Source organism: Aristolochia californica, unplaced genomic scaffold (genome assembly GCF_029961685.1).
Source record: "Aristolochia californica isolate CCGP_79_NKW_82.1479 unplaced genomic scaffold, dmAriCali1.0.hap1 SCAF_13, whole genome shotgun sequence".
In the NCBI taxonomy this organism is placed as follows: domain Eukaryota; kingdom Viridiplantae; phylum Streptophyta; class Magnoliopsida; order Piperales; family Aristolochiaceae; genus Aristolochia; species Aristolochia californica.
In genome coordinates, this window is record NW_027181804.1 from 25902174 (window position 1) to 25974262 (window position 72089).

General features: G+C 36.8%; 3 protein-coding genes and 1 long non-coding RNA gene across 7 annotated transcripts; 2 read left to right on the top strand and 2 right to left on the bottom strand.

The window, feature by feature from the left end:
- Positions 1 to 12092: 12092 nt before the first annotated feature.
- On the bottom strand, positions 12093 to 15343 carry LOC137948251 (protein IQ-DOMAIN 22-like). The gene is made up of 4 exons (XM_068794262.1): positions 14775 to 15343; positions 13544 to 13738; positions 13168 to 13245; positions 12093 to 13064 (listed from the first exon to the last, which is right to left on the bottom strand). Exons 1-4 carry the CDS (start codon positions 15186 to 15188, stop codon positions 12291 to 12293), a joined length of 1461 nt encoding a protein of 486 aa, XP_068650363.1. The 5' UTR covers positions 15189 to 15343; the 3' UTR covers positions 12093 to 12290.
- Positions 15344 to 30149: 14806 nt separating this feature from the next.
- On the bottom strand, positions 30150 to 32294 carry LOC137948317 (cytochrome P450 87A3). The gene is made up of 9 exons (XM_068794360.1): positions 32098 to 32294; positions 31676 to 32000; positions 31435 to 31584; positions 31094 to 31345; positions 30922 to 31011; positions 30754 to 30832; positions 30563 to 30669; positions 30331 to 30458; positions 30150 to 30240 (listed from the first exon to the last, which is right to left on the bottom strand). The coding sequence occupies exons 1-9, from the start codon at positions 32292 to 32294 to the stop codon at positions 30150 to 30152; spliced, it is 1419 nt and encodes a 472-aa protein (XP_068650461.1).
- LOC137948318 (uncharacterized) lies at positions 31562 to 33705 on the top strand. Its single transcript, XR_011111621.1, has 4 exons — positions 31562 to 31649; positions 31759 to 32484; positions 32691 to 32807; positions 33197 to 33705. It is a non-coding gene; the product is annotated as an uncharacterized lncRNA (long non-coding RNA).
- Positions 33706 to 58889: 25184 nt separating this feature from the next.
- LOC137947812 (homeobox-leucine zipper protein ANTHOCYANINLESS 2) lies at positions 58890 to 64921 on the top strand. Of its 4 annotated transcripts, none has more exons than XM_068793599.1 (11): positions 58890 to 59070; positions 59255 to 59716; positions 59802 to 60252; positions 60361 to 60569; positions 60706 to 60823; positions 60930 to 61601; positions 61815 to 61916; positions 62008 to 62220; positions 63104 to 63284; positions 63381 to 63751; positions 64115 to 64921. In XM_068793599.1, exons 3-11 carry the CDS (start codon positions 60094 to 60096, stop codon positions 64493 to 64495), a joined length of 2406 nt encoding a protein of 801 aa, XP_068649700.1. In that variant the 5' UTR covers positions 58890 to 59070; positions 59255 to 59716; positions 59802 to 60093; the 3' UTR covers positions 64496 to 64921. The 4 variants fall into 4 exon arrangements, with proteins under 4 accessions (XP_068649700.1, XP_068649701.1, XP_068649702.1 ...); XM_068793600.1 differs by having other exon boundaries at positions 59255 to 59552; XM_068793601.1 differs by having other exon boundaries at positions 59255 to 59546.
- The last annotated feature ends 7168 nt before the right edge of the window (positions 64922 to 72089 follow it).

The window sequence follows — 72089 nt, forward strand, 5'->3', positions numbered from 1 at the left end:
TTGCCTCTTCTAGGGAAAATAATAATCAATCTAATATATTACAATACTTATCGATAAATTTTTATTCAAATAAAATGTCAAACACAAAATTGCTATGAAAATTGCCTCATGCTGAAAATATTACAGCATCAACAGTCAAATACTTACTAAAAAATTTTCTATAAGGTTTTCTAACCCATCTTGGTAGGAAAATCTTACTTAGAAAATTATATGATTTTTTAATAAAAATTTTCAATTAGAAAAATGTTTAAAAAAAACATGAGACACTAATAGTCCCTAGAAACTTATTTATACTAAAATGTATTTTCAATTTCTTCAAGAGCCATGAGGAAGGAGAGTTTAAGAAAAAGTTTTTTTTTCACTTTATGATTTCGCACGTGTGAAATCCTCTTCGTGCTGGGGGGGGATTATTTCTCCCCCTGTTGGTTTTGGTTTGCTACCGAGATGAGGAACAACGCCGAGGAAAAAGGCTCCAGTGGCGCCCTCGATCGTCGGGGATAACGACGGTGATGGAAACAAAGGCGAAGGCAGATGAGGGGGAAGTTGTTGACGGCAACAGAGGCAGCCACAACAGCGGCCGAAGGGGCTCGGTGGTGACGAGGGAACGAAGAATCATCTCCCCCCCCCCCCCCCCCCCCCTCTTGTTCCCATTCCGCTCCCCGGTCCTCAAATCCCCCGAATCCCGTGCCGCTCGTTAATTAACAAGCCGGCTCGCGAGCTTTGGAGCCGAACCTTGATTCGGTCGAGTTCGGCTCGTTAATTTAAACGAGCCAATCCCGGATCTTGAACTCGGCTCGAGATTCAGTTGTACCGAATCGTACCGAGCTGGCTCGGTTCGAAGCCACCGCTATGTGTGAGTGAGTTATTTTTCTTGAGCTAAACTACACAGACCCTTTAAAATCCGTGTTTGCTTTAGTTTCTTCATTTGAGTTTTTTTATTGGTATATACAAATTGATAGACAACTCTTGAGTTTGAATTTCAAATATTTCATACATTGGAGGTGCATTTTTTAGAATTCAATGATTTTCACCTCAACTTGAGTCTTTTGAGTTTTATTATCCTCAATTATTGTTCAACAAATAATTTCAAGTGTGTCTTTTGGTTTCAAATTAACTAAATACAACTACTTTATTTTTAAATCCTTGGTTGTACTAACTCGAATTCATGCTAGAGTTCGTATTCGTTGACTATTAAATCAATTTAGACATTCTAGCAAGCATTTTTGGTATTCTTTAAGAATGAGTCATTTTTCTTGAGCTAAGCAACATATGACCCTTTGACATCCTTGTTTACTTCTGTTCTTCATTTGAGTTTGAATTGCTATTTACAAATTGGTAAACCACTATTGAGCCCAAATTTCAACTATACATACATTAGAGGTATCTTTTTCAGAAATTAAGTACAAAATTTTGAAAATCAAATCTTGAGTTACAAATGAATGATATTGGCATATCCTTGAGCTACTATCATCATTCAAAGGGTATATAGGCTGAGGTGTATGTAATTGTACTCCATTGTTGTATCTACCTACTAACAAACATTAATTGAACTTAATTATAGAACAAGTATATCTTGCAAGTGTATTTGGCTAAGCCTTGTGTAGGCATATCATGAACCTCAACTCACACCATGTTGCGAACTCGTTAGTGGATAGTCTTGTGTAGCCTAATTGTGCTATTGTTAAGTCTCTTTATGTGTAATTGATGTAATTGGCCTTTGTGACTTAATTATTCTATCAATGCCATTTTAACTCAAAATTGTAGAGATACCTTAGGAGTAGACAATCTCCTACTCAATTACCTAGATCTCCTAGAAATCCCTTATTGTCCCTAATATGGTACTTGTAGAATTGGGCATTGGGCATCAAAGATTTCCATTAGCATTTAAAGAAAATGATAAGACCCCTATTTTTGGCCATGTGGAGCAAGTCTAAACAATGAATGATAGAGAGTGATAAAAGCATAGACCAAAGTGACTCAAGACTAGATTGTCAAGAATGATATACAAAAATTTAAGGGGCTGAAAAGAAATGGGGGCATAAAATTTAGGGAGAGTTGAAGCAATTAGGGAACAATAACTTCGAATTTATGTGAAAACAAGGAACACCAATTATTTGATCATGACAAAAAATGAAGTCAACAACCCTGATGTTGGAAGAGGATCGACAATAGAAGTTAATGATGGGCATAACAAGAGCACATTTGGTCACTCCATAAATTCTCAACAGTTTGACATCACATTTCGGTGCATCAAGTTGATCGATCAATATCCAAGGCTTCTAACTTTTACATGTAGCATTCGGACGGTCATCAACCATTGGATGGTCAATTTCAACAACAAAAAGGAAAGAGCCACTAGCCCAGACTATTCATCGAAAATTCCAATCCCATTAAAAACTAAAACTACAAAAGAAGCAAATAATCGTATCAGCTGTTTTGCTAAAACAGCTTATAGTATTATACAGTTTGACATCACATTTTGGTGTACCAAGTTGATCGATCAATGCCAAAGACTTCCAAGCATTCAGGTCATCAACCATTGGATGGTCAATTCCAAGAACAAGAAGGAAAGAGCCACTAGTTTGGACTATTCATCAAATTCCAATCCCATCGAAGACTAAGCCTACAAAAGAAGGAAGTTCACGTGCTTTCCCACCTCGTTTCGTCTATGACATTGTTCTTGATATTCTTGTACTTGATGTCAAAACAGTGCCGGCAAACGCGGCACCAATCAAAGAGGAAAACGGTGGAAGAAAAGAGGACGAAACGTCACGTTGCATTCAACTCATGTCTGACCGAATTCCGTCACTGGCCGTCTTTTACTTGTTCCGAACCTGATTCAACCATGTGTATTCCAAAAGCATCTACTTCTTCCTTCAACGACAGGTTCGGTGCAGTTTGACTCCACAAAATGGAAAGAGATCCTCACCTACATAGAAATTATCTTATGGCACCCTTGTAAAATAACAGAGATAAGACACATAGAAATTAACAAATTTTAATTAAATAACTTTAAAAATTAATGTATTTTTATTCTCTATTTAATTATTATGAGTATTGTTGGAACTCGACCGGACTGGATGGTTCGAGTCAATTGAATCGGAAACGAACCCTTTTATACTTGGCTGGTTGGTTTGATCTGAACTTGAACCAAACCATCTAGTTTTATTCGGTGCAATCATTTTCTTATAAACAAATGGTAATTTTTTTTTTTACTAAAAAGAGGATTCAAAGCAATGACCAAATACCTACATAGAAAATGTAGCAATTGGACCTGGTCCAATCAATGGTTGTATTCGATCTAACCCGATTCAACCAAAACCAGTTATCCTATCAGTTTGATGGTTGGTTTCTTTTTAATAACATACTTATTATCTTGTGATCATTTCGTATATTATCGCTATTTGAGATTTTTATTTTTGTTAATTTTTAATCATAAGAAGGAGAAAATGATATTATTATAAATTTGATGATTCGATTTCAACTCTTCCTTGGGTGTTAGTTTACATGAGTTCAAGTGCACTGGAAAACAAATTCTAGTGTTAGTGCCCCAAAATGAAAAATGTAATGTAAGCAAGAGAATGAGTAACTTCTTATAATATACTTAAATAGAACATATACCTAAACAAATAATTAACCAAAAAAACATGGTTACTACACTAATAAGTGATTTAATGCAGTATTAAAATATATTAATGTACTAATTAATTAAATAATATATTATATTAATTAATGATTAAAGTTTATTATGAAATAATATAATAATTACATGTGACCGTAATAAATTATAAAAAAATAAAAAGAAGCAAATATAATAAATAAATAAATAAGTTTATTAATAACATAAGATATATTTTAACATTAAAAATCATTAATTTAATACAGTAATAAAAAATATTATTTTATCAATAACACAATATATATTTTTACGTATTATTAATTAATAATATATTGCCACAAAATTTAAAAACATTGGTTTAATTAATTATAACATGGGGATAATTAAACCAAAATAATTGATCAAATGTTTACTTTAACAATATTTTAATTGCGACTATTAAATCACTAATTTAATACAATAATTACAAATTGAATATACTGAATAAATAAAAATACTTATTTTATTAATAACAGAACATAGATTTTTTACATACAATTGCCACAAGAACAACATCAATTTTTATTTTACTTTAAAACCCTTTTCATATTAGTTTCTGCTATGAACTTCAAACCTCAGCCCTTTACTCAGCCTTCAACTCAACCACAAACTCAGCCTACAAGGGCTTGACTTTGTTGTCAAGATAGTTATAAGAGTGACCTCGAGTTCAGCCTTCAAGTGAGCCCAAGAAGAAGGGTAGGAGTGTTTAGGAGTGTGCACGTGTAAGGCTTGACCAACTCCAAGGCGTCTTGATCAATTATTTAAAGGTCTTTTAGGTGGCTCACCATCAATCCAAAGAGTTTCTATGCTCTTTTGAGTAGGTTCTACCCTTGGCAAAAGCTAAGCCACTTCAATTTTTTATCCCTTTTTTCTTGTTCGTCTTTAGTCTTGTATAGTGTATTGAGATTACATTAGTTAGATATAAGTAGTTCTAGAGAAGGAGAGCAGAGAGGAACTCTAGCTCTTAGGAGAGAGGAGAGAAGAAACCAAGGGACAAAAAGAAGAGAAATAGAGAGAGACATGTAAGTAGGATGAATTTGAGCCAAGAGGAAGAGGCTTGAATGCTTTACTCCATGCCTTGAGGCTGTATTTATAGTGGAGTGAAGGTGTTTATAATGACTAAAATGCTTTTAGTGATTCATGTTTCAAAAGGAAAATGATATTAGAGGACATACACCAACTTGCCTAATTACAATTTTATGACATCTCAATAATAGTTCTCCTTATTTACTTGCCATGTTACTCCTACACACGTGAGTGTCTTTTAACACTCCCCCTCAAGTTGATGTTCATAACTTCAATTTGCAAATCTTGGTCAAGAAACTTGTGTTCTTGAAAATAAATTCTAGTCTTGTGTGGCTTGAATTTTTTTTTTTTTTATTGTCTTGCTTTGATTCATCTTGTTCTTTTTCACATCTTGCTTGTAATTTTCATCTTGTTCTCATCTTACTCTCCCCCTTGGATATTGTAGTGACATAAAATTTGATTACCACAACACATGGAATTCTTCATTATAGATTACACTTCTTCTCAAATATGAATTCAAAAGGAGGCACAACCACTGTAACACTCAACTTTCAATCAACATTCTTACACGTAAAGAAAATAAGAAAAAGACTACATCAAATTAATAGAGTAATGAATGTGATCAAACTTGATTAAGCTTGTAGAATCCTTCACGGTAGATTTTTTCACCTACCTTATTCTCATACTTCTCCTTCTATTCTCCCCTTCAAGTTGGGAGGTAATGGCAATGATCCCAACTTGAAACAAAAACTTAGTTATAGTAATTATCTCTACATTAAGGTGTCCCAAGGATAAGTATTCAATCGGACACTGACTCTCAAAAAGTAAAAAAATGGGTGACAAAACAGAAGTCAAAACCAACCTCAAAGGATTTCGAACAAAATAATAATACTAATCACTAATGCGAGTAATATGTGTCACTCAAAATACGACAATAAAACCCAAATGGTGCTAATAAAAAAGTCTGGATGGACTTAAAAACACTCACATAAAAAAGGACCAACCAAAGCAATGTACCAAGGGGTTGACCTAAGAGGGTACACGAGAGTCAAAAAAATAGTAGGAGAAAGGTAATCGAGTAAAAGGGTTATGAAAGGAAGAGAAAATAAACACCTCGGTAGCACAATTAGAAGGAGATTATAACTATAGAATTGTAAAAACAATAAATAAGTTTGACCAAGTATGACCTCAAATAATAATTCCTCTAAGAACTTGATGATTGAGAAAACTTAAAAAAAATTTCCGAATAGAAAATTTTGAGAAGGAACAAAATAATGGAAACTTTCTAAAAATAAACTTATCATATAAGACAATTATTTTTTAACACAACTTGACCAATTTTGAAACAAAATATTCAATAGATAAATTTTGGAATAAGGGATATTTAAGACACTAATATTTTGAATTTAGAATGCGGAAAAAAGACTTTCTAATTAAAAAATTTCAGACTTTGCCAAAATTTCATGTAGGGAATGACTTCTCTTAGGCAAGCTAATGTGATGTGAAATCAAAGAAAGAAATTTTTTAATAAAGGAAAGATACTCAAGCTAGTAAAATCTTGACTAGACTTTGAAAATAAATAGGAAACTTAACTAACATTATCAACTCAAAAAGTGAAGCAAAAAATCCAGCTTAAATTTAAACTTTCTCATGCAATAGGACACCAACTTGATCTTTGATTCTTCCAATGTGGATATCTCTTTCTAAAAAGATCAGATTGAGAAAACTTTTATTGGGATTGAAAGTAGAATCATGTAGCTTTATTTTGAGATATAATTCTTTATGTAAATTCTTAGTCATGTTGGTACAAATCGTTTAGACATTTGAGACTTATTATGTCACTTAAAACTTTTCTTCTGCTTGACCTTTGCTATTTCAGATATCCATTTCTCTCTCCAGAAAAATCTTATATTTTTAAATAGGAAACTAGACTCAAAGATATTTTCAATGGTATATATTTTGAAGAGAGTGAAAAAATAAAATAAAAATAGTAGTAGGGAAAGAAGATTAAAGGGAAAAATGAAAAAAACTCTTCCTTTTTCTGTTTCTTTTTCTTCTTGTTCTTCTTCTTGTCTTTCTTCTCTGCCGGAAAAGCATCATCCTTGTGTGCTAGGAAATCTACCCATGTGAACCTAGAATATTCATCATTTACCACCACTAAGTTAGATGCTTTCCGTATAGGATTAAGGTTCGAGTAGGTCCAATTAAATCCATGTGGGTTACTTGAAGAAGTCGAGAAGTTGAAACTACATTATTTGATTTGAAAAAAATTCTGTGTTTTTTCCAAGTTGGCAAGCTTTGCAAGGTCTCTCTCTTACAAATTTTTTATTTTCTGGTCCTGTCACTAGGTTTTTCTTTGTTAATTTGTTCAAGGAAGCTATTCCTATGTATCCTATAGCCTCTTATGTCACAACCAAAATTCATCAATTTTTGCAACTAAACGGATGACACTAGTTGTGGGTAAATCAACTATGTTTGCAAACATAGAGGTTTCTATTTCTATGTCTATCTAGAACTAGTTCATCATTTTCGTTCTTTACTAAGCATTAGTCCTTTTCAAATGAGACTAGGTTACTTTTGTCATAGAATTGATTAATGCTATGTAAATCATGCATCAAATCCTATTACATAATAGACATCAGATATGCAAGAGGTGCAGGTACTGGTTTTACCAATTTCTTTGATGGTACCTTTGCTATTCTCTCCAAATATTATATGACCATTGTTTTTCAGGTTGAGTTTTATGAACTTCTTCTTGTCACAATCATGTGCCTCTAGCACCCACTATCCAAAATCCAAACATTTTTTGGTGCCTTGACTCAGAGACAAACCTACATCACAAGAGATTTAATCCTTAGAGATCCATTTTAAGTTTGGTCTTTTTGAGATAACAATTGAAGCAATAGGTGATTTGGGCATCCAAACTTGTTTGCCCAAGGTTTTGTAGATTACCACTGCCCTTTTGGTTGTTTTGGGTACCCAATATTTTTTATGCAATTTGCATTTTTTATTTTGCGAAGGTGGGCATAATGTCCCACTTCATTGCAATAGTGGCATCGAATGTGAGAATGTGAGTTAACTTCTTGATTTGTCATTTCTTGTTCTTCCCAACTTTCATCTTTGGTGTGGGATTTTGTGATAGAGCATTGACTTGTTGTTCTAATTCAATGCTTTTTTTTCCAAAAGAAAGTCTATCACAAGATAGCTTATCTATTAACCCACTTTGCCTTGAAGCATTAGCCATATGACTTTCTTTTGCCTCCTTCAAGGAAATAAGCTCTTCTTTGAGCTTTGCAATCTCATGTCTTTGAGCATTGCATTTTTTCCTATATTTTTTTAGACTATGAATTGATCACTTTAAAAGCAATTCTAGTTCATTTCCATAGTCTGAGTCGTTTACCTTTTCCGAAGTGGTAGACTTCTCATCATCTTGAATGGGCATAAGTCTTACATCATTCTCTTCTTCATCGAATTGGCTAGACTTTCTTGCATAGCATCCTTAGTCGAGATCAAGACTTTTTTCTTCTTGTTCTTTGGATTTGTTGATTTTTGGAAAAGAGAAAAACTTTATTGGCTTGTTGTAATTTGAGTACATAAACCTCTATTTATAATAGAGGAAACAAGTAAAATCCAATTGTAAGTAAACTACCCTTGTTTCAGTTACACCAAAAGTTAAACACTAAAAGATAAGTCATAGAAAAATTGAACAATTAAACATAAATAGAAGACTAACACAACTAAAACGCCTTTAACTGATACTTTTCTGTGAGATTCTTGTAAGACTCCACCATATTAATTCTTGCTTTGTGAGACTTCTTACTATGAGAGTCTTGTAAGATTCTTCTATATCTGCTCTTCAACAGGATCCTTCTTTATGTACCTGTCACAAACTCTCTTCTCTTCATCTTCTCTTCTCTTCTTTCTTCCTTCTTCTTTTCCCTTCTCCTTCTCAAACCTAGTTCCTATGGATTAAACTCTAAAATTTAATATTTTATCTTCGCATTACAAGCATAAGTTCCGCTAACATTTAATATAGACAATCATTTTTTCATCCATTCGTTGTATGGTATTGGTGAGCTTCATCAATGTGACACTATTGCCAGTGCTATAGAATCCACTTAGAAATTCATTTTCTAGTTGTTGCAAATTGTGAATGGATTCTGGAGCTAGTTCAACAAATCAATCAAATGCATTTTCTTTCAATGAGTAGTTGAATTGTCTAATTATCAAGTCACCATCCATCCTGATATTGTTTCAAATTTCAGTGAAGTGGGCAACATGTTGTTTTGGGTTACCATTTCTCTCAAAATGTCGGAAGTTAGGTGATTTGCATCCCAATGATATTCTTAAGGTCAAACATAGGTTTGAGTTGTTGTGTGTGCTATGCTTGTTAATTGAAGGTCTCAACAACATTTTTAATGATTAACTTGAGAGACTCGATTGATAAGGTGTCTCCTCATGAGTGTTGAAGAACTTGTTTACTTGTTGTTGGAGAAAAAAATGTACCCTTTAAAAGTGAATAGAGTTGAGGAGCATTTTTGGGACGAAAAAATCCTGTACAATTTGTTGTCAATGACTCGACTTTGGACATGAGTAATGCAATTTGAGCATCTTTTGCCTTGATTTGATCGTCGCTTTCCTTCATTACTTGTTGAAGCTCTACAACATGCTCTTCCAATGTTTTTGGTTTGTATCATTAGGATGAATATATTAACTTTTGGAAAAATTGGTCGTGGTGAGCTTTTTTAATTGATGATTAGAGATTCCTTGCATCTTTTGGAGAAGAAATTATTGCAATGGTGCTCATATTTCTTTGCCATGGCTTACACTATGGGACTTGAACAACAAGGGAGAATTTCTAATGGAGCATCAATGTGAAGTTCTTCATCTATAATTGCTACAAACGTGGTGGCCAAAAGAGTAGCATGGTGAATAATCTTTGAACATTCAAAAGCTTTGAACACTTTCTTTTCTTTCACTTTAGGGCACAATTTCAACCCTTGCAACTTCTTTTTCATTAGTCGAGTGATCGGACCTCAATGAGTTGTTGTGGTGCTTGAAGAACCTCTTTGTTTTGCTTTGATAGTTCCATGATGAATTATGTCATATTGCCTCTTTGAGTTTAGATGGATGACAATTGAATTTGTTTTCTTTTGACTTGACCAACTCAGACTTAACTTATGGCTTTAAGATCCTCACTTTCTTTTGGGCTTTGAGATGCCATGAGGTTGAGAAGTAGAGCTAGTCCCATTGGGAATAAAAAAATGTGGACATACAAAGGAGTTGGTCTATGAAACAACATGACTATTTACTGTACATAACACAAGAAAATTACGAGTCATTTTAGATCATATCTCTAGTGACCCTCTGATTCGATTTGCACTTGACAAATTCAAACCAACTTTCTAGAGGAAGTAAAGCTAGTTCAATTGTGATATATTTGGTAATCTTCGCTTGATATTTGGACTTTATGTATAGCGGATTTGAGTTACAACAGAGTATGGGCAAAAATAATCTGCTTGTTATGGTTTTGAAGGATCTAAGTGGTATGAATTATCTAGTTGTTTTGATATCTTTATTCCTTGAGATTGTGATATATAGGCAAAGCCGATTGCAACATCTGGTGGAGGCAAGTCTTCATTCCTTGAGATCGTGATGCATGGCAAGACTAAATCTCAGCTTTGTGTCAAATGATGTAGACCATGTTGTACTATGTGGAGCTCTTGTTGGTACCACATGTCATTTATGTACAAACTCCTCTACATGTGATGCATTTAAGTGCAATTTTTCTCTAATTTTATTTTGGTAGTAGCTTAATACAATTGACTTCATCTTAATCGTTGATCTAGTTTTAATCTCGATAATCAATCCAAATTTTGTTCAAAAGTATGATTTAAGAAATTGATGGGTTATTTGACTAAACCCCCATGCTTTCTCCATCGGAGCTTTAACTTTAACCATCGATCAACTAGTGATCTAAGTTCTTTAGATTTGAATCGTTGATCGATGTCTTTGATCGAGACAGTTGATCGGAGTTTTTAAGTTTTGCTATCAAATTCACATGCCTACACTTATCTAAAATAATAATTATATAATAATTAAAAAAATTAAAATTAACATAAATGCATATAAACCTATTTACCACTCTTCTAAGGTTATGAATTTTAAGACTTCCAAATGTTTTCTTCTATGCTTCCTTGTCTAAATCTTTTTCAAATGTTTTCCAATTTTATGACTCCACTCTATTAGATCGATTAGGATCAGAAATTGGGTTAGGTTAGGTTGAGGTTTAATAAAACCTGTCCCAGCTGTGAATTTATTCATGGCTTTTTTCTTGGACTTCATCCCTAACCTACCAGGTGATACTCATTAAAACCTATCAATGCTCACCGCAGTCTGCCGTTACCGCTTAAAAGTGATTTGGACATTCTTTGAGGAAGATACAATAGGCGATACTGTTTTCATTATTGCCACCAAGAATATTTACAAGGCGTCGGCGATGCCGACACAAACCTCACGGCAACAATGGTTCTTCTATCACCGTCGCCGTTAATTTCTCGACGGTCGTCTTCCCCGACCGTCACAACCGATTGGGTTTTCCGTCATGCGTCTATTATTGAGGTGGCGTACATGTATGCGTTAATGCCTGCCTCAATGCCATATGGTATGTTGCAGTATTCGCCATTGCCGCGTTTCTGAACTATTTCTGCGTGTGCGCTCCGTGGAAGAGGACAAAGGTTTATATGAAATGTGGATCGTCATGATTCATGAACCGAATGTATGTGAGGGTCCCATGCATAAATTCAATCTAATCCGACGAAAGAAATGGGTCCCGCTGATCCTCAGGATTTGACGTGAGAGATGTTGGTCACGTCCTTAGGTCGGACGCCGTCGACGCCGTGTTTGACTCTTGGAGCAGCTCCAACAAACTGATCGGAAATTCAATTAATGAAGCTCATTTCAGCTTGCCGTCCAAAATCACAGCAATCAATACGCTCACTTCCACGAGGGAAGACGAAGAAGTACATATTTTCCAGGGACAACAGAGACGAAAAATGTCAGATTTTCGTGTGAAACGAATCTCAAATCTGGATTGAACATTTAAAAGGACTCCACCGTGACTTGCGATGCGTAGATTTGACCGGCACCGACAGCATTTCCACGCAGCTTTACCACCAGCCTTCTGTAAATTAAGGGGAGAGAGAACCTTCATCCCTCTGTTAACGAAAACTTTCTATTTACTTAAAAGAGAGAGAATCGTCGCCCTTCTCCATCACTGTGTATGCTAGCAACAAGGTCATCTCCCTCGTTTCTCCAACAAACTGAATGCTCGATCAAATTACTCGATTCACAGGTTAATGGCGAACTTGACACAGGGTCTTACTACAGAATGATAACCTGGGTAAAAAAGACGGATTTAATTCGATTCAACCAGCTAATCTTCTATCTCATAGCTTTATGCAATTAACCAAAACAGTCACCAAATTGTGTAATTATGGAAAAGACCGGACTTTCTTACATCTTTCCTCCAACCACTACGATCTAACAAGCGGTTAGTATTTCGACAAGCAAAGAGAAGAAGAAAACACTTCCTAATGTCTAATGTCTAGTGCGACAAACGCCATTGCCCAACGACCTCTCGAATGGGCATCCCTAACCTGTCCAGCCGACCCGACCCTGGATAAGCCTTGCTAGTGAACCTCCCCTGCAGGTTTAAATTCTTCTGCGAAGATGCGCTGGACCTCCCATCCCCGAACCCATGGTCACAAAACTGCTTTGTAGAACTTGATTTCTCAAACTCTGGTGGTCTCTGCTTGGGGGCACTCTGAGAGCGAACTTTAGCCCTTGATGACTCTGTATTCGCCATGTAATTTGGATAATCGGAATACCCACTGAAAATGCTGCGAGAGCAGTCACTCTTGGCAGGCGCGAAGGGTCCTTTCTTCGCACTACCCTGCCTCGAAGATGCTGAATGGAACTGAGGACTAGTTTCGGCTGAGCAGAAAGCTGAATCCTCCACTATGGGAAATCTGAGTGGACTCAGAGACTGGACTTCGACAGACGAAGGACTTGGTATCGAGTACTGTGCTGTCGTTGAGTCCTTTGAGGGTGAGTCTGGAAAGGCACTGAAGCTGTGGCTATTCAGGGTTACGTATGGAAAATGCTGGAAGTGATTGATTCGCTTCTTGGGATTCAAATGGGGCTTCCCTGGATCGACTTCCAGGATCTTATCGTTCTTGTCGTCGTCTCCGATACCAGATTTTGCTGAATTCCCACACTGGACCCAGGATTGTCCGTCCATCCATGAGTCTAGCCAATTGCCATTTGTATGCAGCCGTTCGTGATCAATGGTCTCCACCTTGGATTTGGATGTGTTTCTCTGCAAGCACAAGCAGAGTATTTGAGATAAATCACAGCAGTTTACACCAGTTATGCAAATGGAACAGGTAAGAAAGATATCATTCACGAAATAAAACAAATACCTGGAGCGTGCTCGATTGGTCGTGTTTCCTACTGCTTGCACGAATTCCAGATTCGTATTTTTCAGGAGTTGCAGGACCCTGGACAAGCAAATAACTAGTCTTCAATAGATACAATCATTAAGAACGGATTGAACAGAGGAAGTTCATTTAGATAAGACAGGAAAACAGTGAAAAGTTTAGTTTCAGAAAAAAAATGGTTCAAGCTCATCTTGTTTCTTCAAATACCCAGTATTCCGTGACAGCTAAAAGCAAACTACAGGTAACCAAGTTCGAATCCATTTATAAGACAGGACAGATGAAGGTCAGGAAACAATTACTTAAAAAGACCGTTTCCATTAAAGCTACTTTACGGAGAGGATTAATAAATTCAACTTACAGGGTGGTGTTGCTGGCTCTTTGAAGCCTGTCGATTCTCTTTCATCCGACTTCGACCAGCGCGAGCCCGTGCCTGGACTCTGACTACCGCCTCCATGCACCTTAGAACATCCACAGCATGCTTCCTCACAAGGTGGCCCCTCACCAGCGCCTGGAGCTTTACCAGTCCCTTCAGCGCTCTCAGAGCCCTTCTCGCCTAAAAAAATTGAAAACCGTATTTAATTAACACAGGAATCCACTTCTGGGTTCTCGTCAATGGGCAATTAAAAGGGCGTCTGGTCGTTTTAAATGAGGGGCGCGTTACTGGAATCATTTCCGGAGCAGAAGCTGAAGCCAGTTTGGGAAAGTCTGTCACTCAAGAAGATGGCGACATCTCACCATTAGTTTACAGAAGGGGACGCGCGAGTTTCTGACATTGGCCTATGTTTATTACACCCAATCCACCGCCAGAGCAGACCAGTCTGGAAATATTTTTGAGATTTACGGGGATGCCACTTAAAGAACATCGTCCCCGACATGGTTGAAAAACATGTAGATATGATCAGCATAAACTTTTCCACAGAAAAGCAGAAAGTATAGGTAAAGGTTACTTGCAAGATGCAGACTTTTGTTCGAAGAAATGCCAGTTCGGATTTCAAAGCCTGGGAGACCTCGGAGGGGACACTGATTCATTTCGAGCATTTTGAGAATATTCAGATGGAGGGAAAAGAAGCAGCTAATGGGCGCGAACAAGGCAAAGGGAGGGAAATCTCGAGGGTAATAATATCCATACTAGACGATCAGGGAAGTGGAAATTCACTGGAAATATTCTCCGTGAGGAGGCAGGAGAAACATTTAACAGAATAACTACGAATAATGGAATTACTAAATTAATCTTCCGATACCCACTGGTATGGATTTTATGTTCTGTCAGTTATCCTTCTAAGCTCATTTTCCTAGAGATATTAAAACGAAGTAGCTGCATATAAGAAGATTCAAAGAGGATTTGCTATTGTAAACATAAAGCAAATAAAAAGAACAATCTCCGCAAAAATAAAATGTTTCGTGTTCTTCTTCGCTCCGATCTCCAGGGGAGTATGAAGCGGATTCAGTGTGAAAAACATCAGTAACATCACACTGAACAACAAGTGCCATATTTTCGGTAAGAAATGAGGGAACGAGCAGAAAATAACAAAGATGGAACAGTAGATAGATTCGTTGAACACAAGGAGGAAGCTAAGGAAGATGCTAACCAAGTAGCCCCGAAAAACAGCCTGTATTTTAACAGCAGCCCAGTCCTCCTTCCTGAGACCCGCCTCACCAAGGTAGATCGATGGGCACCTCCCACTGCTCGTCAGACGCACCACCGCAGCTGCAGCCTGTGCGGCCGCCACAGCCGCTTCGGCCACCGCAGCCGTAGCCGCGGCCACGGCGATCGCATGCTTGTTCGGGTCAACAGTACCATCATTGCACAACGCTGAACACGAAGACCCGCCTTCCCTATACGACCCTCTTCGCTCTTCCACGGCGTCCGGCGGCGCCCGTTCCTTGTCACGGAAGGATTTCACGAATCCCCATCTTTTCTTCTCCTTAACCACCGGCTTCCCCTCCGAACCCGACTTCTTCCCTCCTAAAAGACCCCGAAACCACCTCGCCGTCTTCCCCATCCACCCCTTTCACCGACCATCTGTCCCAAAAACTTCCGAAGAAAACAAAAGAACAAACAAGGTTGGTCCGTGCGAGCTCACAAAGCGGGTAGAGAGATCGGCGAGTGGCATAATATAGACAGAGCTTTCCGTAAATGTAATTCAATGAAAAGAACCATATGATGTGATAACAGAGACAAATGTGATATTATTAAAATAATATTCGTCTGCCCCGACGAGAGATGGGACTGGACTTAGTGGAACTTATTTAGCCGGTCTGTAACTCCCGTGTCTCGCCGGCGTTCCGGATAATGACCATCATTATCTTTATTATTTTTCTGGTCTCGGTGAAAGTTGAACCTTGAACCTACGTTTCCATCACTGACAAGCGTTTTCAGAGAGAACTTGGGTTTTTCTATGCCTTTGACCTTGACCCATTTGCCAGACTTTAATAAGGAGACGACCACAGCCCAAGCTTCGATCTGGTGGAAAAAAATGACCGGCCAAAAGAATGCTTAGACTTTACGTTGATCGTTCCCGTACTGGATTACTGGCCTGTTAGACACTGCCTTATCTTCCATGAACTGTTCGAGTTCATTAGAATATTTATGGCTATCTTCTAGTCTTCATGTCTTTCGTGACTTGATTCTTCAATTTGGCTTAAGATATAGAGTTGAATTTGCAGGTTCCTTGTAGGATCACCTTTTCTAAATTTGTAATTATTATGTTTTGTTGACGAATAAGTATGAAAGAGTCTTAGGTGACTCTCATAATAAGAAGTCTCACAAAAACCAAAATTAATATGGTGAAATATAAGAGGAGTCTCGTAGAAGAATTTATTTTAAAGTATTTTAGTTATGTTAGTCTTCTATTTATGTTTAGTTATTTAATTGTATTAGGGCTTATATTTAAGTGTTAGATATTGGGTATAACTGGAAAATGGATAATTTATTTATAATTTGATTATATTTGTTTCTTCTATTATAAATAGAAGCTCATTGTACTCAAATTATAACAATTTAGTGAAATATTTCTCTTTTATAGAAATTCAACATGGTATTAGAGTGAGTTATGTGAGTTGACTCTGTCAACCCATAGAGATAATATGATTTTTTTTTTTATCTATCATCTCCAGTAGTTTAGGTTCGTATTCTATCTTTTTTCTTCTTTTTCAATTCATGTTCTCTTTGTTTCCTTGGATTTTGCACCTTCATATCGATGTTTTCATATTACTAATTAAATATGACAAAAATATTATTGAGTCCAATTTCTAACACAAAAAGATTAGGCAAAAGGAGAAGTTCAAGCAATAGCAAAAAACTTCAATTTTTGAGTAATTTTCTGTCATCAAGAATAAAACTTTATATGGAGAATTATATGTAAAAAGAAATATCTACAAGTTTATTTTCTAACCTATCAAACCAATTCTCAATCTGAGTTTTCTATAGAGAGATATTTCAAAAGAGTTAATCCTCATACTGGCTAAAGAAGAAAGAGTATTCAATTCGGCCAGGTTAAATAATTCAAAATATATCAGATTCTTTTTATCAAAAGAAATATATTTCATAAAAGAATGTTATTCTTGAATGAAAAAAATTGTAGTCAAGTTTCATAAAAAGTAACTTTCATGTCAATCTGATTTATATGTAAGATATTCTCATTGGAATCGAAAAGGGTCTTACTACAAAATGAAACAATCAAGCAATAATAAAAGATTCGAGAATGTAGTTTTTTTTTATGTCAAATTAGGTATCAAATTAAAGTTATTTGAGTATAGTTTCTTGAACAATAAACCGTTTGTGATTCTGATCAGTATCAGAAGTACTAAAGGTCAGTTCAGCTAAAAATCACTTATTTTCCTATTTTCTCTCCTTTTATCTCTCCATGCATTGACGTGATTAGGAAAATTTCTCTCCATGCATTGACTTTGTGTTTTCATCACTTTAGAGCAACGCTTAGACCTATTACCTAAAAAACATAGGAGTGTGCCCAACATCTAACTTGAGTAAGTCTTTTATTCTTCACCAAGAAGTGATTTGTGTTTGATCTACCCTTAAAAAGTGAGTGATCTCTTTATTGTGTTCTAAAATTGGGTCATTTTTTTGCCTTTGAAATTGAACATAGTGTGTTTCAGACTATGGGCGTTGTGACAAGTGTATAGAACTCTGTCGTACAGTTAGGAGTGATTTTTTTCTCCCATATTGTGTTTTGTCCAAGCTAGGTCTCTATGAGCTTTTTATCCCCGGCTTGAGGGGGAGAAGTAGAAGAAGTTTAAGAAAGATAGACTTTATTCCACATATTGAGGTAATTTTTATGTGACCAAAATATTCAAGAAAAGGGGAGAACATAAGATGAAGAATTGACATTTATAAAATAATTTTAGCCAATCAAGATTGAAGACCACAAATTATTTCATTACAAGTTAGAAGTTATATACTCCAACTTGACGAGGAGTGTTGAAGAACAAGTATGAAAATTTTTTACGTGACTCTCACGACAAGAAGTCTCATAAGAGTCAAAATTAATATGGTGGTATCTAAGAGGAATCTCATAGAAGGAAGTCTCAAAGAAAGGTTTATTTAAAGGTGTGTTAGTTATGTTAGTATTCTATTGATGTTCAATTGATTAATTATGTGAGAACATATATTTAAGTGTTAGACTTTGGTTGTAACTAGAACATCGGTAGTTTATTTGTCATTTGCTTATACTTGTTTCTTCTATCATAAATAGATGCTCATTGTACTCAAATTACAACAAGTTAGTGAACTATTTTTCTTTTTCATAAAGTCAACATGTTTGTATGATTCCTATGAGCAAATATAAATGTTAACATTCCATAACTAATATACAATATTTATTTGGAACATTTATTGTAAGTAACCAAGTAACCAAGTAGAGTTGCTATTCTTGATGATATTACACTTTAGAACAATTTTTTTTCACTTTGGAGCTTTGCCATTGTTGAATTTTTGGTAAAGAGAAAAACTTTACTAACTTGTTGTAATTTGAGTACATGATCCTCTTTTTATAATAGAGGAAAGTAGTAAAGTCCAATTACATTTAAACTACCCTTGTCCCAATTACACCCAAACTCTCACATTTAATTATAAGTCATAGCATAATTAAACAATTGAACATAAATAGAAGACTAACATAACTAAAACTCTTCTGTGAGACTTTTTTCCATAATAATTCTGGCTCTGTAAGGCTTCTTGTTGTGAATCATGTGAGACTCTTCCATACTTGCTAGTCAACAGTCCCTCTTAAGGTGGAGTTTATAACGTCACCTTGCAATGAAAAGGATTCTTGGTCTCACTGTTACAATTCTTCATAGATGCAAAAACTTTATCTTTTATCTTACCCCTTTCTTGAGTATTTTGGTCATATAAAAATTTCCACAACATGTAGAATTCTTCATTGTAGAATACTACTTCCTCTTTTCAAGCGTGGAATTCTAAAGGAGGTGCAACCACTCAATACTCAACTTCTAATCTCATCGCCACTCACCCCTCAAGCTTAGAGGTAATAACAATGATCCCAACTTGAAACAAATAAAATAGTTGAAATAATGATCTCTTTCATCAAGTTGTCCCAAGGATAAGTACTAAAACGGACACAAACTCTCTCTAAAAAAAGAGACTAATAAAACATAAATTGAAACCAACCTCAAAGGATTTTTTTTAAAAAATAATGATAATAATCACTAAATTTGGGTAATGCCTGTCATTGAAAAACTGCCAATAAAAACCCAAAGGGTACCAACAAAAGCAACGAACCAAGAGTAAAAAAGGATGGTAGGAGGAATGTCATTAGTAAAGGGTAATGGGGGATTAAAGGAAGAAAAAATAATTACCACCTAATAAGAAGAAGATTGTAACGGTAATAATGAAACAACTGAAGAAATTTGACCAAGTATAATTTTTTTTTTTGTGACGACAAATTTTCTCAGCTAACTATGCAGAAGATATACAACCAAGTAAAAAACACAAAACTTGAAAACAACATTGATGAAAAATGTTTTATATCTTGAATGAGCACATCATAGAATGATTAAGTTAGAACAAAAATGTCTGATTAGAAGACAAATTTAGCTAAAATACTCGGATTTTAGAAGAAAAGGAAACTCAAGTCATATCAATGCCCAGAGGGATAATAGGAGAGAAAATAGGAAAAACTGAGAGATTTTTGGTAGAACTGACTTTTGGTACTTCTGATATCATTATCTCCAAAAAAATAGCTCAAAATCACAAAATGTTTATTGCTCAAGAAACTAGACTCAAAGATCTTTAATTTGATATCTAATTTGACAAAAAAAAACATTCGATCTTGAATCTTTTTTTACCTCTTGATTCTCTTCATTTTGTAGTTTGACTTTTGACTCCAATGCAAATATCTCTTTAAATTTAGATTGAAATGAAATTTTCTCATTCTGAAACTCGACTTTGATAACTTTAATCTAAGTATAATTTTCTTCATAAAATATACTTCTTTTGAGAGAAAGAATTTGATAGATTTTAGACTTTATCATTTGGCCGAACTGAGTACTCTTTCTTCATTGGCCAGCATGACCATTGATCCTTACAAAATTGATATTTCCCTCTAGAAAACTCAGGTTGAAAATTGGTTTGGTAAGGTAGAAGATAAACTTATAGATCTTTCTTTTGACATCTATTTTCCCATATAAAATCGCGTTCTTGATGGCATAAAAAGTTTTCTGTTGTTGTTCGAACCTCTGTTGCAGTTTGACCTTTACTGCTTCAAATATCGATTTCTCTTTGTGGAAAGCTCTGATTGCCAAAATTATTTTTACGTTGGAAATGAAACTCAAAGATATTTCTGTCAATATATACTTTTCAATATTAACAGCTTAGGATGGAGTGTGAATGCCATGAAAACAACGGGTACCGGGACATAACAGAAAGAAAAAATATAGAATACAAACTAAACCTACTTGATATGATAGATCAGAATAGGATCATATTATCTTTGTGGGTTGACAGTGTCAAGTCACAAAACTTTTGATACCAAGCTGAATTTCTGGAAAAGAAAATTTTTGCTAACTTGATGTAATTTGAGTGCATAAGCCTCCATTCATAATAAAGGAAATAAGTTAAATCCAATTACAACTAAACTACCCTTATCCTAATTACACCCAAAGTTAAACACTAAAAGATAAGTCCTAAATCAATTGAACAATTGAACAACTGAACATGAATAGAAGACTAACATAACTAAAATATTTTTAAACTGAAACTCTTCTATGAGACCTCATTCCATAATAATTCTGTCTCTATAAGACTTATTTTTGTGAGATTCATGTGAGACTCTTCTAAATCTGCTCTTCAATAGTGCTGAACATACATTTCAGCCCCTTAGCCCCCCTGGAAAGCAAAAAAATGGTGATTTAACCAACAAAATTGTGCATACTAGGTCAACCTATCCACCACAACAAAGATTATTGTTCGACCCAGAGAGAGTGATAGGCCTCAATAAAGTCCATAAAAACAACTTCCCAAACTCACTATAGGATAGACCAAGATTGTAGGTGATCTGCTAGAGAAGGGAAATCATATTTGGCCAGCTGGCATATATCACATCCCACATGAAAACCACCCACATCCTTCCTCAATCCTGACAAAAAGAAGATGCCTTTACCCGATGATACATACGCTCAATTCTTCATGATTTGCTCATACAATATAATTTCACCAAAATTTTCAAATTCAAGTTTGAAAGCTTTAGAACCGTAACTTTGTCCTAAAGAAGTAAAACATGTGGAAAATGAGGCTCAAGACAAGAACCTGAATTTTGATGTTAACAAACTATTTAGTTAACCCTTGAATGAGAATTTTGAAAAAAAAGAAAGAGCTTGCAAAGTTTTTGAAAAAACGATTTGAATCAATGCATGGATTCAAACCCATCAATATGGAGGGAAAAAAAAGGAGTCAAACCCCTTTTATAGTAAGTTTTAGAAGTAAAAGTGGTGTTGAACCCTCCATATGATGCAATCCCATGAGGGAGATGGGCTTGAATCTAAAGACTCAAGCAACTGTGAAAAGAAGAAAGGATGTGATGCCAAGGGATAGGAGTTGAACCTTAATGAAAAGCAAAACAGAAAAAAAGAGTCGAGACCTAGTTACAAAACTTTTGGAATTAAAAGTGGTATTGAAGAGAAGATATGGAAGAGTCTTACATGACTCTCATAGTAAGAAGTCTCATAGAGAATTAGTATGGTGGAGTCTTACTGGAGTCTCACAGGAGGAGGTCTCACAGAAGAGTCTCCGTTAAAGGTGTGTTAGTTATGTTAGTTTTCTATTTATTTTTTAGTTGTTCAATTGTTTTAGGACTTATCTTTTAGTGTTTACCTCTGGGTGTAATTAGGATAAGGGAGTTTAATTGTTATTGGATTCTACTTGTTTCCTCTATTATAAATAGAGGCTCATTGTACTCATATTACAACAAGTTAGTGAAGTATTTGTCTTTTTTCATAAATTCATCATGGTATTAGAGCACATTATGTGAGTTGACTCGATGAATCCACAAATAAAATGATCCTTTTTAAATCTATCATTGCAATTAGTTTAGGTTCATATTCTATTTGTTTTCTTCCTTTCCTGTTCCAGTAGCCATTGTTTTCTTGGTGCTAGTACCTCCACACTAATCCTTTAATATTTTAACTTATATATTGATAAAAATATTTTTGAGTTATTTTAAAACACAAAATAAATTTTGGCAATTGGAGTCTTCTACAATATCAAAGGTCATATTGCAAGAGAGGTACAAGCAACAACAAAAAAGTTTCAACTTTTGAGGCATTTTATGACATAAAGAATGAGAATTTATATGGATAAATGTATGTCAAAAGATAGATTAATAAGTATTTTTTCTTACCTATTAAACCAACTCTCAATCTGAGTTTTCTAGAGGGAGATATCAATATTTTAAGAATCAATAGTCATGCTAGCCAAAGAAGAAAGAGCACTCAGTTTGGCCACATTATGGAGTAAAAAATCTATCAGATTCTTTATCTCAAAAGAGTATATTGTATGAAGAAATATTATATTTTAATTAAAGGTATTGAAGTCTAATTTTAAATGAGAAAATTTCATGACCATTTGATCTATATGTTACGAGATAATCGCATTGGAGTCGACAACCATCAAGCGACAGAATGAAGAAAATAAAGAGATCATAACAGATTAAATAATGAAACTTTTTACGTAAAATTAGGTATCAAATTAAAGCTCTTTGAGTTTATTTTTCTTAAGAACAAACAATTTGTGATTCCAATCTATATTGTATGAGATATTGATATCAGAAGTATAAAAGCTCAGTTCTATTGAAATCCCTCCTTTTTCCAATTTTCTCTTCATGCATTGGCGTGAATCAACTATTTTTTCCCCTAGAATCCTATTTTTTTGTGCCAAATTTCTCTTCGAATCAAAGAGTTTTGGTTAGAATGAATCACTGCATGATGTACTCGTTCAAGGTATCCAAAAATTTCATGTTTCAATGTTGTTTTCAAGTTCTACGTTTTTGTTACTTGGTTGTGTGTCTTACAATTGTGCACTCAAAAAATTGTGGTCATCCCCCCAAAAAAGGTTATACTTGGTCAAATTTTTTAAGTTCTACCGTTGAAGTCTCCCCTAGTTTTTTATTTTATTTTTAAAAGGTCATATTCTAGATTCGTTTGGAAGTATGAGTGTTGCATAGTTGTCTCCTTTCGATTAAAATTATTTTTCTCTAGTATTTCTTTAGTTTATCTTCTTGTGTTTTCATCACTTCAAGGCAATGCCTAGACCCACTATTTAAAAAGTATAGAAATGTGTCCAACATCCACCTTGAGTTAAGTCTTTTATTTTTCACCCAAGAGGTGATTTGTGTTTGAGCTACCCTTAAAAAGTCAGTAATATCTTTGTTAAGACCTAAAGTTGGATCATTTTGCCGCCTTTAAAATTGAGCAGAGTGTGTTTAATATTATGACCATTTATACTGGTATATGGAGTTTTGTCGTACGACTATGAGTGATTTTCTTCTCCTACATTGTGTTTTATCCAAATTGGGTCTCTATGATCTTTTTATCCGCAACTTGAAGGGGAGAAGTAAAAGAAGTACAAAAAAGAGGTATTTTGTTCCACATGTTGTGGTAATTTTTATGTGACCAAAATATACGTGAAAAGGGGAGAACAAATGATGAAGATTTAACATCTATGAAAAAGTTTTAGCCAATGAAGATTGAAGACTAAAATTGTAGAACTAGAATTAATATGGTGAAGTCTTACTAGAGTCTCACAAGAGGAGGTCTCATTGAACTTTGGGTGTAACTAAGATAAGGGTAGTTTAATTATACTTGGATGTTGCTTGTTTCCTATATTATAAATAGAAGCTCATTATACTCAAATTATAACAAGTTAGTGAAATATTTATCTTTTCAAAATATTCAACAAGTGGATTCTACCTATGTACTGAAGCCCACTATAGGAGTCAAGCTCATGGGAGGATTCAACCCCATGTGGGTGAAAACAACAAAAGGATGTGAACTCATCTAACAAAAAGTTTTGTAAAAAGCAAAGGATTTGACCTCTGTAGGTAGCAAAAGTCAGAGGAGTTGAACCTAGGGAGGGATTTGGACACAAAATCATATTGTAGGAAGAAAATTGACTCGAACCCAAGGCATAGGATTCAAACCCATACTGCAAAAATTTTAAATGTCTGACCTAGATCTGTTATTAGAAAGGAATTGATGGATTAGGTTTGTTGGTGAAGTAAGTAATTTAACCAGGGAAATCTCAATTTATTTGATTTGCTTTGCTTGTGTATTCATGATCTATCATGTTTCTTGTGAAATTGTCTGGAATGTGGGCGTGTAAATTGATAATTGATATATATATATATATATGGGTGTTTTAAGTTCATTGATACTTTTTATATGTATCAGTGGGTCTTTTATCGCCTTCTTGAGAATGACAGGCATTACCCACTTATCGCCCATTTCTACCTTTGAGAGTCGGTGCCCGGGTTGGGACAACGTGATGGAAGAGCTTATTACTACATATATGTTATTTAGTTCAAGCTGGGCTCAATGCCATTACCTCCTAGCTTGAGGGGGGTGTTGGAGGATATCATGTAATTAGTTTACATTTTCTGTTCTTTTCACTCTTAGTAGGGTGAAGGGTATACATGTAATATTGATACTTTTGATACCTATAAATATGACTTATGGGAGAGGGTTTGGCCTAAGTTCATGTCCTCTTCTTCCTCCTGTTTTCTCCCAATGAGTTCCTCTCTCTTTTTCTCCATGAGATAAATCCATGGAGTCCTGAAAATCAGTAAAATTTTATGGGAATACAATAATGAAAATGAAAGAAAGTATCCCTAAATTACAAAGCATTAAACATACTTTTCTGCTCATTGAATGTGACAATATACTCTACAATGATTGGTGCCTCTAGTGCCAAAGAGGTTTAGATAAATTGGAAGTGATCCATGAGGATATTTCTCAAGTAGAACAAGAAAAATCAACATCCTTTTCTTTGAGTATGAGAACTTTTAAATGAAGTCTGTAGAGATCATAGAGACCATGATTGAGATATTTAATGAGATACTACCTTTAGTATCTTTAGAAGTTTGCTCAAGTAATGCATGTCCAAAGTGACAACCATCAATGAGATTACAGGAGATTAAGTCACTTTTAAAGAATTTATAGGTAACCTTCTTACTCATGAGACGAGTCTAAAGAATATGAAAAAGAAGTTAAACTTAGGAAGTCAAATGCATTGTTGTGCAATGATAGTGAATTCTCTTCATGATTTGGATTTAGATGATGATGATATTGCAATGTTTATTAGAAAAGTCAAAAGATTTGCTAGATTCAAGAGAGCAAATGCCAAACTCCAAAAATGCTCAAACTAGCAAAGGATTAGAGAAGGATATCGGCAAATGCTTCAACCATGTAAGCAAGGAGAAAAGGGGGAGTAAGATGCTCAAATACCTCTAGGCATCAAACAATGCCAAGGAAACTGGCAATAAGGTATAAAATAGCAAAATAAATCCTGGAATCATGTTTCAGCCATTGCAAAGGGTGTCATGCTCAATGTCCTTCACTAGCAAGCTATTGCGCTTGATGACAATTTGCACTGGTGACTCTACAATTCCTTGTGCCAAAGCCAACATCTTCAGAAAAACTCCTTAATTTCCTCATCTTTGTTCGGAACTCATCCATGTCAACATGATTTTCTCTTCCATATCTTCGTTCAAAACTTTTTGTCCTAATCCTCCTCCTGAAGCTTTATTTATAGATGCCAATAATACAATAATTACAAGTATACCTTTCACCCTAGTAGGAGTGAATTAAGGGACAAAATCATAAGATAATTACATCTATGACACTCAAACTTGTGCATATCTTCTAACAACAAGAATGTTCAAGTCAAGGGTAACATTTAAATCTAAACGCAAGTTTGGGACATTCAAGGCAGCTTTTATGCCCATTAGTTTCATAGATTTAATAGTAATGATTGCATGTCTCGATTTGTACACAGTTAATGCCAGAACTAAGATGATGGGAACAAAAGTAAGAAAGGCAAATAGCCAAATGAAGACTTCTTTCACTCCCATATCTTAGCTAAGTAGTCATTATGGTCCTTAGTAGATGTATAATTCATTAAGGAGGATAAGCCAATTCACTTCTAGTCCCACTAGAGGCAATTCATGATGATTCTCAAACAACCCAGAACTATAAAAATTCAACTGAAACAAGAGCATATCCTCAATTTTAGAGAAAGTGAAGAAGATTTGACAACCCCATCTACAAAGATGCTTTGAACACAAGCTTAAAATAGACTTCAAAAAGCCTGAATAACCTCAAGAAACTTGAGACGAACAATTGATAAAAAACAAGATAGTGGAGGAAGCAACGTAGAGCTTGAAGAGCTCAAATATTAAAGCAATGAAATGGTTTTGCCAACATTATTGACCAACCATAAAGATTCAAAATCTAGCACCAACAAAATGAAGACCGCAAGCTCAAATCATCCACAACTGCAAAAAAGCTCCAGCTGAAAGAACTACAGAACTGAAATCGACTAGTTTGAGAAGCCAAACAGAGCTTGCATCATCTATAATACATGTGGGGGGAGACAATGATAATGAAGACAAATGAGTGATAAGAGAGCACTTTCCTAAAATTGAGTTGTTTAAGGGTCAAATGTTGAGCAAACAAAGTTAGCCTACATCATCTGTAATACTTGTAGAGGGAGACAATGATAATGAACGACAAATGAGTGACAAGAGAGGGCTTACCTAAAAATGGGTTGTTCTAGGGTCGAATGTCGGGCAAACACAGAAGGGCGTGTTAGTGCACAGTGAGAGTGAAGGGAGAATTCACTTTTTATAGAGAAAGTGGCTTTAAAGTGTTAGTCAACTTGGAAAGTCACGATGGAATTCACTTCACCTATGGAAAGTGAATCACCTCATTTTATTTAACAAAACGATGGAATACGAAATTCCACTTCTCAAGTTGGAATTTCACTTTCCATCGCTAGTTGCCTTCGTGGGTTTGTACAGTGCTCCTTCATCCTCCTTGCTTCCTTCCTTTTTCTTCCATCTTCTTCTTCTTTCTTCCTTCTTCTTCCCTCTTCATCTTCCTTCTTCCTTCTTTTAAAATTTTAAATTTTTATTATTTCATAATTTTAATTAGATTGATTGAGAAATTATGACAGTTATTATTGCTTAATAATACTAAGTAATTATGAATTTAATTTGTTGTATCAAAATCCAAATTCGTGCTATTTAATTCAAAATTTAAATTATCAAAATAAATTTCATTTAACTATTATAAAAATTATTATAAATCTAAATTTTAAATTATGCTTATTTGATAATTTTTTATTACTCTATAATTATTATAAAAATATTTGAAAATTTTATGATTATTTATCATTATTTTAAAATAAAGTAATAATGAAATCTATTCATTATAAAAATTATTATTTTTATTTAATTAATTTTTTATTTTCACTTTAAATAAATTTGAATCATTGCTTATTTAATTTATTTTTATAAATTGAGTTACTTTAATTATATAACATAAATGTGAACTGAACTCTTTTTTTTAAGATTCAAATTTATGTTATCAAATTAAAAAATTATTTTATTACCAGAGCAGTTGATACCAGATTTATGTCAAGTAATTAAAAGTATAATTTATAATGACTGATAATAGCATGAATGCCCTCTTTTCTTAGTTACTTATCATAAATCTATTTTATTAATGAATTCAATCTACACTAACACAAAAACCTACATTCTATTGTACTTTCTATAGCACCCTAGAATTCACTTTCACTTTATCTTTCCTTGGGTGATTTACTTTCTTAACTCACTAACACCTCCTAAACTTTTGAAACTTAACAGGGTCAATGGTGATTGAAAACCTGGGTTTTGGAGGGTTCGGTTTAGGAAGGAAAATATTTATGCCAAACCGCAACCACGGGTCCCCGAAAACTTTCCCTAACCCGACCCATGCCTCCTCTATCTCGGGCATTTGGTCAACAAGGTGCCTCTAAATCGGTTGAGGCTCGAGAAGCATTCGAACTCACAGATTCCGATTGCAGATAGAAGACACGATGCTGACTATGATACGATCATGCGCTTGCATCTTACTGTAGTTGGAAATGTATTCTCCTTCTCCAACAGAAAGTTAGATACTTGGATGTAGCTTTGTTTTGCCGGATGATGAAATTTCTCTAGTTAAACCAGACGGGTTTATTTCTTCATTACTTTCTTGTAATGGTCTCTCCTTTTATGTTCGAATTGCATCAATGTCCTTCATAAAAGCTGTCTGAGGACTTCCTGTTCGGATCTTATCGTATTCCACGGTTATTTCCGTTTGCATTTCCTTGATACAAGCTGTTTGTGGAAATACCTGCTGGAATTGTTAGCATCAGTACTGCGATTAATTAAACTAATTCGTTAATTTCTTACATTTAATTGATATGACACCCAATCTGAGTTCTGTCTGGTTTGTTGCCTGCTGATTCAGACCAGGCTATTTGAGTGAAACCTCTGATCAAAACCACCACATATTATGCAGTCTAGGGCAGTGAAATAGAAGATTTGCTCTCTTCTAGTTGAAATTGAAATATCTTGATTTGTTGAAGGTAGGTTATTTGCGTAGCAACGGAGCATGTCATATCTGAGAAAGCTGACTCCCTTAGCTTGGATGTGAATCAAGTCTCTATGATTGGAGTCGATCAAAAAATTTAACTATTTTCTGGAATAAAATGCCACTATCTTTTCGGAAGCTTATGTTGTTGCTGGATTTGCTGGTTAATCTCAAATATCTTGTCTGTTGTTTGACTAGCATTATCTTGGTGTTAGAAGATACTAATTTCATGGAAGAAAACTAATTAAACACTTCTATTAACCGATGGATATTTTGTTCTCGCTCTGCTTTAATTTTATCACTTATAATTCGTTAACATCACATCTGATGTTTAGTCAAACTTGATTTGGAATGATTTTTTCCCTTTGGTAACCCACATGCCTTCTGGTGCTGTTTTGCACATATATATTAATCATTAACCTTTTTGGTTCCTCTTCCTGTCAGAAAATCTTTGTAAACATTCAGAATAGATTATAAAGATAGAATCCTTGGAGATACTCAAGATCTTCAAATCTCTATCAAGAGAACACAATTTATCTCCTAACTTTTCCTCCCAAACTGTCCTACTTCAAATATTCTTTTTTTTGAATTTAGTTGTCATATGTGATGGATTAGTGGCAGTAGGATATTCTTCACAATTTTTTTTTTTTGTAAGAAACTGTTAGTTATTTTATTTTATATGTTTTTGTTTCTCTATTATTCAATGGCAGAATGTGGTTCTATCCATATGACCAACTAATTCTTTAGTTTTACAGAAATCACTGTTCATGTCTCTCAGAAAGATTTCAACTGTTTCTTTGCAAGCAGTTGACATCCCATAAAAAATCATGCAATTTAGAACATGAAGTAAAGCTCTGATTTCTGGCTCTCTTGTAGAAGTATCACTTTTGAGCACTATGTGGTGTTGAATTTAATTCTGAATGATTTCAAGCTGTGAATGTTGTAGCTGGTTCTAAATAGATTTGAGAGGAATCAGAAAATAAGACACCAAGGAAGGAATTCACATGGTTCTCCAAGGCTTTATTTGGGTTATAAAAGTGAAAGAGAAATAACTTGAAACTCAAGATTGATCTCCTTCATGTGGTCATGTTCTGTCAACTTCATCTCCACTCCATAAGGCCTCCATTGTTACTTCTTACATTGGTTTCTTTTTCCTAAAGTTTTTGGCCTTCTTTACTACCAGTTTGAGCTTGCATACAAGCAAGGAGATGAAGTGATTCTGAAGCATGGAATTGGTAGTGTGGAAATGGGACAGCCCTCATCCCACTCCATAAAATGTATCAAGGGTAACTGCATCAGTTGGATGATAAATTTTTGTCTACATTGTTTCATTTGTATGATATAAACTATTGTGGTTCATAGTGAACGATATGCAGAGAACAAAGGCACAACCAAGTAAACTGTAACAGGAGGTTCAAGGACAAGGTTCATTTTAGAACCTCTTTTTTTCTTGCTCAGCAGTCATCTTTTGAAATAATATGCCCCTAATTGCTGATGATCAAAGCATATATGGTAACTGTATAACAAAAATTCACACTTGGAGCTCACATGTTTGTAGAGTCTCTTATTCACAAAACTTTCTTTCTTCCTTTCTGTGCAACATATATATCAATCACTGATGCAGGATTTTTTTCCCTATGTATGCAACTGAAATTGAAACTACAGTCATGTGTGGTCTCATTTTTGGAAGAAACTCCTGTAAGTGTTTAATTTTCTCTACTTTGCACAAAATAAGATTTCTATTGGTGAAAGCTGTAGATTTCTTTGTTTGGTAGCTTCACTGCCCAAAGCAAATTGTAAGCTGTATTTCTCAGTGCTCATTGCTTCTCCAAGAGTTGAATGTGAAATCCATGTGGAAATGTCAAACCAGGCGTTCTAACCATGTCTCCACCTTTGATCGGCCTCCACCTGACATATAAGAAATCAGATTTCGGAAGTGTTAGTCTCTCTCTCTCTCTCTCTCTCTCTCCTAGGACATTTGTGTAATTGAAATTTTACCTGTACTTGGTGACTAAGCAGTGCAGGAAAACAGCCATTTGCAGTTTGGTGAAATCTGTTCCTACACAGAATCTCATGCCACCACCGAAAGCCATGAAATGCTTGGATGCACCATTTGTTTCTGTTCCCTGTAAAATATTTATAATCTGATTAAAGAACTTCCATGGCGGTCACATGATAGGAAGAAAAACAGTTGTTCCTTTCCATTTGAACTGTCAACTGCAGGACCCACCTCCCATCGCGATGGGTTGAATACAAGCGGGTCTTTATACGTGTCTGGATTCAAGTGGACAGCTGGAGGACAGACCATAACAGCCCAGCCTGCGGGAATTGTAAATCCTGCTTGAATGAAATACAAGACAAATCTCAGTACTGAAGGGCGGTCGTATTATAAGAGAAATAATAGAGGATGGAAGCGCGTACCCTTTATTTGAATATCCTGCAATGTCTTTCTGAATATGCCTGGAACTATATTTGCCAGCCTAACTGTTTCATTGATAACCTGCAATTTTGACCCATAAATCTATAAATCTCAGAAACTGACGGGAAAAGCAAGCCGGAGCCGGCGTCTGGCAACGCCATTGACCTCACCTGTGCTGTAAAAGTCAGCGATTTGTACTCTTTCCATGTAAGTCCGGAATCTGGGTTCTCTCTCTTCCGGCGAATTGTCTCATGTTCCTCCTGATTTAACATCATTGTTTGTTCGAAAGTTAGTAGGTGATATTGTAATGAAAAAGAAAAAAAGAAAACAAATGTTGAATACCGTTAAGAGCTCCAGAACAGAGGGATTTTCCGTCAAGAACTTTACTGTTGCAGTTAAAGCCAGAGAAGTAGTCTCAAAGCTTGCAAAGAGCAGCACAAACATCAAATCCAGGGCAATTGCTTCGGTCAGAACTGTTCTTTCTTTCTTCAACTCTTGCACAACATAGTCAAAGAAATCCCCATACTGCTTATCAGGGGTGGCTAGCCTCTCAGCCAACTTGGCCTTCAGCATGTTCATGGCGTTCTTGCGCCCCTGAAATCAGAAAGGCCCTGCACTTTTCAATTATAATAGAAAAGAAAAATCGTTTATTAGATTTGAATTTGGAGAAATTTTGTAGCTACCTGTAAGCATTTGTGGTAAGCAGTGCCGGGGATGTCCAATGGAAAGGAGATCAAACCCTGGATGAAAGCGACGAAATTCGCCCTCAGATTCTCTGATGATGTGGCTGGATCGTAACTGATCAGCTTCTTGGCAGTCAGATCAAATATCATCTGGAAGAGAAGAAACAAGATTATTGTTCAGCATTGACTTCAATGAATTAGATTTTCAAGACATGGTAAGCGAGTTAGTTTGGAAATTTACGGTTGCAGTGGCTTCTTTCAACTCGACAGTCGATTGTCTTGACCATTCGGATAAATTTCTCTGCGCTGTCTTCTCTATCTCAGGAAGGAGTTTCTCTTTCAGGCTTTCAGGGCCAAACAGGTTCAAGACCATATTCTTGAGATACTTGTACATGAAACCGTGCAGAGATCCTACATTCTGACGACCGAAGATCTCCGTGAAGGTGTCAGGGTACCAGCTCTGAAATAATCGACCTTCCTGTTGGAAAACATAATGATTGAACTCAGGGTCAGTCGATACAACCACTGGCCTTCCCACCAAGCTGGTTTTGAACACCGGGCCATATCTGAAAAAGGGTACATTGAACCAGGTAAGTCAGAATAAAGTTAAGTCTCTGCAGGAAAAAGTTATGATCTGTTTGTCAGGTGACTGCGCCGTCCAACCTTTTCATTCTTTCTCTGACGAATGGAGGAACATCTGAAGAGTCGTTGGGTGCAAAGAAGTGGAGAGTTTCTCCCAGAAGTGGCAGACCCATGGAACCAGGAGGGAGCCTCCCACTGGATCTTGGATTCCTCCATCTGTAAATCCAGTGAGTGACACATATAACAAGAAAGGCTCCAATGCAGAAACCAACTGACATTGTAGGAGTGGTCAAACAAAAATCTGTTTTGCAGGAATGGAAGGTATAGGGGCACTCCCAGAGGACGCAATGAGAACTAGAAGCAGTGGAGATGAAGTGAGGAGACTGCTGTCATGTGTCCATACCAACAACGCGTGAAGAGTGTTCTACTTATAGGGAGAGAGAAGCCTATTTGCAACTTGTCTAACTGGTATAATTCATCGCCCTTGACTCTTTTTGAGTTTTGTTTTTATCTAGTTGTGCTGCAGAGAAAGCTGGACAAGTGGTTGGAGATAAGAAATAGAAAGAATATTTCGTTCCAGTCCAGACTACTTAATGTCCCTTCGTCAACCCAGTTTATTAAAATGTGGACGGAAGCTTAACAAGCTCACCATGAACACGACATGTTGCTTGCAGGATGCTTCCTGATTCCTTCAGTTGTTAGCCAGCTTGTCGGGGTCTGAGTTTACTGAGCCCCACGTCCGCATCGATTTTTAAATCGGAAACAATGGCGCCCCATTCGGCCCTTCTCAGGTTTTGGTTTTCAATCATCCTTGCTGCACTTCTTTTGGCTTTGGATGAAAGAGAAAATTCGTCCTCCCTAGATTTGAGAAGATAAGAAAGCTCACAAGGATTTGAGATCAATGTGCAATCTTCAATGCAGGATAAAATACTTCAATTCGTGGGCTTCACCAATCATTTTGGATCTTTGCAAGATCCAAGCTAAATACTATAAGAATCTAGATGAGGATGGGTCAACAAGGGAGGATTGCCATTTGCCAATCCTGTTTTGTTCTAGATTTTTTCCCCTATGACGAGTGACTCTGGAGACTAAATCTAAAAGAGCTATGACCTCGATGTTAATCCCTTCAATGGCTTAGGTTCTATTCATTCACTGTAACTAAAATTTGTTTCTTCTGCAGCCCCATCGGGAAGAGGTGAACATAGAGATGCAAGAGCTCCGCCACATTTCGAGATCAGTGTAATTTCATTGAGCTTTGCCAATTTCAGGTCTCAGTAGTCTAAAGAGGTGAAGGCCGGGCAGTTTCTCTTTGACTGAAAGATGACTTCTCTTGGTAAAGAAAAGGGCTCTTGGTTCTGTAAAGTGATAGGGTACCCTAAGGCCCTTAGTTTGAGACTTCTCTTACCATCGTCCATGGCGGAGTTGGTCAAACACCCTAAAAGCTAATGACATAGAAAGCTTAACTACTAGGAAAGGGATTACAGAGGTCTCCTCAAAGGGTTACAGGGGAGACAGCTCATCATCTATTCAGGCAAGTTCCCAAGAAGGGAGAATATAAAATTGTAACTCTTTTATTGAGCTACAACCACTAAGGAACATTTCTTATTTCTTTATGGGACGTTTGAATGCCCAACAAGCTAGGTGACTATCTCACGTGTATGGTGTTTGAACTTCTTTATGGTCATGACTACATGGTACGCCTTCATGGTGTCAATCTTGTTTATGAGAATTCCTTCATGATTCAACCTGATTTATGCAATTTAGTTCTGATTATAGTCTTGAACATTACTATTATTATCGGGGTTAGAGACGGCTAACTCATTGAACAAAGTTTCACTAAAACTGTAATTCTCTCTAGTTTTAAATCTCAAAATTTTTGAGTGGCTATCTGTGATCTACACATGATCATGGAAGCTGCATAGGCTATACTTTGAACAATGCCCAAGAGGTTGCTCCCAATGCCCTTTCATTGCTTTTTTTAGATTTTAAGGTTTAATTCATTAATATGTGCTTAGTAGTGAAGAAGGTGAGAGAAATTTAAGGAGAAGAAGAGAGGAGTTTGGTGTTAACAAATAAGAGAGGGAAGGAAGAAAAAGAAGGGTGGAATAGGTGAAGGAGTTCCTTCTTAGGTTAGAATTAGGGTGAGCTCCTCCCTCCTTGATAATATATGAATTCAACATAAGTTATAATTACACCCTTGGGTACTTTAAGAGGAACATGAAATTAAACAACTAGAGACACCCACTACATCATGTCATTGTACCAGTTTTGACATATGATATCATATTAGTCGAGTCTTTAGTAAAATCCAATTGAACCAGCTTAGTACTTGGTTAAGAATGCCCTACTCGTCTTCATGTAGACTGAATAGGGGAGGGCTGGCACTAGCTGATAAACAACTTGGAGACTAATAATGTGCCTTATAAGAATTTTGAATAACCAATTACAAGTTGAAAAGCCCAATGCTCTCAAAGAAAATGTTGTTTAATGGTGATATTTGAGCAAAGGAGATTGTTCTAACAAAGTGCTCCAAGAGAAGTTCAATAGGAAAAGAAATATTTCAACAAAGGTAAATATTTCGACAAAGTGCATCCAAAGAAATTTTGGTAAAAAAGAGTCTGTTCAAACAAAGGTGAATGTTTGATTCAAAAACACAACAAAAAGAAAATGCTCGATCAAAGGTCACCAATAAAAAGTTTTGGTAGAAGAAGAAATGTTTGAATAAGGTCAAATTGTCGAAAAAGGTTGTGGACAGAAGCTCCAGTAGAAGTTGAAATGTTCAACCAAAGCTAAATATTTGAACAACTGTGTGTTGGTCCCAAAATCTGCATGGGACAAATTTTGATGATAAACACTTCACACTTCACAACTAATTGTATTAATTGAGTATGTTTGGATAACATTTAAAATCTCAATCCAAGAATTGGTGCAACAACTATTCCAACGGCTAGACTGTGTTCCAGCGCCTTGTAGAAAAACAAAGAAAAGCAGCTCAAGTTAGAAGATACTCTATTCAAGCAATCTAATAGCATTCATTCAAATGATCAATTTAAGAAAGCAAAAACATTCTCACAAAGTAATCATTCAGGTAGGCGTCCAAATAGTCAGAAGATCACTTAACATAGCAAGTGATGCAGGGGCACTTTGTTTGAGTGGCATAAAATGAATCATTGAAAAGATCTAAAGAAAGAAAACTTACTATATGGGTCTACTCGTCTAAACATCTCAACAACTAGTCGAAAGGAAGCTAGAAGAGAAAAAACCATTGTCACAGATCTTTCAACTAAACATTTAAAGGACCAGGAAAGAGAATGAACTATGTGCAAAAACATCTAGCTCGTCATCTAAAGGACAAAAGAAAAGAAACAAGGCGTACTGAAGACCACTCAAATGGATTATTAGCATCCGAATTGAAGGTTTGTTCAATTTGTAAGTGACCTACCAATATAATTGATATTTCAAGAAGTGTTGAAGAAGCATTAGCGGCATATCTTGTAATTAAGTAGATGAATGACACAACTTGTAATTATAAAGTATTTTAAATTTTTTACTCATGTATTACTGTTTCTAACTCTCGACTATAAATAAAAAGTGAATATGAGGAAATGCTCATATACGAGCTCCCCAACAAGCATTCTTCTTCTTCTCCCTCAAATTCATGCACTCAATACCCCTCTCCTTCTCTTCTTCTTATTCCCTTCTTTTCTCTTATCTTTCTTCTCTCCTATCTTAAACCTTTTAAATTATGAAACCATCGAATGTAACATGGTATCAAAGTAGGGATTCTAGGGTTTTATTATGCTGCTCTAAAGTTAAAAAATTAAGCGTGGAAGGAGGTGCCCCTTGAAGTCTACAAGCAGCCATTGGAGAAAACAAGTGCTAAAAAGCTGCCATAATTCCTTCCTAAAATTTTCAAAAATTCCCTGTGTGTTATTATGTTTAAACTATTTTTATTTTGATTTTTTTAATCTCCTCAAATTCCTTAAAACCCTAAATTGTGGTTTAGAGTTAAAGGCTGAATGAAAAGTCTTTTGTCTAAAGTGTTTTGATCCCTCTAAGGCACTCAATGTTTTTGTCGGAATATACTACCTAAATTTGAGTTTAATCTACTCCAGCCATGGCCTATTTCATTCTAAGTCCATGTTTATGTTTTGATTCATGCACGTTGGCACATGAGTGAGTGCTGTTATTTTTTTTTTCCCTAAAGTTGTTTGTTTGAAAGTGGGTGATTTTCCTACATAAAAATTTAAGTTGCCATTAGTGTGTTATTCCCCTGAGTACTAAAAAGTATATGTGTCTTGTGATTGGTTTACAATGGATGAAAACCCCAAAAAGTCATGTATCAAATTCAACAAGTATGAGTTTTTAAGAATTGTCACTATTCCTCTAAAGGCCCCAAGTAATTATTCATCATGGTCCCAATTAGTTAATTTTTTTCTATTACAAAGAGACCTTGCTGGACACTTGACTCAACAATCTCTAAATGAAGTTGATCCCTCATATCAAAAGTGGTTGAAGGAAGACACTTTAGTCATAAGCTGGTTGGTAAATAGCATGGATGAAACAATTGCTAACAACTTCGGTCACTTGGATACAACCAAGGAGATTTGGAAAACTTGTTCTAAACTTTATTCCACTCTTGATAGCCTCCAAATGATTTATGATATTTTCTAGAAGACGTGTATGACAAAGCTGTTACTAACCATTGCGCCAAAAGACCGGTTTGTTAGCGAAGGGGCAACATGCATATTAAAGACAAGTCATTCCAACACTACCCCGCACGGGGAACACCCGTGTACAAATGCAAATGCACAATCCCACCTACACGGGGACGGCCAAAGACAAAGTCCCACCTATGCGGGGACGAAACAAAGACAAAGTCCCACCTATGAGGAGACGAAACAAACGGGGGGAGCGGGACTCGAACTCAAGACCACCTGCTCTGATACCATGTTACTAACCATTGCGCCAAAACGACCGGTCTGTTAGCGAAGGCGCGGCATGCAAATTAAAGACAAGTCATTCCAACAAAAGCAAGGGATAACCTTCAAGAATAATTTTCTAGATTCAGAGGCCTTCTATAAGAGTGGAAGTTGCTTAGCCATATTCAACTAATGTAGCAACTTAAGAGAAACAAAGAGAAGATTTTGTCTCTACCATATACCTTACAAATTTAAAGCCTTATTCGGATGTTACAAAATCTTAGCTACTCGACTCTTCAGCTAGACCCTCTTTAAATGATGTGTGTGCTGCCATGCTTAGGTTTCCAGTCAAGGGATCCACCTATCGGCCCAAACAAATGGAAAACTTAGCTATGTTCACCCAAGGAAGGGGGAGTAGAAATTATGGAAGAGGACGAGGAAGAGGTAGTAGATCATATGGTAAAGGTAGAGGAAGAGGTGGTGGTGATTCCACTTGAAATTTCACAAATTTTGGCTAGAAAAGAAAGTACATTATTGTGGTTTAAACCACCAGGTAGACAAACGCTAGAACTTACACGGTAAACCAGATTTTTTCAAGGCAAATCAAAAGCCTCCACCTCTATCACAACTACTAGAAATGAAGTGTCCTTAGATCCCTCTAAAGGGAAGATGGTCCTTACAAAGGAGGACTATGATTTTATAAACAAACTTATGACATTATTGGCTACTTCTTCAAGTGCACCTACAACCACATTTGCTAATATTGCTACATTATCTTTTTCATGTCTTAGTTCTTCACCTTGGATCATTGATCATAGAGCCTCTGAACAACTTACTAGTAAAATTTGAAACTTATCCCTCTTTGCCTCCTTGTACTATGGACTGATTTGTAGCCATTGCATATGGGTCTCAAACAAAAATTCAGGGTATCGGTACTTCTGCTATATCTTAGTCTCTCTCACTTTTCAAAGTTTTATTTGTTCCTCAATTTCTCTTGTCTTATGTCCATTAGCCAACTAACTAAAGGCTAAATTTTTTAGAAAATATTAATTATTTTCATAATTTTGAGCTTTGATTTAATGGATTTTTACTAGAGAATAAAAAGTCGTTTTTGGGGAGCAAATTGGCTAGTTTTTTTTACTACGTGATCTTGTCTATTTAAGTTATTTTGCACCCTAAATCATAAAGCAACTTTACTATAGTAAACAAACATATTTTCAAGCTCCCCCAAGCCTTCAAACAAATGTGACACTTTAATAAACTTCATTTACAATGCTATGAAAACATTTGATTACCGTTTGTGAGTTGGTTGAGAGACTTTTAAATTAGACTCTCAATTGAGGCACTCTTAAATTAAACATATTTATGAACTTTAATCTCATTGTGAACTTTCTTTGAAATAATCTCAAAAGATAAATTTGGAGTTGTTATTGCTTTGGTAGAATTACCTAGGATTAGTTACATGCATTTTATTTCCATTATCATATGTTCTACCAAACAAGCAAGTGATCCTTGCATTGTAACTCCAATCCATTAGTTTGTGTGAGTTGATTGGAAACTAAAACCTCCTATGTGGGTCTAGTTAAGTGCACCCGGTTGTTGACCAAAAGTCCTAAGTGCGCGGAGGTGTTGTAATTTAGACGTGAGAAGTTTTTTTCTTGAAAATATATATCATTGGATTGTTGAATGTAGTGAATTAACTCTAAGGTAAAAAATACTTTGGAAGTGGATTAAAAATACACGATAGGGTTGTAAACCATTATAAATTATAGTTTAATTGTAGTTCCTTGATTTGATTGTTTAATTACTGTGTTTTTGAGTGTCAAGAAGAAACTTTAAGAACTAAAAATAAAAATTAGCCATTAATTTTGATAAGGCTATTCATCCTTTCCCCTCTACTCCTCTAGATTTATACTTTATAACACCTAACAAGTGGTATCAACAAGTATACTCAGAGTACCTAGTTTTAATCTGAGGTTAAGTATAAAAAATCCACCCATGGCTAGCTCTGGCACATCCTTCTCCTTTTTCACTAGCAAGTCAACAAGAAAACCACCATTGTTTGATGAAAATAGGTACTCAACATTAAATGTATAGGATGAAACACTTCCTTGTAGGCTATGACTTTGATCTCTAAGAGATCACTACTCAAGGGCCATTTGTTTGAAAGAAATTGGAAGAATAAAAAGAGATAAAGACAACCCCAAGAGAATAGATTGACAAGGAAAAGAAAAAGGTTGTCACTAAGCCGTAGATATTAAACATACTTTTATGTTCTTTGAGTGCTATAGAGCATTCAAAGGTAATAGGAGCCTCTAGTGTAAACGAGGTATGAAACAAACTCAAAGTTAGGCATGAGGGTACTTCTCAAGTTAAAAGGCTAAAGCAAACTTAGTCCTCCCAAAGTATGAAAATTTCAAAATGAGGTTTGGGGAGACCAATGAGAATTATGAGTGAGAGATTTAATGAAATATTTTAGCTTGGCTCGGTACAACCATTAGTAAGAAACAAAAGGTTAATAAAATCCTCAAAAGACCACCCATGGAGCGGATGCCAAAAGTAATTACCATAAATGAAGTTAGAGGAGTTAAGAAATTCATCCCTTAAGAACTCATGGGAAATCTTCTTACCCCTGAAATGTAATTTAAAAAAAATATGAAGATTACAAATCTTCCACCTCATCAATCAAGGAATATTACACATCTTCCACCATGTGACACCTCATTCCACCTCTCTTGGTTGTGTAGGCATGATGGGCTACCTTCTAACACTCCCCCTCAAGCTGGGGGTGAGAAAACATCGTAGATACCCAACTTGCTACAAATGGTGGACAAGAATTGATGAGTGACTGGTTTTGTGAGAATGTCAACAACTTATTTTTCTAAGGAGATACGTTTGAGAGATAATAGGCCGGCTTGGAATTTCTTTCATATAAAGTCGTAGTCCACCTCAATGTGTTTCGTTCTTTCATGGAATACCAGATTTGAGGTGATATGACTTGCCGCTTGATTATAGCAATATATATATTCATAGGAGCTTCTCTATACAATCCAATTCAGCGAGAAGGGACTTGATCCAAAGAAGCTCACTGACTGTGTGTGCTATGGCCCTATATTCTATTTCTGCATTGGACCTTGCGACTACATTTTGCTTCTTGTTTCTCCACATAACCAAGTTTCCTCCAACTATTGTAAAATATCCCGAAGTAGATTTTCTTTCATCCGGGGATCCGGCCCAATCTGCATATGAGAACCCTTTTAAGCTGAAATAACCATGGTTTTTATAGAGAAACCCTCTTCCTGGAGCTCCTTTCAAGTATGGCAATGTTCTTTCCTGTTTTTGCCAATGAGTAAGTTATGATTTGTGCATGTGTTGACTCACCATACTCACTGCATATAAAATATCCAGTCTTGTCACACAGAGATAAATAAGTTTTCCCACAAGTCTTTGATATTTTCTGATATCCACATCTTCTCTAGTGCCTGCTGATAATTTTGTATCTGAATCCATCAAAGTTTCTACTGGTCTACACCCCATCATTCCCATCTCCTTTAGTAGATCAAATACATACTCTCTTTCCGATAGTATAATCTCGTGTTTGGATTGTAGCACTTCAATACCCAAAAATTTTAGATCTTTTGTCTTGAACTCTTCACATATCTTTTCCTTGGTTTTCTGAATGCCCTCGAGATCACTGCCAGTTAAGATAATATTATCAACATAGATGGCCAAAAGTAATTTCCCTTTAAGGCTGTTTTTAAGAAACACAAAGTGATCTATGGAACATCTTTGAAATCTGGCCCGTATCAATGCTTGGCTAAAATTTTCAAACCATACACGAGGAGACTGTTTTAGACCATAGAGGGATTTCTGAAATCGACATATCGACTCCCCCTCAATCACAAATCCAGGTAGTTGTTGCATATAAATTTATTCCTTTATGTCCCCATTGAGGAAAGAATTCTTCACATCAAGTTGATATGCCGACCATAAAGATTTAGCAGTAATGGAATAATAAGATATGTATCAAGTTCAATTTGTCCACCGGAGAGAAGGTTTCCGCATAATTGATCTCATAGCATTGAGAATAGCCTTTGGCAACAAAGTGGGCATTAAGGGGAGCAACTGACCCATCTGGATTATGTTTAACTATATAGACCCACTTACAACCGATGGGTTTTTTGCCCGAAAGAAGAGAAACTAGAGCCCTTGTTTGATTTTCATAGAGTGGCTTCATTTCTTTTTCCATTGTCGCCTTCCACCCTAGATGTCTTAAATCCTCCTAATAGGATTGTGAGACAAAGGTGGAGGAGATAGACGCAAGAAATTGATAACGTGAAGAAGATAAATGATAGTGAGACATAAAATTGGATATGGGAAGAGATGAAAAGGTCCTAGTACAAGTTTTGGTTTCTTTCCTTGAGGGGATCAGTCGAGTATCATATTGTGGTCCAAAAGGAATAGGAGAAGATGAACTTACCTCTATGGGATCCACACACTCTGCAGACATGGTGTTAACCAATGCTTCAAGGGGTTGAACAGTTTCCACTACATGAGGTAATATGAACAAAGCGTGTGCACCCGAAGATTTTCAAGGGAAGTGAAAAATGATCACCAAGTCGAAACAATAAGGAATATGGTGATTTATGACCGAGAACAGAAGAGGGTAGCCTATTTATAAGAAAGAACCCAGTGGGGATGGCATGTGGCCAGTAAAAGTATGATACTTTCATGGTATATAATAAGCCACGAGCTACCTCAAGAAGATGACAATTTTTCGTTCTGCTACCCCATTCTATTGAGGGGTGTAGGCACATGAGGTTTGATGGATAATGTCATTTTCTTAACAAAAAGAGTCAAGGTCAGTACATATATATTCTTTGGCATTATGAAACCTAAGTACTTTTAATTTTCTAACCAAATTGAGTGACGACCATAGCATGAAATGATTTAAAATTTGATGATATTTCAGATCATTCTTTAAAGAGAAATATCCATGTGATACAAGTAAAATCACCAATGAAGGTAATAACGTACTTAACTCAGGAAATATTTGAGACGCTCAAGGGTCCCCATACCTCAGTGTGAATCAACAAAAGGGAACAACACTTTCAGGCTGAAGAGAATAAGTGGTCCTCTGGTGTTTGCTCAGTTGACACACTTCACAATTTAAATTGGACATATCCTTTAAAATAGGAAAAAGAAGATGAAGGGATTGTGCCAATGGATGTCCCAATCTATTGTGCCATAGATTCGTCTTGGTGTGCTTAGTTGAGACGAAATTTATTTGAAGCATGTCCAGGTAGTAGAGCCCCCCTTGTTCATGGCCTCCACCAATCACTTGGCTCGTTGTAAGATCCTTAAACACACATGAAATAGGTGAGAAGGTGTTGGAGCAATTGAAATGTTGTGTATGCCGACTAACAAATAAAAGATTCAAGGGAAATGTAGAAACAAAAGAATATATGTGAGCGGACGTGATGGCATAACAAAGATGGATCCTTTCCCCAAGACTTTAGTTAGGGATCCATTAACTATGGTTTATTCGAGAGACAAGGAGAGATAGAGGGGAGTAGACTATTGTTACCTGTGAGATGCTCGGAGGCCTCTAAGTCAATTATCCAACATGCAGAAGAGGAGGTGGCAAAGAACATACCTAAAATGGTGGTGGAAGAAGTAGTGGAAGAGGAGCTTGGAGGAGAGACCATCAGAGTTTTCATTTTCTGGAATAAGTCATACTCATCATTGGTAAGGGTCTTCTTTTCTGTTGGTGGGGGCAGACTTGTCCTCCTTTTGTATCACTTACTGAGGCATGATTAGCCTTGGCCCATTCTAGTGTACCATGGATTTTCCAACACTGATCAATAGTGTGGCCATGTTTCCCACTATGAGTGAATTCCTTGCCTTCTATTCTGAATGAACCATTCCTCGTCATCCTCTATAATTTCTTCCAAGACCTCAGTCACGATCAGTTGTTGTTCCCCTATTATCGGAGTACATAGCGGATGATACTTGAGTAGGAGAAGGGGAAAAGGAGTTTGGAATGCGAAGTAATGTGGCATATACATCAATGGTGAGAATAGTAGAGGAGCTAAGGAGTTGAGCGACACAAATGGCAGTGGCTAAGGCTTCCTTCTACTTGTCTTGGACAGATACATCAATGGAGTTAGGCTGAGCTAGCTTCCATTCTTGAATGAGGCCATGGAATCTAGCCAAGAATTCATGGATATTTTCACCTTGTTTAGCATTAAACATATTTTGGAGAATATCATATGGTCTTTGTAAGTTGTTAAAGCTAGAGTACAACTTAGCACATGTCTCCCAGATTTTCTTAGCTGTGTCTAGATGAACCACATTGTTGGAGACAAGCTCTTCCATGCTATTGAAGAGCTAACTAATCACCAAAGTGTCAATTTTTAACCTCTTATCATAAGCAACATCTTCTTCACCAATGGGTGGTCCAAGTTTGGTTAGGTGACCCAATAGGTCCGTTGAAATAAGAAATCGTCGAATCGATTGGACTAGCTCATGTAATTTGATATCTCTCACAAAGGTATGTGGTAATCTTGAGGATATCATTCTTACTACCTATATATTCTTCAGCCTTAAGGGACAATTTAAGGGTAATAGTTTACTCAAATATGAAGTAGCCTAAGTAATAGGCTTATAGAACTAAGTAAATCCTAAGACTAGCTTGGGTATATGGGAGGAGAACACAAGCTTAACAATCCTTTTAGGCAAGGAGGGAACCCACTTAGGCAAGTAACTTGCTTGGCCGAAAACTTCTATAATCAATTATCTAGTCTTCCTTGTAGAGAATAGCAAAAATCAATCAACAAGCATGAAATCAAGTAAGGTAATATGTCATGCCGAGTAAGATCTTTCCAAAAATTAGTTTTGCACCGGCTTGGAAAAATCAGTCTAGATTCAATCCCTCATGATTTAGGCAAGATATGATTGATTGAAAATTAAACAAATCAGACCTAATCAAGGAGATATGACACCAATGTAAGATCTAAAAAAATCAGCAATCTTATTTCAAATAGATTGGCGCCAACTTAGCTTTCCAAAAGACCACTTCCTTAATTCTTTGGAGTTTTCTTCTTTTAATGTTAAACATAATCTTCTAATCTTGATTTCTCGTGAAGAATGAGGCAAGAACAAGAACCCAAGTTGTGGCTTTGAATCAAACAAGGTTTGACCTCCTTTAAAAAAAAAAGTTGCACAAAACAACCTTCTTCTTTCAGCTTTTCCTTTATTTATTTATTTCGAAAACTGATGAACCTTGGCATGAGAGATGAGCATACCCCTGTAATGCTCATATGAGGCCTGGGACCTCAAAAAAAAAAATCCTTCAAAAAAGGCACAAAATCGACTAGAGTTCCAACTCTTCAAAAAACTCCATTAATGGAGAAGCTTAGCATAGTAGCTAAGTAATAAGATTTTAAAAATCCAATGGATAGACAAAATCACTCATAATAGGCTCAAGACATGTAGAATCCAATTACATTTAAACTACCCTTGTCCCAATTACACCCAAACTCTAACACTAAAAGATAAGTCCTAGAATAATTGAATAACTGAACATAAATAGAACACTAACATAACTAAAATATTTTTAACTGAGACTCTTCTGTGAGACCTCCTTCCATGAGATTCATCTTGGATTCCACCATATTAATTCTAGCTATGTGAGACTTCTTGCTATGAGAGTCATGTAAGACTCTTCCATATAGAGTCATGTAAGACTCTTCCATATCTCTTCTTCAACACCAACCTCAAAGGATTTCAAAACAAATAGTGATAATAATTTCTAAAACAGGTTAATACTTGTCACTCAAAGGATGGCACTAAAAACTCACTTAAGGGCACCAATAAAAAGTCTCAATGGACTTAAAAACATCCATATATTAATGAGGGGTTGGCCTAAAAAGGTAAATGCGAGTCCAAAAAGGAGATGTAGGTGAAAGATAATCATGCAAAAGGGTTAGAGGGGGACAAAAGAAAGAAAAAATAACCACAATGGTAATAAGAAGAGACTATAACAGTAGAATTGAAATAACTTCACAAATGAAATGGACCAATTATGACCTCAAGGAAAATTTTGAAGTTGATAATACAGAACATGCACAACCGATGCCAACCAAGCCAACACCTAGAGAGGACTCTGCGAGCCAAATCGTCTATTGTGATCTCCCTAAAACAAAAAATAATAATTTTATTAACATAACATACCACAAGCCAATAGTTCCACGAACTTCCACCAAAATTATATCGATGAAGTCTAGACCAGGATAATGAAGAGGCATAGATAACAGATAGAAGCATTAGGAGATCGGCTCCCCACTTAAAAAAAGTTTCTACATCATGTCAAGCTTCTTAGCCTTGACAACAAGGTTGGCTTTGGCAATAGCATCTGAGTAGCATTTCTGTAATCAAAGGTAGATTACTGCAGCACGACCATTTTTATAATCAAGGGCACATCGGATTTGCAGCTCTAGTTGGACGGGGTCCTTGTCCAAGCTTGACCATATCATCCTTGCGTCTGAATCACTGAACTGCTGACGAGATCGGTCCCTCACGAATGAGAGTAGATTGCATCTTAGCATATAAACATATAGCTTGGGAAGCGTATAACCATCATAAACACTGTCTTCTGCACATCTCTTGCTGCTGCTTGCTCAACAATGTTCCTAACAAGGAAGCATTTCCCGCAGTTGGAGCAACTTTTGAACTTCATATGGCCTCGACCTTTCTTGTCGAAACCACCATTCCTGAGCTTGAAAGCCATTGAAGCTAGCTTCTAAAATTTGATCTGTGCTTCAAAGCGGCAAGTGAATCCAGTTGTTGCATGGGTTGTATCTGCTAGACCCTCAACCTGGCTGGCCAAGGTACACGTCTCCTCTTCCTCAACTTGCATTGAGGCAACTTGCCAGCTTCTTCTGCAGCACGAAAGCAGTAACCAGCTGCAACATCTAGTCCAGACATAAAAGGACTCCGATTGTAAGCAAAACGAAGAATGAAAACTATGTTTTACAGTTGAGATACGGATACGGAACCTGTGGTAAACTATCGATTTGTCTCAGTTATTGTCTACATATATAGGCGTTGGCAGAGTTCTCCATAGACGAAATCCCACCCGAGTCTGTTGTTGCTAAAGCTTATAGAGAGTGGGAAGTGAAGATCTTTGAATGGCAGATTCAGTGCCCTACTCTTGCACAAACAGAGGAGCCTATTCTTTTCTACAAATCTATCAAACAACGGCAATGGAGAATATTTCAGCAGTATGATAGAGCTATCTGAAAAGGAACCTCACAATCTCAATAGTAGTAGTCTGATCAGTGAGAGTACAACTCAAAGTAGGACTGCAAAGGTTGTTATGCGGATCCGTGGATCTATACGACGCTTCTCAGGTTCCATGGATAAGATAATTTGACAAGCTTGTAGAATCCCATTGAGCGTTCCCTATGAACTACGCTTCAGTAGTGACAAACAACGACCACCTCCATTAACGAGGACATCATAGCCACGTCCATCTCTGAGAAAATACCTCTTTCTAGAGTCTTTTTGTGACTGAAGCCCGTCAAACTAATGGAAGTCGACGAGAATCAGCACTTGTTGTCGTCGATGGAAAGGTTACCAATGCAAATATCGTCAAGATCTTTGGTGGTCTCCGGGCACATGAGAACTTTACCGCCAGCACTTAAATTATCAGATCCTTCACCAACAGCCATTCTCTGGTAAATCCTCTCGTTTTGTTTTTTTCTTGGTTTTGTTTGGATTTGAAATCGCGTAGAAGAGAAGAGCGTTCAAACAGGCAACAAGAGCGAGAGTAAGCAGGAAAAATTATGGAAAAAACTTCATTCAATATGATCCGTGGAAGTATGGAGGTTGTTTGAAATTGCAGTGACGAAGTAAAAAAAACAAGGAAAAGTGTTGAAAGGCTATTTTGTAAGATTCTTGTAAGACTCCACCGTATTAATTTTGGTTTTGTGACACTTCTTGACAGAAGAGTCATGTAAGATTCTTCCATACTTTTTTTTCAACAATAATCGAGATAACACATAGAATCTGAGTGAAATTAAGTAACCCATGTCCTAATTATATCCAAAGTACAACTCCTAAAGGTATATCCTAGAACAATTAAAGACTGTAACATAAATAAAAGACTAATAATACTAAAATTCTTCCTTCTCTGAAGCCACATGAGATTCCTTTTCATAAAATTAATGCAAGACTTTTCCATATTTGTTTTTCAACAAGTTTTTTTGAAAAACTAAGTATGCCTAAGCTATTATTGTTATACTTAGATTTGCTAAGTTGGGTGTGTGTATGTACTGAAATTGATGTCCTTTTTTTTCAGCCATTTTTTTCCTCCATTCCAAGTGATTACTTCAACTTCTTCTTAAGTCCAAATTGAATTAGTGTTTACTCTCTTGAATCACTAAAATTTGTGTTCTTGTGGTTGTTCTAATGGCTGAAAGTTCACAAAAGTCTCCTACATATGAAAATTTCAACTAACATGATCCCTTGAGAATCACCAATATTTCACTCATAGGCCTAAGTAATTTTTTATCGTGGTCCATATCAGTAAAAAAGTTCCTAAGTACAAGAGACCTTGTTGGACGTTTGACCTTGCCACCTCTTATTGAATGATCCTTCATATAAAAAATGGTCGAAGGATGACACCTTAGTCATAAGCTGGTTGGTGAATAGCATAGATGAATCAATTGCTAACGATTTTATTCACTTGGATAAGCCCGAGAGATTTGGGACTCTTGTACTAGATTTTATTCCACTCCTAACAACCTTTAAAAAGTTTATCATATTTTTCAGGAGGTGTAAGAAAAAGTATGGAGATAACCTTCATCAATATTTGGTGTTGATTTTTATGGCCAACACATGAACACAAGAGATCTCAAGGAAAGGAGAGAATAGAGGAACTCTAACTCTTGGGAAAGAGGGAAAAAAAACCAAGGGAGAAAAAAAAGGAAAAGAGAGAGAGAGGTGTATGGACGAATTTGAACCACGAGGAAGAGGCTTGAATGTTCAACCCTATGCCTTGAGGTTGTATTTATATTTATAGGAAGGTGTTTACAATGATCATAATGCCCTAAGAGCTACATGCATCTAAATGAAAATTACATAAGAAGACATACATCAGCTTGCATAATTACATTTCTTTGTCATCTCTGTGGAAGTTTTCCTTATTTAATAATCATGCCACCCCTACACACCTAAGTACCTTTTAACATTTTGTTAGATTCAAAGGACTACTACTAGAGTGGAAAATTGTTCAACCATATTCAACTAATATTATCACTCAAGAGAAACAAAGAGAAGATTTTTTCTTAGCCATATGCCTTGCAAATTTACACCCCTATTGGTGTTGCAAAATCTTAGGTATTCAGCTCCTCTACAAGACCCTCTTTTAATGATATGTGTGGAACCTTGATTTTGTTTGCAATATAAATGGATCCACCTCTCAATCGGACCAAACATAAAAGTTATCAATTTTCTGCCAAGGAAGGGGGAGTAACAATTATAGAAATGGTCGAGAAAGAGGTGGTAGATCCTATGGTAGATGTAGAGGAAGAGCTGGTCGTAATTCCATCTCCAATCCCATAATTTTTGGTCCAAATAGGCAAGCACACTTTTGTGGTTTCATAACTACTTGCTTGACAAGGGCTTGAATTTACATGGGAAACTAGATTATTTCGAGGTTAATCAAGCCTCCACCTCTACCACATCAACCAACAATGAAGTTCCCTTAGATACTCCTAAAGGGAAGACAACACTTACAAAGGAGGAATATGGTATTGTAAAAAAACTTAAATCATTCATCGATGGTCCTTCAAGTACACCTACAACTACAGTTGCTACCATTGATATGTTTTCTTTCTCATGTATGGATTATTCACCTTGGATCATTCATTTTGGAACCTTTGAACACCTTACTAGTAGATTGGAAACTTATCTTCTTTGTCTCCTTGTACTATTGACCGATTTGTATCTATTGCAAATAGCTTCCAAACAAAGGTTCAAGGTACTAGCACTTCTACTATGTCCCCATCTCTCTCACTTTAATGTTTTATTTGTTTCCTAATTCCCATTCAGTCTTATGTCTGTACGCCAACTAACAAAATAAAAAATTTGTTGTGTCCTTTTTTTCCCTTCTCATTGTGTTTATTAAGACATCAAGACAAAATAGGTAATTGGTGGTGGCCATAGAGAGGAGTTGTTTATTTCTTAGATCCTTCAATCCTAGCAGTATCAACAATGACAAATAAAGAAGCAGTCCACTGCCATAACTGACTGGGACATCCTTCATTGTCAAGTTAAAAACATTAGTTTATTCAGTTAAATCTATTTCTAAATGACCTTGTGAGTTTTGTGAGCTTAGGAAACATCATCAAACTGTTTTTTAACCCAGGTACAATAATATGTCTTCTAGTTTGTTTCCTATAGTTCATTTTGATGTGTGGCACCTATTAATGTCCCAAATATTTCACATTCTAAATACTTTTTAATATTTTTGGATGATTATAGTCAAGTTGCTTGGTCATATTTGATGAAAGCTAGACCTGAAGTGTTTTCTATTTTCCATTCCTTCTATGCTATGGTTTAAACACAATTTCAAAAAAGAATTCAAGTTTTTAGGTTTGCTAATGCTGGAGAATATTTTCATCTCAATTTTATATTTTGTCGACAAAAGGGCATTATTCATCAATCATCTTGTGCCTACACACGTTAATAGAATGTTGTTTTAGAAAGAAAAAATAGACATCCCATTTAAGTGGCTAGGACTCTCATGTTATCTATGAAAGTCCAATAATATGATTGGCCATATGTTGTATTTATAGCTTATTCTCTAATTAACCATTTGCCATCAAATGATTGTACACCATTCACAAAATTATTTAGTAATGCACCCCATTTTCATTTGACTCCTCGTGTGTTTGGATGTTTCTAGTTTGAGCAACTTTGGGCCCCCACCAAAGTTTAGTCCTAGAGCAATCAAGTGTATCTTTCTAGGTTATTCAAAAAACCAAAAGGGGTATGTCTGTTACTTCCCTATCTTGAGAAAAATATTTGTTTCTACTAGTGTTACAATCTTTGAAGATTAGTCATACCTAGTTTTCCTTCTTATATGGCAATGCCCAGACCGATTATTTCATTGAATCCTGAGACTCGTCTCTCTCCTGCAACAGGTCATTCACCTATGGAGTCTTCAAATGATCCTAAGGTACCATTTCCTCCTCCTCCTATAGTGTATAGACCTCCATATGACACTAAACCTATTGCCCATCGAAAAAACCTCATTCATGCACATCTCACCCTATTGCACATTTTATATCCACTCATAGATTGTACTCAAGTTGTGCTTCCTTCTTAGCTATAGTCTCATCACCTATCATACCTTCTACTTATGAAGAGGCCTCAAAGGATCCAAGGTGGAAAACTTCCATGAATGACTATGAAGAAACCTTCTCTCCAACGGCAAGCGATAAATTTAAATGGTCTATATATCAATTCGATGTTAATTTTTTTTTTCTTTTTTTGAGTGGTGATTTATCAAAGGTCTATATGATTCGACCACCCGGTTAGGTCCCGATTAGGTCGTTGAGGAGGAGAAATTATGTCATCTAAATAAGGCTATTTATGGGCTAAAATAGTCCTCACGTACTTGGTTTGACAAGTTTACAATGGTTGTTATTAGCCTTGGGTTCATAATGTGTGAAAGTGATCACTCGGTGTTTACAAAAATAATTACAACAAATATGATTCTTATGGTTGTTTATGTTGACGATATTATTATCACAAGAAAAGGCATTGGGGGAATTCAACAAGTGAAGAAAGATTTGAACAAGGAATTTCAAACCAAGAACCTAGGACTACTCAAATATTTCCATGGTATATAAGTTCTTCAATCCAGTTACGACATAATTTTGCCTCTAAGAAAGTATGTTCTTGATCTATTAAAAGAAAATAGAATGCTTAGGTGTAAATCAATTGATACACCTATGAAACCCAATGTTAAGCTTTGTGTTAAACTTGGTGAGAGTGTTCATGTTGGCATATTCCAATAGTTGGTCGGAAAACTGATCTATCTCACCGTTACATGACATGATATCTCTTATTCAATAAGTGCCATCAGTCAATTTAACCCAATAGGCTCATTGGATGACATTAGAAAGAACTCTTAGGCATTTGAAGAAAAATCCAGTTAAGGATTGTTGTATGAGTATCATGGGTACACTGATATTGAAGGGTTTGCAAATGCAAATTGGGCTGGTTCTCCCAGCAATAGAAAATTAACCTCTTGTTATTATACAACCATAGGAGGAAATATGATCACTTGGATAAGCAAGCAACAAAGTGTTTTGCCAAGGTCAAGTGTTGAGGCAAAGTACATGGTCATGGTACATGCAGTAAGTGAGCTATTATGGCTTAAATCATTAATTTCAGAACTTGGGTTCAATTAACCTAACCCATGCAACTTCACTATGCAATCAAGCGGAACTTGGGTTCAATTAACCAAACCCATGCAACTGCACTAAGACAATCAAGCAGAAATTCACATTGCAGCCAATCTAGTATTCCATAAAAAGAACAAAACACATTGAGATAGATTATCATTTTGTTTGAGGAAAATTACAAGTTGTTATCATATCCATGCAATACATTCCTTTAAAAAAATCAATTGGTAGATATTTTCACAAAGGCTATTGCAACATGACCTCTCTCATCCACTTTCTCTAAGTTGGGAAGATTTAATGTGTTTGCACCATCTTGAAGGAGTGCGTTAAGAAGCATTAGTGCCATATCTTGTAATTATATAGATGAGTGACACAACTTGTAATTTTGTAGGACTTTAAATCTCTTTTCTTTCACTTGTAATAGAGTTTCTAACCCTCATCTATAAATATGAATTAAGGCGCAAAGCTCACATAACAAGCTATCCTTGTGTGTGTGAAATCCTCTACCTTAGTGCTTGAGCTCTCCTTTCAAGCCTTCTCTTCTTTTTTCTTCTTCACTTCTTCTCCTCTTCTGTTCTCCTACTTTTTCTGTCCTACACTAGACTTCTTTAGACATAAATCCCTACCATCTAAAAAATTTAAATACATTTATTTAGCTAACTCTAACTAAGCCCTAGGAAGCTTTCCCATGAGTTTGCTTCCTAGGGCTTAGTTAAGGTTAGCTAGACTTGGCCTAACTAGTCTATATTTGTTTGTTTTGCATGACCATAGGAGTTTTGAAAACTCCTCTTGAACAGCTCATTGAACCTATTTATAGTCAGGAAGTTATATCTCCTTTTGTGTGTTGAAACCCTATTTTAGGGTTTGGCAAATTCGGTCATATTGCCCATCCTCATTGATTGATTGAGTTAAAGTTCTTAATATTTTTGACACAAGTTACCCATCCACATGTGGTTTAAAACATATCCTATAATTGATTATTGGCTGTTATTAGGATATCTTGATTCCTGCATTGTACTTTCTTACATGCATGGGTTTGTTGTACGTACCTTGACTTCTACAATACAATACTTCTTTGTGTGTGTCCTTGCTCTATTACAAGTTGACTCTTTGATATTCAATTGAGTTATTTCCTTATGTCAATGTCAACATTAAATATGTCTAAAAATTCCTCTCATTCTCATGAGTTTTTTAGGATTACAACAATTTCATTAAAAAGTGTCTCAAATTATCTTTCCATGTCACAATCTATCAAAAGATTTCTTATTACATGGGATTAGGATGATAATCTCATTAAGTCTCCTTCCCCCTTAATGAGGAAAATCTCAGCTAAAAAAAAGGCTGAAAGAGGATACATTGGTGATCAATTGACTGATTAATAGTATCGAAAAGTTTGTGGCTAACAATGTGGTACATTTGGAAACTTGTGTCAAACTTTGTTCTATTTATGATAGCCTCCAAAGGTTCTATGATGTTTTAGAGGCTAGGTACACTACTAAGAATGAAGACAAACTCAATCAATGTTTTGCTCAGTTCAGAGGCATTTTGCAAGAGTGGAAGTTAGCCCAGTCATACTTTACATACACTGTAGTGCAAGAAAGGCAAAGAGAAGAATTGGTAGGGGATATCTGCCTTGCCAATCTATTAGCCATAGCTTGAGGCTACCAAAATACAAATTTGAAGTTCCTTTGCAAAACCTTTCGATGATATATTTGCAATAATTCTTTGAAATCCTAAGTCACTAGAGATGAAAGTTGAAGCTCCTAAGACATCAGTCATGATCACACAAGGAGGAGTATTTGTGTGTAAGAATTGTTCTCATTTTAATACTGAAGGATTTTCATATGTAGACTGGGTAGAGTCACTTGATAATAGAAAATCTACCTTTGGTTTTTGTACCATGGTTGGTAGAAATTTAGTGACTTGATGCAACAAGAAATAGAATGTGATTGTCAGATCCAATACTAAGGCGAGATATAAAGCTACGACACAAACAATTAGTGAAATGTTATGGTTGTAATTATTGCTCACAGAAATGGATAGATTTCCCAATTAAGTCTCTTATGTAACTCCATTGTGATAATCAAGTAACTATTCATGTTGTTTTAAATCTAGTGTTCCATGAGATGACAAAATACATTGAGATTGATCATCACTTTACTAGTCAAAAACTACATTTTAAATTTATTAGCATGCATTATATTCCATCATATAATCATTTGTAAAATATCTTACAAAGATAGTTGCAGCTGGTCCCCTTTATTATTTGTGCTCTTAGCTTGATGTTTTCGACGTTTTTGCACCACCAACTTGAGGGGGTTTTTAAAGAGATTAATGTAATGTCTTTACTAATTACTTGTCCCTTATTTTTCTTCGTTATGCTTGAGGCCAGATTTTTAATTATTCAAGGACAGTTATTACAAAATAAGAAGAACGGAGAAGCTAACCTAACTAAGCCCTAGGAAGATCTCCCTACAAGTTTGCTTCCTCTCCATCCTTCTCTCACTTTCTTTTCCCTCTCTATCAACTCGTCTACTCCAACTTGTCGTCTTCTCTTTCGCTCTAACTTCTTTGCTCTTCTTTTTATCACCACTAAGCACATCTCTAAGTGATGAATCCTATAATTGAATAGAGTTTAGAAAATTACTTGTGATGTTATTTTAAAATTAAGTATTTTATGGGCTTATTTTAAAATATTTTATTTGAGTTTGAAAACGGAACTTGAACTTTAAATCAATTTAATTTTGATAGAATCCAATTTCTTAATAAGAGTAGGAGGGCACATGGGTAATTTTTTTAAAATGCAAAGACATTTAAGGGGACTCCCTCTACTGTGCATCTCTCTTTTCCCTTCTCTCTTATTCAAGCATTCTTAACTTCTATATTTCAATCTGGTGAGAGCTTTTACATATACAATTATATACCAAATGAAATATCTTTAATCTACTTTCTAGAACAAGAAGTCATTTGATATTTTGACCTGTATTTTGAGAGATATCTATATCAGAAGCTATAAAAGGTCATGTTCTAAACCCTGACAACCAAGGAAAGTTAAGCTTAACTCCCCTATGTCAAAAATTAAGGATGACCCAACCAGTTAGTCTTCCATTGCTAAACAACTCTAAGCATTCCATCAGTTCATCCAAGGCCACAAAGTTGTTAGTCTTGACAAAGCTTGGCTGGACAAAGACTTGAACCTTAAGCTCATGAGGCACCAACTCAGCTTAGCACAACAACCAATACAAATTCCTCATGTCAAGAAGCAACAAAAAGTGGAGTCTCATGGCCCATAGGAAGATACAAATGTCAAGCTTGCAAACACATTCTTATAGTGGCTTCCCACTGCTTCAACTTTGAGGACAAGGTTGAACTTCTAGGAGGGATGGAATGACGAAATCCAATTTTATAATTGGATTAGGAGGGCACTTTGGTTAATTTATAAACATGCAAGGACATGTCAAGGGAGAGCTAAAGGGTCAATTTTGGAAAGCTAAGAGGAAAATTTTGGATATTCAAGAGAGGCAGCCTCCAAGAGTATTTTGGTCATTTTCTTATTTAAAAGTCAATAATCAATCAAATAAGGTCTTAATTTAGAAAGTCATGTTTAGAATAAAATTATTTTTTTTAGGAGTCTTAGTTTCCTATTCTAATGATATTTTCTATTTGTTGTTGTTAAAGAGTAGATATGGAAGAGTCTTATATGATTCTCACAATAAAAACTCACAAAGCCAGAATTATTATGGTGGAGTCTAACAAGAGTCCTATTGGAAGGAGGTCTACAGAAGATGTTTAGTTTATAGGTGTTTGAGTTATATTAGTCTTCTATATATGTTCAGTTGTTTAATTATGTTATGACTTATCTTGAAGTATTAGACTTTGGGTGTAATTGGGACAAGGGTAGTTTAATTGTAATTGGATTCTACTTGTTTCTTTTTTTATAAATAGAGAGCCATTGTAATCAAATTACAACAAGTTAGTGAAATATTTTTCTTTTCCAAAATTTCAACAGTTGTAATTTCTAAAGTTAGAGAAGTCATGGAGTCCTAGAGTCCTAGCAAAGTGTTATTTAAGTCATAGTTAAACTAGGAGTTTCTTATTTTGAAGGTATTTGAAAAGCAATAAAAAAGAAAGGGTTAAGCTACAGAAAATCTACTATTGCCTAAACCCTTATTTAATTTAATTTAATTTTCTCACTCTTTCTCCACTCACTCCAATTCATGCCTAGCACTCTCCTCTCTTCTTCTCTCTTTTTCTAGTAACTATCTCTCTATTTGCCTTTCTCCCTCTAGTTTGCCTCCGTCTCTTACCTTCTCTCTTATTTCAACCCTTTTAACATCTCTCTTTCAACTCCTCCTTGCACTTTTTAACGGAAAGATAGGATCTTCACGAGGAGGTTCTACCAAATTTGCATATCTTGTGCCAATGGACGCATAATGGGTATATTTTCTTGTAAGGCCTTATATTTTTAAATCATCCTATTTGAGAGGTACTATACTGATGCTAAATTGTAAACAAGCAACTTCTGCATGTACTAGACTAAACCTTTTGTAGGAAAACCCACAACTTCAACTCAATTCCTTGGGAAAGCCTTTATAGTTGTAGTTGATGTGTTGAAAATCCTTGTAAGAGTTTAGGCTTTTGTATCCTAGAAGTTGCTTCAAAATCTTTTATTGGAATTAGGCTTATGTAATCCAGTGTGTTGTTGTAAAAGTCTTTTGTGAGCAAAGATGTGATCAGCATATGTGGTTATCTTGATATAGTGGATTCAACTCCAAAGTTGAAACACTTTTGAAGTAGATTTAACAACTTAAATTTGAGTTGTAAATCACTATAAAAACTTAAGTGTGCATTAAGTGGTGATTTCATTTCCATTGGATGTTGATTTTCAAAACGAGGCTTACATATAGGTTTAACAAAGAAAAGAGCTTAAATTTAGTAGCAAAGAATACAAACTTATCCACCCCCTCTTTGTTTGTACCATGGGGCCTAACACACAAATCTCTTTGTTGATTTGAGCTCGATTATTGTTCAATTCAATAACCAAATCACTTTTGTTAACACTTTTAAATACGAAACTTTTTCACTCTCAACACTCTCTTTTGCATTGAGGTATACACAGGATGGGTTTGAGACAGGTACAAACTCTCAGTAAAGCACACAACGGGTTTGAGACTTCCACCTACTGGAGCCCACATCACACAAGTAACATGGGGAGTGCAATTTGGGATTTGACCCATAGACACATCTTGCTTTGATGTCACTGTTGGGTTGAACCCAATTCTATTTCAGAATGACTAGGCACTTAGAAGACCTATTAAACCTCCTAACCCAATCACTTTTCTTAACACTTATGAATGTGATATTTTTTTTTCCACACAACACTCCATCTTTGAATTTCTTAACACGTATACATTAAGTTTTATTATTCGACAAAATTTTTATACACTATTCATATTCCTCACCTAAGTTCTAATTTGATAGAATATTCAATTTCCATAAAAAAAACCTAAGACAAGAAGCAAGAAGGACACCACTTACAAGAGAACAAGGAAGAATAAAGGGCATCACCTAGGAAATTAGCAAGTGAAGCACGTGCATGAGAGATGTGGAGCCTGAAGTGTAAAAAGCGATTTTTACATTGGAAGACAACTCAAGGGTAAATCTAGAATCTCAAGAGGCTTACCAAAGAAGTCTTACTTTCCTCTTCTTAAAATATATCTATAAGTTCTACTTTCCTGTTTTTGAAAGATTCTAGATATAGGATTTCATTTGATTTAGTAGTTTCCTAGAATTTCTCTTTAAATTATGTAATATTTCCTATATACTAAGGGAATCCTAATTAATTGAGAAAATTTCCAAATAATGTAGTGAGAAAAGTATAAATAGGGGTATTGTATGAATAAAAACCAGTCAAGTCTTTTCCAAAGCCTCTCTTGCCTCTATTTTCCCTCTAAAATTCATGCCCTAACACCTCTTCTATCTTTTCACCTTTCCCCTTTTCTCTTTCCCTTCTATCTCTCTCTCTCTATCTCCCTCTCTTCCTCTACTTTACTTCTCTCCTTTTCCCTTCACTCTTATTCCACTCCTCTTTGCACTTTTAACTGTCCTTCTTATGCATTATGTATTAGAAGGACATTACTTTTATCCTTGTAGGTATGATAACATTTATTTTACTCGTTTCATCAACTCACTAATGAAGTATGAGTAAAGAATGAGGCAGGACTACCTCGTCACTATCTATTTTTATTATTAAATAGAATAAATATAATTAAAAATAAGTAATACCTAATTACCATGACATTTAATATGGTTGATACCCTCAGTAGAGATTGTTTGATGTTTTATTTTGTCTTAAATGTGATCGATAATTGAACTTTAGAGGGCATTTAGAAAAAAAAAATAAGTTAGCTATGTATATTTTGATGTTATTTTACAAGTTTTATGATTATCTAAACATATTATTGATGCATTTAATTGTTGACTCCCCTATCAATAATCTCATATATATAAGTGTAAACAATTAACTAACCACTTAATTGTCTGTTCGAAATGAAATACCATATAACCTATAAAAAATCCTAATTCGAACAAAAATAAATAGCAAAAAATACTTATCCGTTTATAATTAAAAAGGGTTACCAAAGCCTAAAAATAATAAATAATAAATCCGATAACCCTAAAAATTCTAACTGTTATCAGTTTACAAACTTTAATTTTCATCATATCGATTTTGAGCATGTTTTATGAGGAATTGAAGATGGGAGCATCTTAATGAGAAGTCATAATTGATAATTTTTATTATCTAGGGTTTTTTCGACTTGAACCGAGAATTCAATTTAGATACACGAAAATTCAAGTTAAATTGATTGAGTTAGATTAGATTCGAATTCGCTAGTTTAATGTAAGAAATTTAGGGATTAGGGTTTAGGGTCGAGAGTTTACTGTTTAGGGTTTGGAATACCCTAAACCTTAAACCCTGACGATTCAGCCCGGACCAAAAAATATAGAATTTCTCTTTACAAGTGGACTCGGGTATGCAAAATCTGATCCAACTCGTCAAATATGGCAGGTTAACGTGGGTCCCAGTCACGGGACGCGAAGCACAATCCCCATAAGCGCGCCTCTCGCGATTCTAATTTCTAACCCGAGAACACCCCTGCGAGAGCGTTTTTCAATTTCTCGCGTTGCCGTCCATTTTTAGGAAGACAGACTAGTGCCGCCTCATTTTCACCTGACACTCGCGGGAAATAGCTGGCTTTAAAGTTTACCGAGATAATTTATCGCGATAAATTACGCGAAAAGACAAATGGATTTTCTGGAAAACTCATGGGAGGGATTTCGGACAGCAAAGAATGTAAAATAAGTAATTAATACTCCTTGCAGGGTATATTGGTCAATTCGATTTTTACTGTCCATTTAACAGCGAGGCGCGGCGTCGCCTGCTACACTGGAATCATTCCAGGCAGTGAGTTTTTGAGGAAGAAGCCCTTGAAGCACAAAGCCTTTGTACCAAATTCCGGTCGAACAGAGAAGAGTGTTCCGTTGAGAATCTGGGTGAGCGGACCGGAAAAAGGGAAGGAGCCGGAGATTTCCGCCGGATGAGGTTTAGGGTGTTTTAATGAGACTATAATTTCCCTCCAAAGCATTCGTTTGTAAGTCAGCTACAGACATTTTTTAGTTTTCTGGTTTTTTATCTTGTTTTGTATTATCTTGGATTACAGATCCCGACGTTTTTTTTTTTTTTTTAAGATTGGAAAAAACAAGGAAGAAAGATCCACGGATCTGAGCGCGGTTTTCCTTGTTTCTTTTTATACTCATGTGTTCTTTTTACCACAGGTAAATCAGAACAAAAAGGATGCTAGGCCAGGACTGCTTTTCAGCAGCTTTCCAGAAAACCTTTTTGAGGGTTTCGATTTCACAAAAGGCGAGAGGGTCAACCGACGCTTTTTCTCTTGGTATTTAGTTTTTGTAAGGCTTCGACGAGTCCACCCATGCTTTTATCTGCACCTTTTCCTCCACCTGCCATTTTATAGCGTTTTCTCTTCCTGTATTTGGGAGCGGTCTGACCAGAGCTTTGGCGAGGTAGTGCTGCTGTTGTGTGGCATGCAGAGGAGAGAGGAGAAAGAAAGCAAGGGTTTCTGTCTTTAACTTCTGCTTTTATAGGGTTTCTGTAGAGGAGAGGGAGAGAGAACCAAGTGCCAGCAATCTTCTTTCGGCTGTGAGGGGGTTTGCTTGCCTTCTTTCTCTTTCTTTTCTCCGAGAGGGAGTTGGAGGCATTTGTTCATATACGCTTGTCTTGTATGCTTTTGCCTCCGCTGTTCTCTCCATTTCTATCATTTTGTTTCTCTGCGTCTTTTGTAATCGTTTTTCCTTTTCTTACCAGGCTTCTGGGGTTCCTTTTTCATTGTTCGGGATCATATTGTTTGTTTGTTGCGTTTGTATTTCTCGTCGTGTGCTAGTGTAGACTCCTTGGGCAAAAGGGGCTTATTGTTTTTCTGGTGAATTGAGAGTAGACTGGGGAATAAGGGCCAATAAATGCTGTTTTGGTGCTTGTGATGGGGTGGGTGATGATTTCTAGGTCATACTGGAGAGATCTGAGTGAGGCTAAGCTGCGGAAAGGATCACAGTGAGGCAGAAAGGAAAAGGAAGCGAAGATCTGAAGGCCATTTACTTTGATGAGTTTTGGGGGTTTTCTTGATAATACTGGTGGTGCAAGAGTCGTGGCCGATATATCTTATAGCAACATGCCTGCCGGTGCTCTTGCGCAGCCACGTCTCGTCTCTCCAGGCATTGCAAAATCCATGTTCAACTCCCCTGGCCTCTCTCTTGCTCTAGTATGATGTCTTTCTTTCATTTCCTCTTAATTATTGTTTCTTCCGCTGTGGTGTGGGCTGATACATGTCTGGATTTTGTACTTTTCGATCCCTTCGATTTTTCTGCAGCAAACTAGTATAGAAGGTCCGGGTGAAATGGGTCGAGTTGGTGGAGATTTTGAAACTCAACCCGGCAGAAATAAGGAAGACGAGTACGAGAGCAGATCTGGAAGCGACAACTTGGAAGGTGGATCTGGCGATGACCAGGACGCTGATAATCCTCCGAGGAAGAAGAGATATCATCGCCATACCCCACAGCAAATCCAAGAGCTGGAATCGTAAATCTCTCTTTCTCTCTCTCTCTCTCTCTCTCTCTCTTTCTCTATTTGCAGAGTATTATGATGTCTTTTATTCCCCTTCCTTTTTGGCTGATGAAATATATGTTCTTTAATCCTTATCGTTCACGGCGTGCAGACTCTTCAAGGAGTGCCCCCATCCAGATGAGAAGCAAAGACTAGAACTTAGTAGGAGGCTTTGCTTAGAAAGCAGGCAAGTTAAGTTTTGGTTTCAGAATCGCCGTACCCAGATGAAGGCAAGTTCGTTTATACTGTATTTCAAAATCTTTTAGAAATTAATTAATTAATTTGTTGAGATGACTGTAAGACGCAATTGATGTTTGTTTTCGTACGAACTGGCAGACGCAGCTTGAGCGCCATGAGAATTCAATACTACGTCAAGAGAACGACAAGCTTCGAGCGGAAAACATGTCGATTAGGGACGCGATGAGGAATCCTATCTGCAACAACTGTGGCGGGCCTGCGATGCTTGGTGAAGTGTCTCTGGAAGAGCAACATCTTAGGATAGAAAATGCCCGCCTGAAGGACGAGCTAGATCGAGTTTGCGCCCTGGCAGGGAAATTCTTGGGTAGACCGATCTCTTCCTTGACCTCCTCCGTCCACCCAATGCCGAACTCTTCACTGGAGCTGGCTGTTGGAAGCAACGGATTTGGCGGCCTGAATGCTGTTTCATCTGTGTTAACTTCCGTTTCTGATTTTCCCAGCGCGGTTTCGACTTCTCTGCATGCAGTCCCGCCATCTAGGCCATCGAATGTGATGGGATATGAGAGAACAATGTTACTAGAACTAGCATTGGCTGCCATGGATGAGTTGGTTAAGATGGCTCAAACTGGTGAGCCTCTTTGGATTCCTAGCTTGGAAGGAGGGAAAGAGACATTAAACTATGAACAATATCTGCAAGCTTTTCCCCGATGCATCGGAACCAAACCGGTCGGTTATGTGACTGAAGCCACAAAAGAAACCGGGATGGTAATCATCAACAGCCTCGCCTTGGTGGAAACACTGATGGATGCGGTAAGCAAGCCTCTTTTTCGCCGCTGCAGAGTTCATCTCAGTCTTGTTCACTTCTATTTTCCCTTTCCAAAGAGATTATTTTCTCGTTATTCTTTTAATTTGATGTATCCGGTATTGGAATCCTCACTCTCTTTTACTTTTTTGGAAGACCCTAGCTTGCGGATGATGCCAAGATTATTGCTTTTCCTTGTTGCTTGTTTTTTATCGTTTCAGGGTCGTTGGTCAGAAATGTTCCCTTGTATGATTGCGAGGACATCAACGACTGATGTGATATCCAATGGTATGGGTGGCACTAGAAACGGAGCTCTGCAACTTGTAAGTTTAACCTTACAGAGGCCCAATTGCCCAATGACTTCACTAGGGCTTAGCGACAGATTGATTAACATCTATGCTTGCCATTGCGCAGATGCACGCCGAGCTGCAGGTTCTATCCCCACTGGTTCCAATCCGTGAGGTGAACTTCCTCAGGTTCTGCAAGCAGCACGCCGAGGGTGTTTGGGCGGTTGTTGACGTCTCCATCGACGGTGTCAGGGAAAACCCCGGCGGATTTCCATATATGTACTGTAGGAGACTCCCTTCCGGATGTGTGGTGCAAGACATGCCCAACGGCTACTCGAAGGCAAGCGCCTCTTTCTTCACTTGATTTGGTTCTTGCTTAAAATTAAACAAATTAGTTTTAAGCTACTTTACCCCCTTTTATTCACTGAAATGCCCAAACTGGTTCCCAAGCATACTGAGCTCATTCTCCCAGGATTAATGTTTGTGTCTACATCTGAGGAACCCAACAAATTTTCAGTCAGACGAAGCGGGTTACTATTTCTAGGTTGCTGATAGATCTCTAGCTTCAAGTTTCTTCGAAGCGTGTAGAGGCCGTGGACTTTTACGTTTTTTTATCCATTAGATGCTTCTTCTTCCTTAATGGCAGTCTCGTCTAGTTGTCTGTTAATACTGCAGTCAGTAGCTGTTCTTATTTAATCAAGATCAAATCTATTTCTTGCCTGTATGTAAACGAGGGTTTCTCTTCTTTTATTTATTATTGGAAGCCTCTACTCCTTGTTTTCCGCTCCTTGAACACTCTCGACTTCGTTGATTTTTGTGTAGGCCTCGTAATCTTCTTCTTCCGCGTGTATTTTATCATTAACTGGTTTGTAATTACGCTTCTTCTTCCAAGAAGATGCCTTCTTCGAAAATGTTTAAAATCCTTGATCCGACAGTCTATTGTGGAAAGATGACTTGTTACCAATATTTAATCATTCCTATTTGGACTCTTCAATGTCTTCCGGCTAGCAATCTTGCTTCAGGAAACTATAAATTTTATATTCAATTAGATGGGTGTGACCGTTCTCTCGAGCCCAGAGCGGTGATTTGAATCGATCTGGGTGGGAGCTTACTCCTGTAATATTCTGCATGGAGGTGGTTTTGTTGTGTCAAATAGCGTATTCAACGGATGAACAGGTTAGCGGACGTTGGATGCCACATCTTACAACGGTCTGTTTGCGCAGGTTACCTGGGTTGAGCACGCAGAGTACGACGAAAGCTCGGTGCATCATCTGTACCGGCCGCTGCTATGTTCGGGGATGGGCTTCGGGGCGCAAAGATGGGTGGCCACCCTCCAACGTCAGTGCGAATGCCTAGCTATTTTAATGTCCTCGACGGTTCCCACCAGGGGCGATCAGACCACAGGTATTTAATTCTAAACTGTGATTCTGTGATTGGCGTTTTTTTTATATACGAGTTATGCTTTTAGCAGAAGGCAGCTGACGAGGGTGTACGTTGCAGCGGCGATTACGCCGAGTGGTCGTCGGAGTATGCTGAAGTTGGCTCAGAGGATGACGGATAACTTCTGCGCCGGGGTGTGCGCCTCAACAGTTCACAAGTGGAACAAGATCTGTACTGGGAATGTTGACGAAGACGTGCGAGTAATGACGAGGAAGAGTGTGGACGATCCTGGAGAGCCACCCGGTGTTGTGCTTAGTGCCGCCACCTCCGTCTGGCTGCCCGTCTCGCCTCAGCGACTTTTCGATTTCCTTCGCGACGAGAGGCTCCGAAGCGAATGGGATATACTCTCCAACGGCGGCCCCATGCAGGAAATGGCCCACATAGCCAAAGGCCAGGATCAAGGCAACTGCGTGTCCCTCCTCCGAGCTAGCGTAAGCTTTTCACTTTTTCCTTTATTTTTGTTTTTCTTCGTAATTGTCATCATCATCTAGTAAACATATGCATGAAAGGATATGAATTATGAAATGTCCCATCTTTTCGAGAAAGGACAAGGACATGGCGTGTTATGTTCTTTGTCGACCTTTCTGAGCTCTACCACTTACCGTCTCCGGAGGCGGAGGTGGAAGCCCTTTTTGGTTTTACAGAGCGACACACTCTCTCCCTTCCCCATCGTTGACGTCAGGGACTTAGCTTGATTCAGCTTTCTTGCCCGTTGTTGGGTTCTTATTTTGTCAGAAAGCCATTTTTGTTATTTCGAAAGGTGTTCTGATTTTAACTTATTCATGGATGCGCAGGCATTGAACGCGAACCAGAGCAGCATGCTGATACTACAAGAGACGTGCATCGATGCAGCGGGTTCGTTGGTGGTGTACGCGCCGGTGGACATTCCGGCCATGCATGTCGTGATGAACGGAGGCGATTCAGCATGCGTGGCATTGCTTCCGTCAGGGTTCGCTATAGTTCCCGATGGACCTGGATGCCGTGGACTCCATCAGAGTAACAGCAACAACAACGGGCCCCCTAGAGTTCGAGGGTCGCTGCTGACGGTGGCGTTTCAGATCCTAGTGAACAGTCTGCCGACGGCAAAGCTGACCATCGAGTCGGTTGAGACAGTAAATAATCTAATCTCTTGCACGGTCCAGAAGATCAAAGCCGCCCTTCAGTGTGAAAGCTGAGAAGGTTGGTCAGAGGAGAGAAGATTTGATGACGAAGCTCATTCGTGGCAGATGCAAAAATAATAAAAAAATCTCTGGTTCGAAGAAAAAGAAAATAATGGAAGGAGGAAGAGGGTAAAACCAAAGGCAAGGTGGGAGGAGGGGGGTTTGAGAGATCTTCGCAACGGGGGTGGGGAGTCAAGAACGAACCGCGCGTAGAATCCTTGCTGGGTGGTAAGGCGGAAAGTTAGACGGAGACGAGACGCAGACGAGACGAGAGGCTCGCGATATGTGCTGTCCCTTTAACACCCAGCAAGGGTGGTGGTTCGGGTATTGACTCATTTTCCCGCGGAGATTTCAAAGATTGTCCGAATTATCTATCAAGAATGTAGGATTTGTGTTATTTTCCTGTTTTTTTTTTTAATTTATTTATTTTGGTGTGCTTCATCTCTCTCTCTCTCTCCACATATCTTTATTAATCATTTCTAACTTGTTAAAAAAAATTAATGTTTTCACTGCCATGGTAAAAGTAAAATAACGTGTGGCGGTGATGAGAGGGCGCTTCGTTGGCGGAGGCATCTAGCATTTAATGCGGGTTCAGGTCTGACACAGGGGTGATTAAATGCATTTGGTACATAGACAGTTGCGTGTCCTGTGAATGGATGACTCGTGGATGTGTCAGATGCTCCCTTGGTCTCGGGTTTTGTTTTTTGTTATTCGAGGGGGTATTTGGTAATTAAATGGAAAAGTAGAGGAGAAGAGGGTAAAAGGGTGTGGGGGTCTGATAATTCACGTGGATCCTCCCATGTATTTTTTTTTTAATTAGATGGTAAACGTTTCAGCGGATGGAGCCTAAAAAGGGGAGGTGGGAGTGGAGTGGGGTCGTGACGTCAGTGAGTCAGTCAATCAGTCAGTTGCTCGCTTGACTTTTGCCATGTAAAATTGGTTCGGTTTACCAGTCAGCTTCGACGGGTGCTCCCTGGTTCTCTTTGACCTCGTTTGTTCTCTTCTATCTTCCACATGGAATGCTGAAAACTTTAAACACTAAACCGAACAAAGAACACCAGAGGGAGGCAAAGAGAACCCAAAGTGATTGAGAAGTTGCTTCTGATTAATGTTGATTTAATTTGAACGCAAATTTGTATTAATTAAGTGTAGTATTTATATAATTTAAAATAAAGAGGATAAATATTGATAGAGATCAAGATGATCTACAGTAACGTAGATTATTTTATTATTTTGTAACTATAAATACATGTATCAATGATATTCTTTTTATCATTGTTCTATATGGTATCAGAGCTTATGATCTGATATTTTTTTTCTCTTCTCTCTCTTCCCTGTTATCGCCACTACCGACGATTGGTACCTGAGCCTCGGCATCCCGACACCGAGCTCAGTCTTTGGTCCTCTCTGCTGATCCCTAAACCTAGTAATAAACGGCACACAGAGCAAAATGTAACCCAAAATGAGTGAGAAGCTGATTCTGATTAATGCCGATTTAATGTGAACACGTAGTTGTTTCTAAAAGTTGAAAGTTGACCTCATTTGTTCTCTTCAATTTGATGGAACCGATCCATACCTTTGTATTGACTAAGAATTGTATTTATACATTTTAGAATAGAAAAGATAAAATAAAAGAGAACCCTAAATCCTAAGGAAAGGAGAACCCAAAATGAGTGAGAACCTGCTTCTAATTAATGCCGATTTAATGTGAACACATAATTGTCTTTTCTCTTTCTCGTTTTCTCTATAGTATGCTGTCACACTTTTGTATTGATTAAAGATGGTATTTATGCAATTTGAAATAAATAAGATAAATACAAGAATCTTATCTCATAATCCGAAACAATAAGGATTGATATAAATGAAAGACAATTCCTTATCATTTTCACCTACTCCATTACCCACAAAACAAAACAGGTGGTAAAGTCACTTTTATCTCTTTAACTCCATCCTTTTCACTTTCTTTGCATTCTTAACTTCCTCAAAACATAGTCTTGGAGAGAGATCACCATTAGTTACAGAGTTACTGCTGGACAATCCAGTCTTTGAAGAAGTTAACGGAGTTCTGGGTCAGGGTCAATTCAGAAGCTTATGATCAAAGCCATAAAAAGCTGATTCTTAGCCAAATTTGGGACCAATGGACTACCTTCCAAAAATTATTTCATTTCAGTTTTCTCTTCATGTTGGCCATTCTCAACACGTTCACACATGGAGATAACGACCGTGGAATTGTCTGGAGACTCCTCAGCTTTGACAAATGAGCCATCCCGTCTATCGTTTCCGACTTTTTCCTCCTCTTCCCTACTCTTTCCCACTGACTTGCTGTAAATAAGCGACAACCATAGTCTGGATATTCTCTCTTGATTGGCTTTTTCTTCTTCTTCTTTTTTCGTTTTGCTTGACCATTTATTTGCTTATTTGTTTCTTTATCGTGTTTGAATGTAGGGCAACGTTTCCTCACGGCTCGACATGTCTTCCCTCGTGAATCACAGACCTTCTGGAATTTGAAGCTAGTCAAATTCTTTGAAAGAGACTCCGTGAATCCGATAGGCTTTGCGTGTTTCAGAAATATAAGCTTGGCGAGTTGCTAAGAGAGCAGTAAATGCTCGTGGCAGTTTGTTGGCTGCAAGAAATTTTCCTCTTCATCTCTACAAGTTGCAGCAACCCCGTCGTTGCTGTAACAAGTGCATTAACTGTTCTTTAAGACGAAGGAATAGAGTAGGATGGAAACGATCATTGAGGCACAATCATGGGACTTTTTGCATGTGGGTGTCTGCATCAATGGTGGTTTTAATGGTAACCATTGCAACCCTTTACAGAGGTTTTTAATCCTTTTGTAGATTAACAGCCTAACTACCCACATGAGGGTGTATGGATCAATCAATGTGACAAAGCTTGAGCTTCCTCAGTAGAAGACAATCGACATAAAATTCAATTAGATGAAGTTGGCCGGTTTCCAGCCTTTTGAGTGTAAACTATCACCTTATCTGCTGAGCCTACCCTCTAACAAGAGCATACGTGAAGTGGATTTGAGATCTTAATCATTGAAGTGATTTCCATATTTATCTGTATTCCAAACTTCTGCTTCTTCTCCGTGCGACCAATATTAGCTGCAAAATTGACCTGCGGAAAGGGGTATTCCCAGAATGCAAGCACAGATGAATTTGGAAGTATTAGAATGATACCCTGAATCAACTCTTTCTACAAAAAACAAAAAAAATGGGGTCGTGGCATTTTCATTCCAGTTTTGGATTCTCCTTCTGTGGCCTTAATATCGTGCCGTTGAGATCCCTGGAACCCTTTTTCTAATTAACTCGAAATGGTGATGATCGAACAATAATTAGGGAGAAAATTAGGCCGTCAAGCAATTAGATCTAACCACAATGTTGTTTCTTTTATAGTATTTAATGTGATTAAGTTATAAATACAGGGATGTGCACTTTAAGAAATACAGGTTTGAGATTCTCTTTCTTAAGTTCTTTAATGGATACTAAAACTATGGGAACATGCAGCTTTAAGAATATCAAAAATTGTATATTAAAACCCAGAAATCTCATATATATGCAATTGAATGGAAAAGTTTAAACTCGAAACGACGCTCTACTTTAATGGAAATTCATTGGATTCAATGGCGGATGGAGAGTTTTCACCCCCTTCTTCTTGCAGAGAAGAAAAGGTAACTGGAGGAAGCTGACAGCAACTGGCCACCAAATGAGACTGAGACGGGAGAGGAGAAAGGCGGAGAAATTAATGGAAGTATGAAAATTGATAAGCGTTTGTTATTCAATGAAGCGCTCTCCACCGCAAAGCCGACATTGAATGCCTCCACCAATACACTTTTAAGACACAGAAATGCCGCAACGACCTTCCTTGAAATGGGACCCTGTTAATGAAGAGAATGGAGTTATAACCTTGGAAACATTTAATGGAGTTTTCAATTGCTCAGCTTGTTTTCTCTTCTCTCTTTCAACGGCTGCTCTCTCTACTCCCTTTCTGTGAATTGTTGCTGTCATTAGCAAGAGTCATGGGTGATTAGTTTCAGAAATCAAAGCAAGATTTGACTCATCTTCCTTGGAGATCCAAATGTCTCAAGGGATTAACCACTACTGTTATCAGATTTGGCTGGAGATAATCTGCATACGTCTGCCCTTCATCTGGTGACTTACTCTTAAGCTGGAAAAGGGATAATGGCATATTACTATAATAACAAATCAACGATTTCCACATAAGAAGTTATCTGTAATTAGAATAACGTGGGCAGTTGAACGTAAAAAATGCAACAAAAAAAATTTAACATCACTAAAAATGAATTTGACATCACTAAAGTTAAATTTATCGTCGCTGAAACTTTTCAGTTTTGACAATATACCAAAGTTTTGAAAATGAGGTATATTAGTACATTTTTAGTAATACCAATATTTTTTGCTACAATTTTCATGCCTACAACCCACGTCTTCGAATTTTTTTATTTTGCGACAATTGCCAATTTATTGTTATAGTGTAGCAGGTTTATGCCGATTTAGCTAAATACAACCCCATGGGAGTGATCGAACATCTTGTATATGTGAGTTGGACAACCATCTCATATAGCTTAAGTGATACTTAAGTATTCGGTCAATGTCAAGTATACCCTAATATAACTATACATTGACATAGTTTAGATATGCTAATCTATGTATGTTGTGGGCTCAATAGCTGGCCGATTCATTTAGAGGCATTGTGGCTAAGCCATTGAGTTATGGAGTAATTTGTTTTCAATTTATTTTATGGAGTTATTTGTAGCCACATGGGCATATTTGTAACTTCTTCATCTTTAACTCTGGTGTCGTGAACCCTATTTAGAGGAGAAATGGAATGAAAGAAGTAAGTCTGATTTTAGGTTAAACCAGGGATTGGGAGTTCTCCTAAATGAGCTCTAGGGTGTGAGTTCTCCTCAAAGAACCTAGGGTTATAAGTTCCCTAACGAATCTGGTTTTATTCTTCTTTCGCTTTCTTCCTTTCTTTACCTTATTTCCGAAATCAAGAGTGTTGTTAATAGAGAAGAAATCGTGCCCTAAACACTGGATTATCCTTCTAAGCGCCGTGTTACAAAATCCATAACCAGAGACCATAACAATGTACTACTTATAGGAGTAGTACTTGTCAACCATAGGAAAAAGAGAGTAAAACTCATTTATGTAGAAAGATGGGTTTCCTTCATTCTTTTTATATGATTGAAAGGGATCAACCAAATGTCAACACATATGGACTAGTAGATCTAATCCACAGTAACATGGGTGTGAGTGAAACAAGTGCATGAGCTCACTTACATGTTGACAATGCCATTTATATACATGTTGTTGATTGCAAGATCTTCGTGAAACAAATTTTGAGGATAACAAACACTAGACAATTAATTGTGTAAAATGAGTAAGCTCAAACAGTATTTAAAGTATTAGTCAAAGAATTGCCAAAGTAACCACTGAATAGCCAGACTACGTTCAAACACCCTCTAGAAAAGAAAGAAAAGCAACTTGAGAAAGAAGAAACACTTTGTCTAAATAGACTATCGAGATTTGTTTTAATGATGTTGAATTTCTACAAAGAGAAATATTTCATTAATTTTTTTTAATTGAGTACAACGAACTTCTATTTATACTAGAGGAAACAAGTAGAATTAGATTACAAAAAAGTCAAACACTAAAAAATAAGTCCTAGAACAATTAAACAACCTAACATAAATAGAAGACTAGCATAACTACTTGTGTTAAACACCTAGCCAATACTACCCAAATGACTAGCTTGTTACGAGCAGAAGGCATAGGTACTTAACCCCAAGACCATAACAGTATACCCTGCCCTCCCGAGCCGATGATCACGACAGCCTTAACACAGCAACGGGGACCGGGTCAGGAGCCCATACTCCCTTACGGCGCCCCGTCAGGGGCATGCGGTCCACTTGCGCATGCGGGGACTCGAAATCGGGACATAGCCCCTGCTCTAATACCAAATGTTAAACACCTAGCCAATACTACCCAAAAGACTAGCTTGTTAGGAGCAGAAGGTATAAATGCTTAACCCTAGGACCATAACAACTTGTTAGTCCACGAGCTACCTCAAGGAGATCGATTTTTCCTTTCGGCTTCACCATTTTGTTGAGGAGTGTAGGCACAAGATGTCTGATGAATAAAATCATTATCCTAACAAAATGGTTGAAATTCACCCGATAGGTATTCTCTGGCATTATCAGAAAGAAAGACTTATATTTTTTTTTTACAAAGTTGAGGGCACACCATGGCATGAAATGACTTAAATATTAAAAAAAAATCAGACCTATCTTTGAACAAAAACAACCATGTGACTCAAGTGAAGTCATCATCAAAAGTAACAAAATACTAAACTAGAAAATGCTTGAGACACTCAAGTGTCCCCATACATCTGAGTGAATTAATGAACATGGAGAAACACTTTTAAGTTAAGCTCGAGGAGAATATGTAGTCCTCTAGTGTTTACTCAACTGACAAACTTCACAGTTTAAACTAGACAAGGCTTTCAAAAAAGGAAATACGTGTTCAAGTGATGCTGCTAACGGATGTCTAAATCGATTGTGCCATAATCTTGCCTCTGTTTGACAAGTAGAATTCACAGTTATGGGAGGCAATTCCAAGTAATAAAGGCCCGATGTTCATAGCCTCCACCAATCATCTGCTTCATTGTGAGATCCTGGAACACACATGAAGTAGGTGAGAATCTGATGGAGCAATTAAAACATTTTGATAATTGGCAAACAGAAAACAAATTCAAAGGGAACTGGGGAACAAATAAGACATTAGCAAGCATAAGTGAGGGTGTAGTAGAGGGGGATCCCTTCCGAAGAACTTTATTTTGGAACCTATCTGCTATGGTACCAAACTTATTTGGTAAACATGGAGACATGAAATTTAATAAACTCTTATTACCTGTAAGATGCTTAGAGGTGTCTGAGTCAATGATCCAAGATGAAGTAGAGGAAGTAGCAGATATCATACCTGATGCAGTGGTAGCAACATCAATAGTAGAGGATGTAGGAGAAGATTCCATCCAAGTCTTCATTCTTTGTAATAATTCATATTCATCATCCGTGACAGCCTTCTTGCCTTTCTATAGCTCAAATATTCCTTCATTTTTCTCGTTGCTATTAACCGAGACCTGGTTGGTAGTGACCCAATCGAGTTTGCCATGAAGCTTCTAACAGGTGTCAATTAGATGATTCATTCCACCACAGTGAGTGCAGACCCGATTGTGAGACCTTGAAGAACTAGAACCTGTTCTACCATGTCTAGCTTGGCCTCCTGTATAATTTCTACCGTGCCCTCAGGTGGGAGAAGTTGTACCCCTATTACTTGAGTACATAGCAGATGACACCTCAGTCTAATAGGTGGAAGAAGGTTCTGGTATCCAACATAGTATTGCACATATCATCAAATGATGAAAGTGCTGAAGAGCTGAGGAGTTGGGTTTTGGCCACTTCAAGATATGACTTGATATTTGACAAAGAAATAGCCGCAACTAGGCGTCCCGATGCTTTTCTTAAACTGATATATCAGTGGAATAGGGCTAAACAATTTTCCACTTCTGAATAAGCTCTCTG

Bases quoted from the DNA above. Each gene is read 5' to 3' on its own strand.
- LOC137948251 (XM_068794262.1), bottom strand. From the start codon at position 15,188: ATGGGGAAGACGGCGAGGTGGTTTCGGGGTCTTTTAGGAGGGAAGAAG. The intron at 13,246-13,543 runs GTAAGTTGAATT...TTGCTTGTCCAG, and splicing joins AGAGCCAGCAACACCACCCT to GGTCCTGCAACTCCTGAAAA. The intron at 13,065-13,167 runs GTATTTGTTTTA...TTGTGCTTGCAG, and splicing joins ACCAATCGAGCACGCTCCAG to AGAAACACATCCAAATCCAA.
- LOC137947812 (XM_068793599.1), top strand. From the start codon at position 60,094: ATGAGTTTTGGGGGTTTTCTTGATAATACTGGTGGTGCAAGAGTCGTG. The intron at 63,285-63,380 runs GTATTTAATTCT...TGTACGTTGCAG, and splicing joins CAGGGGCGATCAGACCACAG to CGGCGATTACGCCGAGTGGT. The intron at 63,752-64,114 runs GTAAGCTTTTCA...ATGGATGCGCAG, and splicing joins TGTCCCTCCTCCGAGCTAGC to GCATTGAACGCGAACCAGAG.
- LOC137948317 (XM_068794360.1), bottom strand. From the start codon at position 32,294: ATGTCAGTTGGTTTCTGCATTGGAGCCTTTCTTGTTATATGTGTCACT. The intron at 31,585-31,675 runs GTAAATTTCCAA...CTTCTCTTCCAG, and splicing joins TGAAAGAAGCCACTGCAACC to ATGATATTTGATCTGACTGC. The intron at 30,459-30,562 runs GTGGGTCCTGCA...AATATTTTACAG, and splicing joins TCAACCCATCGCGATGGGAG to GGAACAGAAACAAATGGTGC.